Below are 72089 nucleotides of genomic sequence, written 5' to 3'. Positions count from 1 at the left end.
ACTGAACTGAACTTACCTGCCTCCTGATAAATCTGTATGCAGGTCAGGAAGCAATGGTTAGAAGCAACAATTTAGAACTAATGAACTGGTTCCAAATTGGGAAAGGAGTACGTCAAGGCTGTATACTGTCACCCTGCTTATTTAACTTCTATGCAAAGTACATCATGCAAAATGCCAGGCTGGATGAAGCACAAGCTGAAATCAAGATTGCTGGGAGAAATACCAATAACTTCAGATATGCAGATGACACCACCCTTATCACAGAAAGTGAAGAGGAATTGAAGAGCCTCTTGATGAAAGTGGAAGAGGAGAATGAAAAAGCTGGCTTAAAACTCAATATTCAAAAAACTAAAATCATGGCATCCGGTTCCATCACTTCATGGCAAATAGATTGGCAAACAATGGAAACAGTGACAGACTTTATTTTCTTGGGCTCCAAAATCACTGCAGATGGTGACTGCAGCCACGAAATTAAAAGACACTTGCTCCTTGGAAGAAAAGCTATGACCAACCTAGAGAGCATATTAAAAAGCAGAGACATTACTTACAGAGGCAAAGTTCTGTCTAGTCAAAGCTTTGGGTTTTCCAGTAGTCATGTATGGATGTGAGAGTTGGACCATAAAGAAGGCTGAGTGCTGAAGAATTGATGCTTTTGAACTGTGGTGTTGGAGAAGACTCTTAAGAGTCCCTTGGACTGCAAGCAGATCCAACCAGTCCATCCTAAAGGAGATCAGTCCTGAATGTTCATTGGAAGGACTGATGCTGAAGCTGAAGCTCCAATACTCTGGGCACCTGATGCGAAGAACTGACTCATTGGAGAAGACCCTGATGCTGGGAAAGACTGAAGACAGGAGAAGGGGATGACAGGGAATGAGATGGTTGGATGGCATCACCAACTCGATGGACATGAGTCTGAGCAAGCTCCAGGAGTTGGTGATGGACAGGGAAGCCTGGTGTGCTGCAGTCCATGGGACTGCAAACAGTTGAACACGACTGAGGGACTGAACTGAACTGATTAGCAACCTTGTCAAAAATCATCAGTTGTTGTTATTTTTTAATTGATGGACACATATGAATAATAACCAGATCACAGAATTCTTTTGTAAAGTAGACTTGGGGACAAATAATGACTTTTTGAATGAGGTGGTGAGATCCAAATAAAAAACACAAAAATGTGAATAAAACTCAAGACCACTGGATAGAGACCTAGTAACACCTTTTTCTTAAGTTGTCATCAGTGCCAAGGGGAAAGTGGATTGACAATCTAATTCACCAAATTAGTGATTACTGAGTGCCTACTCGGAGAAGGCAATGGCACCCCACTCCAGTACTTTGCCTGGAAAATCCCATGGATGGAGGAGCCTGGTAGGCTGCAGTCCATGGGGTCGAGAAGAGTCGGATACGACTGAGCGACTTCACTTTCACTTTTCACTTTCATGCATTGGAGAAGGAAATGGCAACCCACTCCAGTGTTCTTGCCTGGAGAATCCCAGGGACGGGGGAGCCTGGTGGCTGCCGTCTATGGGTCGCACAGAGTCGGACACGACTGAAGTGACTTAGCAGCAGCAGCAGCAGAGTCCCTTCTATATAGGCATTAACCAGGCCAAGGGAATACAGTTGTGCGTAAGAGACCAGTCCTTGCTATGTGTGTTTCTGTATAGAATCTCATTTTCCATTAGCAGCATCAAGAAAAATGTGTGTGCCTGCCTTCCCTCTGCTAGGAATTTGAAGAGGTAAAAGAGACTGTGAGATGCTGTCCATGCTCAAGGGCCCATGTGAGCTTGTTCTTACCAAGGCCCCAGATCACCTTCATGCCTGCTGCTCTTTGCTAAGGGCTAATACCTAGTGAAACTGATGCATTTTGCTTGGAGAATGAAAGGGATGAGGGCTTAAAGGCTGGGGCTTGTGTCCAGATGTCTGAAAGAGTCCATGTTCCATTTGAAGCTGCTTTCCATAGGGCTATTTCTTAGGGTTTCCCCAGACACATCCCACTCTAGTTGAAACCAAAATTTCTGTCATTTCAATAACCTAATGTTCCATTCAAGACACACAGGAAATAGGGTGAAAGAGATATTGCTTCTGCAAGCCACAGACTAGCAGATCGAGACATTCAATAGCACTCTCATTTGGGCTGAACAGTGGTAATGTGTGTGAGTTAGCATAATGCTTTGTTTTGCAGTTATTTGGCAGCTGTTTTATTTCTTCCAAATGGGATAGGTGTGCATATATGAATTGAAATCTCTTTTGCATTGCTTGTCATCTCCTAGTACAACTTCTCTCAGCTTTGTGTGATGAAAGGTTTTCAGTATCTTTGGAGAGGAGTATCAAGTTTATATAAGAAATTCAGTTTGTAATCTTCACTATTATAAACAAATTATTGATGCTTAAGTTTGCTGTCCCTTAACCTGTATTTAGTTTCCACTCGTAATATAGGTCCAGTCACTTTTTTGTTTAAAATAAACTTTTACTTTGGAATATCTTAGATTTACAGAAAAGTTGCAATGTTCCCATATATCCCTTAGCCAGTTTCAGTTTCCTCTGATGTTAACATTTTCTATTATCATGCATGCTAAGTCACTTCAGTCGTGTCCAACTCTTTGTGACCCTATGGACTGTAGCTGCCAGGCTGCTATGTCCATGGGATTCTTCAGGCAAGAATACTGTAGTGAGTTGCCATTTCCTCCTCCAGGGGATCTTTCCAACCCAGGGATTGATTCTGTGTCTCCTGCAGCTCCTGCACTGCAGGCAGATTCTTTACTGCTGAGCCACTGGGGAAGCCCATTATCCATGGTACCATTATCATGGTACTTTTATCAAAACCAAAAAACCAGCATTGGTACATTACCATTAACTAAACTTCAGGCTTTATTTGGATTTCACTAACCTAGATAGCATATTAAAAAGCAGAGACATTACTTTGCTAACAAGGGTCCGTCTAGTCAAGGCTATGGTTTTTCCAGTGGTCATGTATGGATGTGAGAGTTGGACTGTGAAGAAAGCTGAGCACCGAAGAATTGATGCTTTTGAACTGTGATGCTGGAGAAGACTCTTTCGAGTCCCTTGGACTGCAAGGAGATCCAACCAGTCCATCCTAAAGGAGATCAGTCTTGGGTGTTCATTGGAAGGACTGATGCTGAAGCTGAAACTCCAATACTTTGGCCACCTCATGCAAAGAGTTGACTCATTGGAAAAGATCCTGATGCTGGGAGGGATTGGGGGCAGGAGGAGAAGGGGACTTCAGAGGATGAGATGGCTGGATGGCATCACCGACTTGATACACATGAGTTTGAGTAAACTTCTGGAGTTGGTGATGGACAGGGAGGCCTGGTGTGCTGCGATTCATGGGGTTGCAAAGAGTCAGACACGACTGAGCGAATGAACTGAACTTATTTCATTAATGCCTTTTTCTCTACAGTTCAATTTAGGTTACCACCACGTAGCATTTATTTGTTGTGTCTCTTTAGTCTTCTCTGGTCTGTGACAATTTCTCAATTTTTCTTAGTTTTTTATGATTTTGACAGTTTTGAGGAGAATTAGGAATGTAGTTTGTAGAGTTTTGGGTCAAATCACTTAAAATTTTATTTTGTTGCTATACACCCATACATTGATTTATAATAGTGTAATCACTTTTGGTGCATTATTTTCTGGTCTTTGTAGAGCCCAGAGTTAAAGCACTTCTATTAATAAAGGTAATTTTCTAGATTGGATAGACCTGAATGGACCCTTGCAGCTGATACAATAATTTAAAAAAATCCAGAGCCCAGAAGGGAAAACTGTAGGTATGTGTCACTGTGACACGATCCAGCATTGGCCAGGTTTATATCTGGTTTCATAACATGGCAATTCTGTTAGTCAAGGTTTGGAAGGAAAATCTAAAGTATACTCAGCTAGGATTTTAAAGAGGATTTAATGTTTACCCAGGTGAGTCAGTGTACTAGCTGGAACTTCTATAAAAATGTCACAGATCAGGTGACTTAAAAAGCAGATATTTATTTCTCATAGCTCTGGAGGCTGGGAGATCCAAGACTAGAGCCTTGGTCAAGGTGTTTTTCCAGGCTTGCAGATGGCTGCCCTCTTTCTCCTCACATGGAGAGAGCGAGAGCTCTGGTCTCTTTTTCTCTCTTAAAAGGGCACTTATCCCACCATGGGGGCCCCATCCTCATGACCTCATCTACACGTGATTACCTCCCAGATGCGCCCCCACCAAATACCATCACACTGTGGGTTAGAGCTTCAACATAGGAGTTAGGGGTAGGGCCTAAACATGCAGTTTGTAATAGGCAGGAATAGAGGGAACTGATAGGGATGTTGAGGCTCTTTGGGACTGGAAGCAGAGGGAACCCCCAAGGGATGAAGGAGCAAGGGGAGGAAATCGTACTGTGGGTCTCAAAGCTGCAGATGGTGGTTGAGAGTTGGGCATGGTGCCTAGCAGGAGCTGTAGTGGTAGAGAGAGGAAAACATAGCCAGAATGCAAGGCAGGGAGAGAGAGAGAAATATCCAAACTTCTCCTAGCCTTCAGTTCCCAGTTGTTGTCACCCACTGGCCAAACTCAACCAGAATTCAAGGGCAGGGGAGCCTGGACACTACAGTCTTTTGGGATCAGTGCTCCATGCTGCACAGAAGGGTGGGAAATGGAGGAGAGTATTCACTATTTAAGTGAATAGCCAGCACAGATACTTAAAAGTATACCTATTTGACTCTATTTCATAACATAAACTTTCCTAGGGCAGGAACACCCTCTTTTTAAACTTAGCCTTGACAAAGCAATTGTATACATTTCTTGGACTTCCCTGGTGGCTCAGTGGTAATGAATCCACTAGCCAATGCAAGAGACATGGGTTTGATACCTGGTCCAGGAAGACCTCCTGGAGAAGGAAATGACAACCCACTCCAGTGTTCTTGCCTGGGAAATACCATGGAGAGGAGACTCGCAGGCTACAGTCCATGGGGTCGCAAAAGAGTTGGACATGCACTTAGCAAATGAGCAACAACAACATACATTTCCTAGGACTGCTTGCATCACAAAGTACCACAAACTCAGTGGCTTAAAACAACAGATGTGAATTCTAGCAGTTCAGGAAGCTTGAAGTCTGAAATCAAGGTGTCATCAGGGCCACACTCCCTCTGAAACTGGTAGGGGAGAATCTTTTCCTGCCTCTTCTAGGTTCCTTGGCTTGTAGATGCATCATTCAGTCTCTGTCACCCAAGTCAAACTGTTGTTACTTCCCTGTATGTTTCTACATCCTCTTCTTATATGGACGCTAGTCAATTGGGTTAAGGGGCCACCCTATTACAGTACGACCTCATCTTAAATAAACTATTTACATCTTTAGTAACTCTATTTCCAAATAAGGTCACATTCTGAAGTTGTGAATGGGCATAAATTTAGGGGGACACCCCACTACACTTCAGTTCAGTTCAGTCACTCAGTCGTGTCTGACTCTTTGCAACCCCCATGAATCACAGCACACCAGGCCTCCCTGTCCATCACCAACTCCCGGAGTCTACCCAAACTCATGTGTATCGAGTCGGTGATGCCATCCAGCCATCTCATCCTCTGAAGTCCCCTTCTCCTCCTGCCCCCAATCCCTCCCAGCATCAGGGTCTTTTCCAATGAGTCAACTCTTTGCATGAGGTGGCCAAAGTATTGGAGTTTCAGCTTCAGCATCAGTCCTTCCAATGAACACCCAAGACTGATCTCCTTTAGGATGGACTGGTTGGATTTCCTTGCAGTCCAAAGGACCCTTAAGAGTCTTCTCCAACACCACAGTTCAAAAGCATCAATTCTTCGGTGCTCAGCTTTCTTCACAGTCCAACTCTCACATCCATACATGACCACTGGAAAAACCATAGCCTTGACTAGACGGACCTTTGTTGGCAAAATAATGTCTCTGCTTTTTAACATGCTGTCTGCTGCTGCTGCTGCTGCTAAGTCGCTTCAGTTGTGTCCGACTCTGTGTGACCCCATAGACGGCAGCCCACTAGGCTCCTCTGTCCCTGGGATTCTCCAGGCAAGAATACTGGAGTGGGAACATGCTGTCTAGGTTGGTCATCACTTTCCTTCCAAGGAGTAAGCGTCTTTTAATTTCATGGCTGCAATCACCATCTATACTTACTACAATTCTTTTTTTTTTTTTTCAGTTGAGGAGAAAGAGGCAGAAAAAATAACTTGTCCAGGTTACAGAAAGTGACTGAGCTGAGTCTGGAAGCACATTTTAAAACTATTAATTGCCAAAACGTTGTCCTCCTTCCCATCAGCTTGCCCCTTGGCCAGCCACCACTTCTGGACTTTCATTACTTATTTCCTCATTCCTTATTTCCTCATTGAATGAGGAAATGTTAGTTGATCTTAATTTTGGTGGACAGAAATGACCGGGGCTGTTGCCTGATGGGCGCAGGGATGGGATGATGTGTAGGGAATAGAAAATCTCTGTCTCTTGGAGATTTAGTTTTCTTTTTGTTTATAAAATGGCAAAAATGACACATCTCATTTGGTGGTTGTGAGTATTCAGTAAAATCAGTGTGTGAAAGCTTGGCAAAAGCTTCCAAGGCATGTGTGCAACTCTAAGGAATTTTTATAGACACATTTACAGGAAGAAAAGGGGACATTACTCATGTAGGGTATTGATTAATTTATATTTTTGAATCTCTAAATTGTTGACATGCCTTTAAGTCTTAGATGAACAAGAAACAGAGTAATATAGGTATTCTATACTATAGTATATAGCATTGCCTGTAATTTTAGGTTGCTCAATTTAGCCTCTTTCAAATAGTAAGTAATTTACTTTCATTGTTTTTGCTAAGTTTCAGCATAAGTTGATGTCATAGCTCTTGCCACTGACCAGTAATATTACTTTGGTCATGCTGCTTAACTTCATCTTACATTGTGAAGGTTAAAGGAAAATGCACACGTACACACACACATACACACGAAAGAGCACACACAAGCTCCCACTGCAACTCCTGGCACATTAAAGATGGTCAGGAAGTGAACACTTAGGAAAAAAATTATCACATTGCTATTATTATTGCTATTAACATTATTAATATCATTGGTTTTCACAAGCACTGAGTTATAAATACTTGGCTAATGAATCTATTTTTTTTAACTTTTAAAAAATGTCAACTAATTTTAGACTTAAAGAAAAGTTAACAAAAATAGTGCAGAGAATTCATATATGTGCTTCACTGCTGCTGCTGCTGCTGCTGCTAAGTCGCTTCAGTCGTGTCCGACTCTGTGCAACCCCAGAGACGGCAGCCCACCAGGCTCCCCCGTCCCTCGGATTCTCCAGGCAAGAACACTGGAGTGGATTGCCATTTCCTTCTCCAATGCATGGAAGTGAAAAGTGAAAGCGAAGTCGCTCAGTCGTGTCCGACTCTTCACGACCCCATGTACTGCAGCCCACCAGGCTCCTCCGCCCATGGGATTGTCCAGGCAAGAGTACTGGAGTGGGGTGCCATTGCCTTCTCCACGTGCTTCAGTAGCTTTTCCTAATTTTAACTTCTTTTAAAATTGTTTCCTTTATTTTTGGCTGTGCTGGGTCTTCATTGCGGTGCGAGCTTTTCTCTAGTTGTGGTGAGCGGGGGCTACTCTTCGTTGTGGGGTGCAGGCTTCTCATTGTTGTGGCTTCTCTTTGTTGCGGAGCACGGACTCTAGGACGTTCGGGCTTCCGTAGTTGCGGCACGTGGGCTCTCAGTAGTTATGGCTCCCAGGCTCTAGGGCACAGGCTCAATAGTGGTGGTTCAAGGGTTTAGCTGCTCTGTGACATGTGGGATCTTTGGGTCAGGGATATCAAACCTGTGTGTCCTGCATTGGCAGGTGGATTCTTTACCACTCAGCCACCAGAGAAGCCCCTAATGTTAACATATTAATTAACCACAGTCAGATGATGAAAACCAAGAAATTAAGATCGATTCAATACTATTAAGTAAACTATATATCTTACTTGAAATTGCTTGTTTTCCTGTTTAAGTTTCCACTTTCCTATTGCAATGCAGAGACTTTATTGGAAGACTAGCTTAGTCTTCTCTAACTTAGATTTTTTAAAAATTGTGTTTCATGATCTCAACACTTTTGAAGAGAATTCATCAGTTACATTGTGGAATGTCCTTTAGTTTGGGGTTGTCCGTGTTTTCTTTGATTAAATTTAGGTAATGCATTTTAGCAAGGATACCTCGGAAGTAAAGCCATGTCTCTCTCCATGTACCATTTCAGGAGGTACACAATGCCAATGTATTTTATAACTAGTGTTGTTAACCTTGACCTCTTGGTTAAGTTTCTTGAATTTAAGTTACTGTTTTTCCTCTTGCAGCTAACAAATATCTTGGGGAGATACTTGGAGACCATGCATATATCCTGTTTGTCGTACTTCTGCACACTAGTTTAAGCATCTATGCAGGATTTTTGCCAGAAACAATTATTAATGTGGTGTTTGCTTACGGGAGATTTCCTATTTCCTTCATGCCTGTATTTGTTAACTGGAATTCCTCTGTAAGGAAAAGTTGTTCCTTTTCTTCCACTTATTTGTATTAGAATGAGCTAATACATATTTATTTTATTCTATGGGTTATAATCTAATACTATCATTATTATGCTCACATAGTTCCAGCTTTCCCATGAAGAGCTTAATTAGCTTGGCTTCTGGATTCTTTCAACATGCTCCATCCTTCGTTATTATTGGCACTGCCTTCTTTTTCTAGGCTCATTCCACATTTCCTTGCCCCAACTCCTCTTTTATCTCCCCCAAAGAACTAGTTCCTTTTATTAGAGAATGGATTTAGAAACTATGATCTTGGTGGTGGGTGTGCTCATTGCTGCTGGGGTATCATTGCTTCTAGGTCCTCTCAGTGAATAGAGCTAGGAAATACGTTCATGTTTACTAACACACACATCAATTTTTATTTCAATGAATCTGTATAGATTTCTTTTTGGGTTGAGCTGCTTGGCTTGTGGTGTTTTAGTTCCCTGCATAGATGGAACCCATGCCCCCAGAAGTATGGAATTCTAAGCACTGGACATAAGAGAATTCCCTATATACATATTAAAAGCCATAATGAATACATTCACTCTAAAGAAACTGCAGGAGTATCTACAAGGCCGGCTTCTATTTGTCTGCCCCAAATAAGGAGAATATTACAATATTGCAGAGCCAATGGTACTGTTTACTTTCAATTTTATGTTATGATTCACATAGCTGAGGTTATTAGAAAAGGGACCTAACCTCATATAATTCTGAGAACAGAAAAAAAAAATCATAGAGGCATCCAATTCATGTTTCCTAAACTGGTATTCCATGGAATACTGTTTTGGGAAGTGTTAATAGGCTTATCATGATGAAAGGGCTCTGTGGTCCAATAAATTTGGGAAGCGTGTCATGGTAGATCTCCCACACTTATGTAACACTGCCCAGGGATTATTAAAGGAGCTTAAAAAAATATGTTTTCCATAAAAATTTTATGATATAAACAAAATATTTGTCAGACCACTTTATGGAAGCAGAAGATATAAAAGAAGAAGAAAACATGTCAAATTTAATGTGATTTTTGTTGTATAAATTTATTTGGGACTAAATGTTGGTCTGCACAATAACATGAAATATTTAAAGTTGTGTGACCACATTCCTTGTTAAGAAAAGCTGCTATAAGGTATGTCTTCAAATAGCTTTTAAAATCTATGGGGAAAATTGCATTTGCTTTTCAATGGGGAAAAATATTTTTTAGAAAAAATATATTCTCTATTTCTGCCATTGAAATACAGCTCAGCAGAACTTATGGAAAAACTAACAGCAAAGATGAAACATCCCGTTTCAAAGTAGTCATTTTGTGGATGAAGGTAGAAACCTACAATCTTTCCCCCACCACAGCATTTCATATTTAAACCTTCTATTTTTAACCTGATGGTGGGATTCATGGCTAATGCTTATGAGATCTGTGTCTAGACAGTTGAGAAAAACAGGAAATGAGTTACATTGTTGTAGCTTAAGAGAATTTAACCTTTTGTCTTCTAGCTCCAAGCTCTGCCTGCTTTAGAAAAACATTCCTTCTCTCTTGAGGATTTCAGGGCATTTAAGGAACTATAATAATCCAAGGCCTCTTCAGGGAGCAGAGATAGCTATTTTGGTGGAAAAGGAAATGAGAACATGGGTTTACTGGGCTTGGCCCATAAAATGAACACAGCCATTTGGAGGAACGTGTTTGCTCTCTGCTTCTGAATTCTCTGTGTTCACAGCTGTCTCGGATGGTGTGCTTCTGAAGGGTAGGAGCTCAGCCTGGCTAACTCCCTCTGTGATGGGTGCATCCTGTGATGCTATAGGACATACACTGCCCCCCAGAAGGACAAGTTAAGAAGCAGCAGCAAATGGTATCTATGCAATGCTTTCTATGTGCCATGCACATCACATACATGATCTCACTTAATCCTCTCAATGACCCTAATAAAATATGGTTACTACTATTACCCCCACTTTACCCATGAAAAAATGGAAGCACAGAGAAGTTAAGGAACTTTGTAAGAGTAGCAGAAGGCTTTCCTGGTGGCTCAGGGGTAAAGAGTCTGCCTGCAGATGCAGGAGACGCAGGTTTGATCCCTGGGTTGGGAAGATTCCCTGGAGAAGGAAACAGCAACCCACTCCAGTATTCTTGCCTGAGAAATCCCATAGACAGAGCAGCCTGGCGGGCTACAGTCCATGGGATCACAAAGAGTCAGACACGACTTGGCGACTAACCAACAAGAGAAGCAGGACTGGCATTTGAACCCAAATAAATATGATTCCAGAACCTATGTTCTTGGTATTCTATACTGTTTAGGGCTGTTTTGACAATTAAATGAGATGATGTACATAAATTTGTCATGGTTTCTGGCCTCTCAGTTTAGTTCAGTTCAGTCTCTCAGTCGTGTCCGACTCTTTGCGACCCCATGAATCGCAGCACGCCAGGCCTCCCTGTCCATCACTAACTCCCTGAGTCTACCCAAACTCACGTCCATTGAGTCGGTGATGCCATTCAGCCATCTCATCCTCTATTGTCCCCTTCTCCTCCTGCCCCCAATCCTTCCCAGCATCAGGGTCTTTTCCAATGAGTCAATTCTTTGCATCAGGTGGCCAAAGTATTGGAGTTTGAGTTTCAGTTTCAGCATCAGTCCTTCCAATGAACACCCAGGACTGATCTCCTTTAGAATGGACTGGTTGGATCTCTCAAGAGTCTTCTCCAACACCACAGTTCAAAAGCATCAATTCTTCGGCACTCGGCTTTCTTCACAGTCCAACTCATGACCACTGGAAAAACCATGGCCTTGACTAGACAGACCTTTGTTGGCAAAGTAATGTTTCTGCTTTTCAATATGCTATCTAGGTTGGTCATAACTTTCCTTCCAAGGAGTAAGCGTCTTTTAATTTCATGGCTGCAATCACCATCTGCAGTGATTTTGGAGTCCCCCAAAATAAAGTCTGACACTGTTTCCATTGTTTCCCTATCTATTTCCCATGAAGTGATGGGACCATATGCCATGATCTTAGTTTTCTGAATGTTGAGTTTTAAGCCAACTTTTTCACTCTGCTCTTTCACTTTCATCAAGAGGCTTTTTAGTTCCTCTTCACTTTCTGTGATAAGGGTGGTGTCATCTGCATATCTGAGGTTATTGATATTTCTCCCGGCAATCTTGATTCCAGCTTGTGCTTCTTCCAGCCCATCGTTTCTCATGATGTATTCTGCATATAAGTTAAATAAGCAGGGTGACAATATACAGCCTTGACATACTCCTTTTCTTATTTGGAACCAGTCTGTTGTTCCATGTCCAGTTCTAACTGTTGCTTCCTGACCTGCATATAGGTTTCTCAAGAGGCAGGTCAGGTGGTCTGGTATTGCCATCTCTTTCAGAATTTTCCACAGTTTATTGTGATCCACACAGTCAAAGGCTTTGGCATAGTCAATAAAGCAGAAATAGATATTTTTTCTGGAACTCTCTTGCTTTTTCAATGATCCAGTGGATGTTGGCAATTTGATCTCTGGTTCCTCTGCCTTTTCTAAAACCAGCTTGAACATCTGGAAGTTCACGGTTCACATATTGCTGAAGCCTGGCTTGGAGAATTTTGAGCATCACTTTACTAGCGTGTGAGATGAGTGCAATTGTGTGGTAGTTTGAGCATTCTTTGACATTGCCTTTCTTTGGGATTGGAATGAAAACTGACCTTTTCCAGTCCTGTGGCTACTGCTGAGTTTTCCAAATTTGCTGGCATATTGAGTGCAGCACTTTCACAGCATCATCTTCCAGTTGAAATAGCTCAACTGGAATTCCATCACCTCCACTAGCTTTGTTCATAGTGTTGCTTTCTAAGTCCCCCTTGACTTCACATTCCAGGATGTCTGGCTCTAGGTCAGTGATCACACCATCATGATTATCTGGGTCGTGAAGATCTTTTTTGTACAGTTCTTCTGTGTATTCTTGCCACCTCATCTTAATATCTTCTGCTTCTGTTAGGTCCATACCATTTCTGTCCTTTAATATGCATCAAAACTAATTCCTGCTATTATTTATTTGTGTAAGTAAAATAACGCTACTTTTCGTTACAAGTGGATGATGACACCTCTGCTCCTTGTAAGATACACAGTGTGTAGTGCTTGTAAGTAGCTGTTGAACTGAGTGTATTGAATAGTAATGGTAAGGATTTGTATTTACTGTATTACCTGCAACATTATCGTAGGGCTGGAGATACAATGATGCCAACAGCTGGTCAGGTTTGAGCCTTTGAAAACAAGTAAAGGAAACTGGTTCACACAGCAATAAAATCTACAATTTTGACTTTATTAGCCATTGTTTATAAGAGTCTAACAAATGGCTGCATACCACATACAACAAATACGACATAGACTGAACAACTATCACTTTCACTTTGTCACACTCAAAAGTGGCAGGGATACACTATTAGGTAAGACAGAATCCTTGTGCTCATGGATTTACAATCTAGCAGAGAATACATTAAAAAACAAGCAAGTGGAATCATTACAAATTGTAATAGGCACCACCAAGGAAATAGTGGAAGGGTTGCAATATAGAATAATGGGTTGGGATGGGGAAGGAAGCTCAGATCTTACTTTGCATGGGAAGGAAAGGAAGACTTCTTTGACCAGGTGACATTTAAGCCCTGATGATAGGAAAGAGCTTGGAAAGAAGAAATAATACAAAGGTTTTGGTGAGTGGGTGGGGAAAGAACTTGACAAGTTCAAGGGTTTGAAAGAGAGTGTGTGTGGCTAAGATGAGGCCGGAAAGATGGTCAGGACAGGTTATGGAGGGCCTTACCAGCCCTTGGTAAGAAATTCAGTTTTATTCTAAGTGTAATAGGAACCCACCAAAGGGTCCTAAATAGACAAGTGACATTATCCGATTTGCTGCTGTGTGGAGAATGAAGTAGACAGAATGGGAATGCTGTTGAGGGGCCTTCCCTGGTAGTCTAGTGGCTAAGATTCAGCACCCCCAATACAGAGGGCCCAGGTTCGAACCCTGGTTAGGAAACTGAGAGCGTAACAGGTAGGAAGGCCAGGAGTCTCCAAACAGAGGAAATAGGCTGCAAGTGTCAGACATTTTTTCTCTCTCTCTTAAGTGGCAGGAGGAAACAAACCAGTGATATTTTTTTTTCCCCTGCTCTATACAAATTTAAAAGGAGCCATTAGGCGGAACCAACTTGACAAACCATTATGTTATACTCAGACATTGTTCCCCTAATCTATGTAAATGAAACTATTTGTATGGTTATCTGCCCTTCTACAAGATTCAAGTTAATCATTTTTTGGCCCAGGATGACTCATCTGGTGCCAAGATTATCCCAAAATACATCTTATGGATGAGGGGCCTGGTGCCATTCTGAGTTTTAAGACATTCCTTTCTTTCATTAACGGACTGCTAATGACTATATAACATCCAGCTAAAAAACCAGCAGGTGGGTACTCTTTCTGCCCCCTTCTGACGCCTATGTCAGAAGCTTTCTCTATCTCCTTTATACTTTAATAAAACTTTATTACACAAAAGCTCTGAGCGATCAAGCCTTGTCTCTGGCCCTGGCTTGAATTCTTCTCCTCTGGAGGCCAAGAATCCCCGTGTCTTTTCATGGCTCAGCAACAACCTTTCGAATCTAGATCTCACAGACCATAACTAGAAGATTCCATGTGCCACAACAAGACCCAGCACAGCCAAACAAATAAATAAATAAAAATAAATATGAAGGAAAGAATGCTGTTGGGATTGTCTGTACAAAAGATAGTGGTGACTGGGACCAAGCATTCCTTAGGAGGGAGGGTTGATAGTCAGAGACAGAAAAAGAGATGTGATGGTGGAAGCAGGGGTCAGAGTGATGTGGGGCCAACAGCCTAGGAAAGCAAGCAGCCTCTAGAAACTGGAAAAGGCAAAGACATGGATTCTCCCTGAGAACCTTCAGAAGGAACCAGTGCTGGCAACCCATTCTAGACTTCTGACCTACAGAACTGCAAAATGAGAAATTTGTGTTGCTTTTCACCTCTAGGATTGTGGTCCCTAATTACAGCAGGGAGGTGCTGGCAGGAATAAGTAATCTGCCTTCCACCCTGCCTCACCCTCCAGAGCTCTTTGTCTTCCTTCCGTTGGCTGGATCTAACCAGAAGCCACAGGTGAGAAACCCACAGATGCAGTTCACACAGGCCAGCCTTTTAGGTGACAAAGAGGATGGAGGGGAGAGGAGAGTGAAACTGGAGCAGCAGAGAGAAAATGTCCAGCGCAGCACAGGCTGCCAAGCTGAGCGGTTTGCTCTTCATCTGGAGCCTATAATAAAGCAGGACGTTTGGCGTGCTGCCTTGGCTTATCTCGGCCCTTTCTTTAGTGAGTTCTCTCTAGCACAGCCTTCGAAAACATCTTTGGTTTTGCCTCACACCTTTATAGTACAGATAAAGGATGTCAATGCACCTGTTTCTAATATCTAATTCACCTGTGAGAGGGATGCAGCAAGTTTCCAAAGCAAATGAGATGAATTAAAGTTAATCCACCGTTTACTGTAAATATAAGAAGAAACAGCTGCTTGACATCGCAGTGTTGTGAGTGAATTTACCCGTCTTTTTCCTGTTTTCCCCTAAAATGGAAGTCTCAAAGCACCCATCCTCGGACCAACTTCATCAGCATTTCCAGGGTGTTTTAAGCTTTTACAGACTTGGGGATTCTCATTTAGTTGGTCAGAGTGAGGACTGAAAATCTGTTTTCTTTTAAAAATAAGCTCCCAGAAGGAGAAGGGATGCATGTATATGTATGGCTGAGTCCCTCTGCTACCCACCTGAAACTATCACAACATTGTTAATTGGCTATGCTTCAGTATAAAATAAAACGTTAAAAAAATAAAAATATGTCCCAAGAGATTATAAGGAACAAGTGCCTTAGAGATTTTTTTCTTTTTTGGACAAACTGACTATAGATTCACTAGCTCCATATGATGTGAAAGCAGACTTTTTGTTAGTCTTTAAATTGCCTCCTCCAGAAGCTTACCCACTTCCACTTCAGGTCAGCTGGATTGTGCTCGGAATTAAATTTACCAAACACAGTTGGGTATGAACAGAAAAATCTATTTCGTTAGTTAATTATACTGCATACATGTAATAAACTACTATGATTTGGCAGCCACTGAACTATGCATGGTGGATACAGAAATGAATGAATAATAATACAGATTTTCAAAGATTTAGCTTATTGGGAGGGACAGCTCTGCCAACAAATATTTACAATACAGTGAGATCGGGGCGGTGATGGGACCATGGACATAGTGCCTTAGGAATTGGGAGGAGATGCTCAAAGAAGTCTTTATAGAAGAGGTCATATTGGCGCTGGGTCTTGTAGGGAGAGTTGGAGTTTATGGAACAGGGAAGGGCATTCCAGACAGTGGGAAGAATTCACAACAGAGGCATGAAAGAGATGGCTAGTTTAGGGAGCTGCCTGTAATTTTGAGGACCTGGGGCAACCAGTCCATTCTGAAGGAGATCAGCCCTGGGATTTCTTTGGAAGGAATGATGCTGAAGCTGAAACTCCAGTACTTTGACCACCTGACGTGAAGAGTTGACTCATTGGAAAAGACTCTGATGCTGGGAGGGATTGGGAGCAGGAGGAGAAGGGGACAACAGAGGATGAGATGGCTGGATGGCATCACTGACTCGATGGACGTGAGTCTGAGTGAACTCTGGGAGTTGGTGATGGACAGGGAGGCCTGGCGTGCTGTGATTCATGGGGTCGCAAAGAGTCAGACACGACTGAGCGACTGAACTGAACTGAACTGGGGCAGAAAGTATGTATGTCTCTGAATGTGGCTTTTGGGGATGCATGGATTACACCATCACCAGCCCTGCTGCCATGACACTGAGCTTGAGTGTTAGATTAGTGTTAATGGGAAGCTTCAGAATAATTTGAAAAATTATTATAAAAATGACAAAAGTAACTCTTGCCATACTTTGGAACAAGCAAGAATAATTTTACAGTTAAAGAGTGAAAGTTCTCTTTCACTACTCTCTTCTGGGTCCATCCAATTCAGTCCCCACTCCCCCCCGCCCACCCTGAGGTAGCCATTGTAATAGCTTGGGGCATCCTCATTGATGTATTATACATTTTATTATGTATGCTTTCAAATATACTCCTATGGACTGAATTGTGTTCCCTCCTAAAATTCACATGTTGAAGCTGTAACTCCCAACGTGACTGTATTTGGAGATAGGGTCTTTAGAAGGAAATTAAGATTAAATGAGGTCAGCTGTCCATCATGTGAGGCAACAGCAAGAAAATGGATGTCTGCAGGTCTAAGAGAGTTCTTATCAGAAACTGGACCCTGCTCGACCTTGATCTGGGACCCTCCAGCCTCTGGAACTGTGAAAAAATAAATTTTTGTTGTTAAAGGCCCCAGTCTGTTTTATTTTTTTGTGGCAGCCTGAGACTAAGACACCTTCCCAAAATTAGAAAAAATAGCAAAAAGAATCTTCATTGACATATTATCCAGATTCAACGATTATCTATTGAATGATCATAAACAGGGAAGTGGTGGGAGTAAATAATGTGTTCTAGAAAGACCTCTCAGGCAGCAAAGTGGGTATGTTGGAGGGGTTCAGGCTAGAGATGGGGAGACAGGTTAAGCATCTCTTGTAAACTTCCAGGCAAGCGATGCTGAGGGCTCTAGTTGGGGGAAGGCACTAGAAGAGGAGAGGAGGGGCTGACCAGGGAGGAATTTAACAGTGGAATTGATGGGCTACATGTGTTTCAATCATGTCTGTGTTTCATTATATCTAAGATGCCATGGATTGTTAAGATGCAGCCTGAATTCAAAGACATAAAAAATGGAAAGAATGTTAATTTTAGGATTGATGAAAGGCCCTAGAATTGATAGCTGGGACCACCAAACCCCCCATGGGAACAGCAGACATGAGCCCATAATTTAGAGTGTAAAAGAGAAGCAAGGTTTTGATATCTGGAATCCTGATGCATAGCATGGGTTAATGAACTTCTTTTAAAAAATTACTTCTTAAGTTGAACTCTTCTTTTTTACTGTTCTTGATTAAAGAACATGTTGGAGGGGTGGGTTTTGTGGCTGGGAACTTTATAGGAGCCTCTCCATTTTAATAAAATGCTATCCAGATGAGATGATGTCATTTACAACTTCACAATCATGCTCAGTTTGGGGGAGGCCAAATTCTGTCTATTTAATAAAAAAAGGATGTTTTGAATGGGGGTGCTAGGGGATTTGGCCTGTTGATTCCTTTTCATGGTGCTTTCTTGGGCTTTCAGACAAGTTTGGACTCCACAGGCAGATGGAGCTCTTATCCATGTTTTCTCTCCCCAGTGACAGGCCTACAAGCCTGTCATTACCCAGTACTGGCATCTCTTGTCTTGGAGCTGGGATGGTTACATAAACACTGAGAGCAACATAGCTCGTCCAGGCTACACTTCAAGGACCTGAATTCCCCTTTGGATGGAACGGCACTCAAGTCGAAGCAGGCCGAGGGGCAGGACGCCGCTTCGCCAAGCAGAGCCAGAGGTGGGATTGATGGCAGGGGCACCAGGAGGGACCCCGGCCACACCACCCAGTGAATTCATGTCTGCACATCCAGGACTCCACCATGATGTCTGCCTTTTCACATTTAAAATTGGATCGAAAAATGTGTGCGAGTGTTTTCAAAGAGTCCAGAGCCAGACTTCTTTTTTTGTTGCAAGTTATTTTAGGACTTATATTTTATCGGTTGCTGTTTTGGAAAAAAAGGGCTTTCGCCTCTGCGTTCCCGGAAGTGCCCAGCGAAGTGAGTGTGCGCTCTGGATTTAGACAGCCCAGGTTTGAATGCCAGTTCCACTGTGTGTCCCTGGCCAAGCTGCTCATCCTCCTGTACTTCAGTTCTGTCTATAAAGGGGGGCTAATAAGTAGTGCCTATTCCATAGAATTGTTGAGATAATCAACCATTTCATATGCTTAGAACAGTGCCTTGCTAATTCAATATACAAGTAGCAAAAATAACCACGGCTAGAAATATTGAATACTAGCAAAAGTGTTCAGCTTACTCTGTGCCAGGTACTTTTCTACATAAAACAGCTCTCTTTATCCAACCAACAATCTTATAAGTAGATGCTGTTATTATTCCTGTTTTATAGATGAGGAAACTGAAACATAGAAAAGTCTATTGGGTATAAATATTCTTGTGTCTCTGCTGAACCTCATATAAACCTGGTTGTAGAGTATTAAAATTATCGGTTTATATACCTGGCTCTCTTCCATAAATATGTGAGCTCCTCAAATATGATAACTCTAGCTGTCTTTATTTTCCCCCCCGGGCGAGGGTCTCATTAGTTATCCACTTTATACATAGTAAGTGTGTATATGTCAATCCCAATCTCCCAATTTATCATAGATCTAGTACCAGACACACAGTAATAATGTTAAATAAATTGGAAGGAGCTTAGTGGGAAGTGTCAGTTTGGGGCATCAAAATGAAAATACATATTGTTTCAGTATTGGCTCCCAACCGTTGTTATATGGGTCTTTCCGAAGCTCCATGGGAACAGCTTCCTTGATGACCTTTGGGCCAAATTATGCAGCTTTTCATTTCCCGCTGGTTATTGGCAGTTTCACTCCAGAACTGGGCTTCAGCCTGGTTTATTTTATAACGTCTCTCTCCGATTCCGGCTGTAGCTCTCCTCCCCTCCTGGCCAGTGCAGTGGTGACTGCAGTCCCTGCTGGTTTCCCTGTGGCTGTCTCTCCTCCCGGAGCTTAGGTGTGGGTGGGCTGTAGGAGGGTGGCATCAGGGTGACATTTGCCTTACTTGGCAGTCCAGCGTGAGGTTTCCGTCCTCTCTGCACAGGCTTTTGCTGTCTCTCCAGCTGCTTGGTAGTCGGTTCTCTCTCGGGGCAGGGGGCGGGGGCAGGTGCTCAAGGCTGGGTCTTCCATGGTGTGTGAGGGCCGGTCCTTTGCAGGCCCTTTGGGAATCTCTCCCTCCCCAACACACTCCCCAGCTCGGAGACCTGCCTCCAGTTGCAACCTCTTCCCCTGACCCTACTTTAGTTCCTGCCTCTTCCATGGCTGCTGGGGTCACTGACCTGGGGGACACCCCTTTTAAAATGTGTTTGTTTTTTTTTTTGTGGTAGAAGTCGCATAATATAAAACATACTATTTTGACCATGTTTAACTGTACAGTTCAGTGGCACTCAGGACATTCACACTGTGCGACTCTCACCATTATACATCTCTGGAGTTTTTCACCTTCCTAAACTGAAACTGTGTCCCCATTCAACTCTAAGTCCCCATTCTCTTTCCCACCCTCCACCCCTCAGCCCCTGGCATCTACCAATGTGTTTTCTGACTGTGAATTTTTTTTTGGCAAAGAGGATGGGATCTGACTCTATGAATTTGACTATTCTTTGTCATTGTTGTTCCATCGCTAAGATGTGTCTGACTCTTTGGGACCCCATGGACTGCAGAATGCCAGGCCTCCCTGTCCCTCATTATTCTAGGTCCCTCATATAAATGGAATCAAACACTGTGTGTTTGTACCTACTATATACTGGAATGCTTTTTTAAGGTTAACTTAAAACCTAGATAGCATATTAAAAAGCAGAGACATTACTTTGCCAACAAAGGTCCGTCTAGTCAAGGCTATGGTTTTTCCAGTGGTCGTGTATGGATGTGAGAGTTGGACTGTGAAGAAAGCTGAGCGCCATAGAATTGATGCTTTTGAACTATGGTATTGGAGAAGACTCCTAAGAGCCCCTTGGACTGCAAGGAGATCCAACCAGTCCATTCTAAAGGAGATCAGTCCTGGGTGTTCTTTGGAAGGAATGATGCTAAAGCTGAAACTCCAGTACTTTGGCCTCATGCGAAGAGTTGACTCTTTGGAAAAGACTCTGATGCTGGGAGGCATTGGGGGCAGGAGGAGAAGGGGAAGACAGAGGATGAGATGGCTGGATGGCATCTTTGACTCGATGGATATGAGTTTGAGTGAACTCCGGGAGTTGGTGATGGACAGGGAGGCCTGGCGTGCTGCGATTCTTGGGGTTGCAAAGAGTTGGACACGACTGAGTGACTGAACTGAACTGAACTGAATATATAGGGGAATCCTCTTTTAATGAGGTGCAGAGAAGATGGCTCAAGCCCAGTCACCTTCTTAGTGTCCACTCCACCCTGGGGAAATGTGCACGCCCGTGTGTGCCTCTAGGGCCGTAGCCAGATGCCTTGCTACCCCTCTCTCTCCCAAGCCAGTGTCCTCTCCAAGTCTCTCCTCCCCTACCCCAGTTAACAGTTACAAGTAGGGAATGAAATGCTGGTCTTCTAGATCATTGGAACTCCTGGACTTTATGAATGAATTCTCCTGGAGTCCCGGTGGGGGAATCGGGGAGGATATAGGCTCTTCCTGTGAACACTGTTCTCCAAGTCTCTTCACTCTTCCTGTTACACTGACTCAGAGGGTGGAGGGAATTCAGTTGATTCTGACCTCTCCATAAGCCCTTCGGGGTGGTGGCTGGCTCCAGCTGTTGAATTTACAAGGTCAGAATACTCAGTGCCATTTGTCCTTTGCACTGAGTTTTATCTCAAGTCCTGGGACGTCATTGCAGCTTTGTTGTTCACAATAGGCAAGACAGGGAAGCAAACTAAGTGTCCATTGGCAGATGAATGGATAAAGAATATGTGATATATAAATATTTGCATATATATGTTATATTATATATAATATATAAGCTGAAGCTCCAATACTTTGGCCACCTGATGCAAAGAGCTGACTCATGGGAAAATACCCTGATGGCGGGAAAGACTGAAGGCAGGAGGAGAAGGGGATGACAGAGGATGAGATGGTTGGATGGCATCACCAATTCAATGGACACAAGTTTGAGCAAGCTCTGGGAGATGGTGAAGGACAGGGAAGCCTGGCGTGCTGCAGTCCATGGGGTCACAAAGTTGGATACAACACAGAGACTCAAAAACAAAATAATATAGATAAATATATACATTATATAAAAATACATTTTAATATCCCATATTAAAAATATGTAATGGAATATTATTCAGCCATGAAAGCAAAAATAAAATCTTGCCATCGGTGACAACATGCATGGACCCTGAGCACATTAACATTATGCTAAGTAAAATAAGTAGACAGAGAAAGACAAATGCTACATAATCTCACTGATATTGGAATCTAAAACAGCCAAACTCACAGAAATAGACAGGAGCTGGGAGCTGGAAGAAATGGAGCTCTTGGGTAAATGATACAGACCTTCAGTTGTAAGATGAATAAATTCTGGGGTATAGCCTGAGTTAACAATGTATTAGATACTTGAAAGTTGCTCAGAGAGTAAATCTTAAATGTTTTTACCACAGACATCTAAAATGGTAATCACATCAGGTGATGAAGGTGTTCAGTTCAGTCACTCAGTTGTGTCCGACTCTTTGCGACCCCGTGGACCACAGCATGCCAGGCTTCCCTGTCCATCACCAGCTCCCAGAACTTACTCAAACTCATGCCCATTGAGTGACTGATGCCATCCAACCATCTCATCCTCTGTCATCCCCTTCTCCTCCTGCCTTCAATCTTTCCCAGCTCCAGGGTCTTTTCTAATGAGTCAGTTCTTCGCATCAGGTGGCCAAAGTATTGGAGCTTCAGTTTCAGCATCAGTCCTTTCAATGAATATTCAGGACTGATTTCCTTTAGGACTGACTGGTTGGATCTCCTTGCAGTCTAAGGGACTCTCAAAAGTTTTCTCCAGTGCCACAGTTCAAAAGCATCAATTCTTCAGCACTCGGCTTTATTTATAGTCCAACTCTCACATCCATATGTGACTACTGGAAAAACCATAGCTTTGACTAGACAGAACTTTGTTGATGGAATAATGTTTCTGCTTTTTAATATGCTGTCTAGGTCATAGCTTTTCTTCCAAAGAGCAAGCATCTTTTAATTTCATGGCTGCAGTCACCATCTGCAGTAATTTTGGAGCCCCAAAAATAAAGTCTGTCACTGTTTCCATTGTTTCCCCATCTATTTGCCATGAAATGATGGGACCGGATGCCATGATCTTAGTTTTCTGAATGTTGAGATTTAACTTTTTCATGATGATGTTTAAGCCAACTTTTTTTGATGAGGGTATTAACTAACCTAATTGTGGTATCATGTAACAATATATTGGGTTGGCCAAAAAATTTGTTAATATTTTTCCATAAGGTGTTACAAAAAATCATAACATCCCATGTACCAAATCATTATGTTGTATACTTTAACCTTATGTGACACTGTTTTGCTGTTTAGTCACTAAGTTGTGTCTGACTCTTTGTGACCTGTCAGCATAGATTGTAGCCTGTCAGCCTCCTTGGTCCATGGGATTTCCCAGGCAAGAATACCGGAGTTGGACACGACTAAACAACAACAAAAACCACACAAAGGAATGAAATATTGCCATTTGCAACAACATGAGTGGGCCTAGAGATGATCACGCTAAGTGATGTATGTCAGACAGAGAATGACAAATATCATATGATATCACTTACTAACAATACAACTGAGTTTACTTGTAAAACAGAAACACAGACATAGAAAATAAGCTTATGGTTATCAAAGGGGAAGCAAGGGGGAAGGATAAATTAGGAGCATGTGATTAACAGATACACATCCCTATATATAAAATAGATAACAATAAAGATTTACTGTATAGCACAGGGAACTATATATTCAATATGTTTTAATTATCTATAATGGAAAAGAATCTGAAAAATAACACATAAATATTTATATATAACTGAATCCCTTTGCTGTACACCAGAAACTAGCGTAATATCGTAATCAGTTATAGTTTGAAAATCACTTTCATGTCAAAGCACTTCAGAGCTGTGAAATGCCTGACTAGAAAGAGGGGCAGATGCTGACCGGGAGAGGGGCGGAGGGAGCTGTGTTCACACATAGGAGGGGGACGGACACAGGGCTGTACTCTCTGTATAATCTTTTCTCGTCTACTGGGGCAAGGCTGTGAGCACAAGCCAAGAAGTTTTTCAGTTACTTGTTGGCACGTCTCCCTCTGAAAGACCATTTGGATGTCAAAGTTAATGAAAGTTTAGCCGAGGGACCCTGGGCACCTGGTACAGGAAATATTTCACAAAGACTCTTCACATGGTATAGTACTAGGCACTATGTGGCAAAAGGAGCTGCAGAGTCATAAAAGGACAGCAGGTTTAGGGTCAGATTTGAGCTTAGAACCTATCTCTGTGGTTTAGGAACTGTGTGACCAAAGTGTGTGATAGTAAATGTTTAAAAGAATCAGCTCTCCAAATAAGAAAAAAAGTTCTGATTTGTAGTTCTTGCTGATTTCTGAGATGGAAATATTCCCACTATGGTTGATGGTAAGTTACTAACATGTACTGAATGTGGAGTTGAAAAAAGGTGAATGCATTCAGCTCAGCTCTCATGAGCCGTTTCCAGCCTACCAGACTGTGTGATTTTGGACACATCATCTAGTTTCTCTGAGCCTCCCCGGTTTCCACACTTGTGAAGTGAGGATAATATTCAATACTAGTATCTCCCTAACAGGGCTGCTATGACAGTTCAAAAGAATAATACATTTGAAAGCATTTGGCCAAGAGTAGGATTCAATTTATTACTGATGCTGCATCTTGGCTTTCTCATTTCTTATTACCTAGGAGTTTATAAAATTTGAAAGGATTTTCATTCAAGAAAAATTCTAACTGGTGGAGGGTGTGTAAATGTCTGTTGTGGAAGCTGGAGAGGGGATGGAGAGACCATTGAAGAAGCAAGAAATAAAAAGACAAAATAAACTAGTTTCATCTGAACTAATAAATGATTTCCTAAAATTACAAAAGGTTATATGAAATAGAAGGGACCTAGAAACAGCTAAACCAACCCACCTTCCTTCCTATTACAGATGAGGAAACTGAGTCAGAGAGAGAAAGCCACTTCTCTGGTTTAGCTTTCTAGGTTTAGCCCAGCTGTGATGGAGCCCCGAATAGAAGCCGGCTCTGCTGACTGGCTATTCGGGACTCATTTGTGAGTCCACCTCTTCTCAGCTTGTGCTTGTTGGCATGAGCAAAGAGTGATGGAAATCTCAGGCTTCCTTTCATACTATTCAGGAAAAGTGATTTGACTCAATTATCAGAACAGTTCTTTAAACCAGTAGTCTCCAAAGTGAGATGCTGGAAGAAAAAAAGCCAACAACTACTATTGATTTTTCTATTAAAGAGACGTCAAGCAATTATCTTCTGCCAGGGAATAATCTTGTGTTGTTTCATCAAAGGAATTACTCAGACAGGTGTGGGCAGGATTAAGGGAACACAGAAGATGCTGAGGCCCCCAGAGATGAGCAACAATGACAATTACTTCTCCCAGGTTTGGAGAGAAGCCTAGGGATGGCTGGAACTGTGAGGAGGAGGGATACAGTTTCCGCCAGGGACCAGCCAGGAGAGAGCAGGCAGGAAGGACACTGAACTCTTTCTCTGCTCTGGTCTCTGCCAGCACCTCCTATTGGGCAAACCCAACCAGATGCCAACTGGCAAGAGAGTCTGGGGGATGTAGGGCCCTTTGTGGTCAGTCTCCTAGGGCACTGAGCTGGGCAGAGAAGCGGAGAATGTATCTTCAGGGTCAAGCAGAGAACAACTAGCACAGAAGCCTTAAAGATGTTTAATGCCTGGGTTGACAGTGGTCTTTCCATCCGTATCAGACATCATTCAGCACCCAAGGCACTTTGGTCCCAATGAGGAGTGGAGGCCACTGGAACCCAAAGTTGATCAGTGTACTGTGACAGATTGCAACTTCTGTATGCCCGACTAAATGGATTTGTGGATTACAGTATCTAGTTTGAAATAAGAAAAATCTCACAAAATGGACAAATGCTTTAAGAAGTTTCCTAGTTTCTTGCAAAGAAACATCAGAGTGAAGATACTGTTGCAGATGCCAAGGAACAAGAGAGTGTGAGCACTGACATTGCTCTTCACTGGCTACATTAGCTCAATGATAAGCTAATGAAATTGAATTGAATATTGGCCCAAAAGTTCATAATGGTCACAGCTATTTGAAATATGGATTTATGTCCATTATTACTAATAATGAATCTCTTTCTGTGTGTGCACTATGCTTTGAAATATTAATTAAAGATAATAGTGCCTGCCAATACTTCATAAATATATAAATACACGTATTTTGGTTTATGCTTAAAAAATATTTACTGATGGGATGGTTGGAGACCACTGGTTTTAAATAATAAACAAAGGCTAGAATTGCGGGGGTCATTGATTTAGTCATTGTGCTTCTCTTTAGAGACAGTGACGGCGACGTGGTTTTCCTGCCTAGAAGACATAATGCAAAAAAACAAAATAAAAGGGAGAGTGGGCTTGTGAATAATAATAACAAATGTTTATAAGTAAGCCTCTGTGTTAAGCTCTGCTCTAACCACACAAAATCCATGTAAAATGCATCAACTCAATTACTCCTCACAGCAACTCCATGATGTGGGTACTGTCATCATTCCCATTTTACAGATAAGGGGACTAGGCAGGTCAAGGTTTTAGTACAGTGTTCGGTACAGCCAGGAAGAGGTAGCGTGGGGTTCGAACCCGGCAAGTTGACTTCACATTCTTTGCTCTTGATCTCTAGGACTTGCTGCCTCTTTGAAGGAAGTAGGGGCTCCATGGAGTAATTTTGAAATTAAGGGAAAAAATTGCAAAGTAAAATCAAAACAGTTGAATACAAGTTTTAAAAGTACAGAGACAGGAGAGTCACTCAAATGCTCTTTTGTGGGTTAAGAGCGACTATTTCCTTGTGCTCTTTGGCATCTGCCAAATATGATTTTCAGGATGTGGTAGCTGGCTAACTGCCTCTGGTACCCACTAGATTCCGCTCTCCTCTGGGTTTTCCCTCTTGCCCTCTGAAGCCTTCCTCTAGACTTGCCTTGCCCTTGTTCTCTTTCTAGGAGCTTGTATTTTTTAGGGTTCTTGAGAGGAATAGAACCAATAGGAGGTATTGGTCTCTCTCTCTCCATCTCTCTCTATAGATAGTAACCCCTCTCCCAGATATATTAATAGATACGTAAAATATTTTGTTCTTTAAAATCTATCTATACAGATTTACTTATTCATTTAAAACTTATGTGACCATTGTTTTTCGGTTTTCTTCAAACCAGTCAATCCTAAAGGAAATCAGTCCTGAATAATCATTCAGTTCAGTTCAGTCGCTCAGTCGTATCTGACTCTTTGCAACCCCATGGACTGCAGCACGCCAGGCCTCCCTGTCCATTGCCAACTTCCGGAGTTTACTCAAACTCATGTCCATTGAGTCGGTGATGCCATCCAACCATCTCATCCCCTGTCATCCCCTTCTCCTCCTGCCTTCAATCTTTCCCAGCATTAGGGTCTTTTCAAATAAGTCAGTTCTTCACATCAGGTGGCCAAAGTATTGGAGTTTCAGCTTCAGCATCAGACCTTACAATGAATATTCAGGACTGGTTTGCTTTAGGATGGACTGGTTGGATCTCCTTGTAGTCCAAGGGACTCTCAAGAGTCTTCTCCAACACCACAGTTCAAAAGCATCAATTCTTTGGTGCTCAGCTTTCTTTACAGTCCAATTCTCACATCCATACATGACTACTGGAAAAACCGTAGCTTTGACTAGATGGACCTTTGCTGACAAAGTAATGTCTCTGCTTTTTAATATGCTGTCTAGGTTGGTCATAGCTTTTCTTCTAAGGAGCAAGTGTCTTTTTAATTTCATGGCTGCAGTCATCATCTGCAGTGATTTTGGAGCCCAAAAATAAAGTCTGTCACTGTTTCCACTGTTTCCCCATCTATTTGCCATGAAGTGATGGAACCAGATACCATGATCTTAGTTTTCTGAATGTTGAGTTTTAAGCTAACTTTTTCACTCATTGGAAGGACTGATGCTGAAACTGAAGCTCATTGGAAAAGACCCTGATGCTGGGAAAGACTGAAGGCAGGAGGAGAAGGGAATGACAGAGGATGAGATGGTCGGATGGCATCTCTGACTCGATGGACATGAGGAGCAAGCTCTGGCAGTGGGTGATGGACAGGGAAGCCTGGTGTGCTGCAGTCCATGGGTCACCAAGAGTCAGACACGACTGAATGACTGAACTGAATATTTATTTAAAATTTTATTTATTTATTTGGCTGCACCAGGCCTCAGTTGTGGTACATGGGCTCTTCAGTTGTGGTGTACAGACTCTTAGTTGTAGCATCTAGTTCCCTGACCACGGATGGAACCTGGGCCCCTGCATTGGGAACTCAGAGTCTCAGCCATTGGACCACCAGGGAAGTCCCTGAGCTCACAGTTCTGATGGGCTGCTCCAGTGCCCAGGACGCTGTTGCTTCATAAACATGGCTTATTGGAGAGAAGTTGAAATGCTGGGTCTCTGTGATGCTTCTTGGGCAGAAGCATGATTGGCGTCAGCCTCAATGAAGCCCATGTAGAGCGGGAAGGAGGCAGCTTCACACCTGCACCCAACAGGTGGAGCCATCCGGTCCAGCTTTGCAGGTTCATGTATCAGGGCGGCCAGAGTGACTGGGTGCTGACTTAGGCTGTGCCTTTAATGGCAGACAGCTTCCCCACTCAGCGGGGGATGGGGGACATGGAGCAGAAGGATGAGTGGGAATTTATCTGAAGGGGCAGAGCTAGAGTGTCTGCTAGGTTCTCTGTCTTAGCTTCCTGTGTGGCTGTAACAAGTTATCACAAACTCAGTGGCTTAAGACAACACAAATTCATTAGAAGGCCAGAAGGCTGACACAGGTCTCTCTGGGCCAAGGTCAAGGTGTCAGCAGGGCGAGGTTCCCTTCTATAGGCTCCAGGAAGTGAAGTCGCTCAGTTGTGTCCAACTCTTTGCGAGTCCATGGACTGTAGCCCAGCAGGCTTCTCTGTCCATGGGATTTTCCAGGCAAGAGTACTGGACTGGGTTGCCATTTCCTTCTCCAGGAGATCTTCCCGACCAAAGGATTGAACTCAGGTCTCCCATATTGTAGGCAGACGCTTTACGCTTTACCAACTGAGCCACTAGGGAGGTCCGTAGGCTCCAGGGGTGGATGTTTAATCCTTGCCTTTTCCAGTAGACTTTGATCTCGTTCCTTGGCTCTGGGGGACCATTATTCCGCCCACCATAGTAGCCTTATGCTTTCCATTTTAAAATAAGCTATTAGTGTAAGATATGATTTTTAATGGAAAGGTATGATAATTTCACTAATTTTAAGAATGCTGAAGTTTTTCTTTGAGAGAATTCGAGATATATTTATGTTTAACTTACTAAATTTATAAGTTATTAATTAACTTGGGAATGTTTTGCTTATTAGGATTGAACCTTCTGTGAGCAGGTATTTGAAGTGCTTACTTTTAAAAAAAAGCAAATGCATTAGAGTTATAATTGCAGTTTTAAAACATTTAAAAGAATTTTTATCGTCAAAGGGACTTGTTTAGTCTGTTCAATGTTTGAGTTTCTCAAAGAATAATAAAAGGCCCTCTTATTTCGTATGAAAATTTACTGGACTTATTTACTTGAATTTAAACTTTAATGAACACTAGGTCTCCACATTTGTTACTTTTTCAACTACCATTAATTTGTAACCAAGATGCTATAAATAGGTCTATGCACATAAACTCAGGCTGATACTTATTCTAGTCCAGGGTAAGTCTGCGGTCCTAAGTGAGACTTTCAGAAACATTTTGTGAATGTATGTGTGGATTTATTCATTCATTTGGCCCAGGCACTATCCTAGGTACAAGTAAGATTACAGTATAACAGAAAATATAGTATTAGTCACTGAGTCCTGTCAGACTCTTTGTGACCCCATGGACTGTGGCCCTCCAGGCTCCTCTGTCCATGGACTTCTCCAGGCAAGAATACTGGAGTGGATTGCCATTCCCTTCTCCAGGGGATCTTTCTGACCCAGAGGTCAAACCCGTGTCTCCTGCACTTCAGGAAGATTCTTTACCATCTGAACCACCAGGAAAGCCAAAAAAGTGATACCAGAAGATGAGATTTACTCAGTTGGAGAAAGCTGCAGCTAGGAAATGGCCCTAAGGAGCAATGGATAATTATCAGACAGAGGGGCTGGGAAGAGCACTGTAGGAAGGTAGAATGGCCTGAAAGAAGACTGCATGGCATGCGTAGGGAATGGTGAGATTTTGTGATCCTGTTGGGAGTTTTTAAAAAATTCTAATTATTCTCAGGTGCCTTTTATGTCAATTTCTGATGGAGAGTCAGTGTCAAGATCAGGGCATGCTCTAGAGTAAATGTGTCGAGTAAATCAGTCACCCCCGAGTTAGTCACCAGAGCAATCACACGTAAGTAACGGGGAACACAGTGCAATTCCTGATTCTCTCGTTGCTCAGGAAATCATAACTGCTAACATTTATTGAGCTCATATTATGTGCCCAGCTCCAGGCACTTTATAAGTATTAGCTCACTTAACCCTCATAGCCATAAGAAATAGGTTTATTATCAACACAGTTGAGGAAATTGACACAGAGAAGGGTTATGTGACAAAAGCCACACTGCACGTGAGTGCCAGGTCCATGATATAAACCTTGCAGAGGCTGTTTCCCCTTTCTGGGATGCTCGTGCCACCATCTTCTGAAGCCAGCTCTCCTCATCTTTCAACATCACTTCCTCAGATGGCCCATTTCCGCCCCGCACCTTGTTATTCTGCACCTTAGTCCCTTCCTTTTTTCCCTTCATAGCACTTATTACAAATTAAATTTGTCCCCTACTTATTTTTTTGTCCCCTACTTGGACAGCAAGGAGATCAAACCAGTCAATCCTAAAGGAAATCAACCCTGAATATTCATTGGAAGGACTGATGCTGAAGCTGAAGCGCCAATACTTTGGCCACCTGATGTGAAGAACTGACTCACTAGAAAAGACCCTGACGCTGGGAAAGATTGAGGGCAGGAGGAGAAGGGGATGACAGAAGACCAACTCAATGGACATGAGTTTGAGCAAACTCAAGGAGATGGTGAGGGACAGGGTAGCCTGGTGCACTATGGTCCATGGGGTTACATGGAGTTGGATGTGACTGAGTGACTGAACAACAACTTGTTTTTTTCTTTCCCACTAGAATCTAAATTCCATTAAGATATAGACTCCATCTGTCTTGTTCACCATCTTATGCCCAGTACCTTGCACAGAGTCTATCATGCTCAATAGATGTCTGTTGATGAGTAAATTAATACTGATGTTAAAGTTCATTATTCCCTAAGCATTCTATTTTATGAATAGTAAGTAGGAATATCCCATTTAAGCATAATACTGTATTTATGATTCAGGTTGGTACTCAGCAGCGAGCTTAGTTTTCTGTGTATTCCTAGAAAATTTTACAACAATGTTAAGTTTCTGAGAGAAGGAATATAAGCCTCACTTAGCAAAAGGTAAACATACTCAGTTTGATAAAAAACCAACTTGAATTGACATGCACCAAAAATGCACCAGTGTGTGTTGTTGGAAAAACATTTATTGCAATTCAGTGTCAAAAAATTTTACAAAAATATGCCACCGTCTGGTACAAACAACTATAAAAAAATCAGTTCGTCATGCAAGAAGAGAGTGCAAATAATTTATACAGAAGGACTCAGTTCACACAATATTAAATAAACATCTCTGCATGTAATTGGTCTAACCTTATACTTTTAGTTAAAATGTTCAATCCCCTATAGCATTTTTCATTAAAAAAGTACTTGAAAGCTTCTAAGCTTAGGATATGGACTTTCACATACACCTCCTCTAGCCAGGATGATTGGCAGTATCGGCAGAATAAAGATGGTGCCAAGTGTTCTCAAGTGCAGAGCACAGCTTGGCGCCTTCTGTTTAACAGCCTTGTATATCATTAATTAAATAAACATTTCTATACTCAAAGACAGAAAAAGTCATGTTCAAACTCCGGAAGTAATGTTGCAGCAGATGGAGTTTCAAGCCGTTCAGAATTTTGAAGCAGCCATCCATTTTTGGCCAAATGGAGCAGGGCCTGAATTTTGAGAGATCTCTCAGAAAACTTTGTTTGCTGAGTTCAAGGATACTTTGAAAAACGTCTAGCAACAAAGTCATGAATATCCTGGTCCCTTGCTCCTTGCCGCCTCATAGACTAATCCCCCTTTGCTTGTGAGGTTTAGCAGAAAGTGACCTTCCATTGGTAGAAACTCATTGGGTCTCACAGCAGGTACCAGAGGACCAGGAGATGGAAGGGATGGGGCAAATGTACCTCTTAGTCTAAGGAGAGAGGAAACACCTGCTTGGTTACCAACAGAATCTCAGTTTCTAGAAAGCAATCCAAGTGCTCAGCGGTCATCTGTCTCAGGGGCCACCTTTACAATTAAAACCTGAGTACCTAGAGAAAAATGAATTTGTCAACATAGGCTGCTAACTTTACGGCACGCAGGTTGTACTCACTAGTATGCCGTACCCACAGCAGAGTCAGAGTTCTATAAAAACGTTAAGAGGTTCCTTAACTTCTCCAGGAAGAATCAGGGGCTTCAAATGTGTTTTTAAAAGTTAGCAGCCAGACACTTAGCCCTGGACCACCAATGTGAAAGTCTTGAGCGGAATCAGCTCTGGTGTCACGTGTGTCCAGCCACAACAAAAGGTGCTGGGGTAGGGGGCACAAAGTCAAGGCTCACAAAGTCCCAAGTTTACACTCAGGACCACTGCTGAGTACCAGCGGGGTTGAGGCATGCCTCCCAAATATTCTGGACCCACTCCCTCATCTGGAAAGGCAGAAGGAATGCCAGACTCCATCATCACTAACCTTCCTCCCAGCACTCAAGTCTAGGAGAGGAGTTTCCTTCCTCTGGAAAACCACGAGACGACTCCTTAACAAAACAGAGAAGAAAGCGTCTACAGAAAACGTGGAGTTGAAAGGAATTACGATCTTGTTTGTTGAAGACATCAAGGGCCCAAGCTATATCAAAGAGCCCCATCTCTGCATTTGCCTAGAGGTTCGGGTGTTTCTGAGGTCTGTTTAAACACTAATAGGATTTTAGGCCAGCATCCAGTCAGAGGGATGGTTCACAGACTCTGAGAGTTGGAAACAGATTAAAACAAAAAAACACAAAAAACAACAGATGTCAACATGGAAAATGATGATAGAGTTTAGTTTAAAAAATTCACACATAAAATTACAGTTAAAAAAATTCACACATAAAATAGTGTTTGCATAGCAAGATGTAATTGCCCTACAGCCTGGCAGAAATATATAAACTCAGGTGCATATTTTATGATAAACATTGTATTGAACACTAAGCATGATATACTGTTGAAATGACTGAACTTCTTGCAAATCACACACTTGTTTAGACAAATCAGATTCCAAGCCCCTTCTCTTCTCCCACATAAAAACAATGGAAACAAGGAGCCTCTGTTAATTGCAAGCCCCCAAACAGTTTTTGAAGAGAGAACTGCAATAAGGTAATCACACTTGTCACCTTCTTTCATCGTTGCCAAGTAAAGCCCGTTTTTGCATTGACAGTTTTGCAGTGTAAATCCAGCCCATCTAAAATATCTCCTCTGATCTACTTCAACATAAAATGGATCATGGCTAAACAGAGCTCATCTCACAACTGACCCTTTTCATCTCAAAACTGGAGATGTTTTCACAGTAGTTTCTGCCGCCATCCTCCCACGTGACTGGTCCATCTGCTCAAAGTAACAGTGTTGAGTCATAATGTGATCTACTTTAAAATGTCTGGATCTTGCTATAAATTGAGTCCTACGTAAGCATCACATATTCTCCTTTCCTCAAACGCTGTGCCTTCTTTTCAAGAAACTCTAGGATTGTTGATCAGAAATGTTTGCATTGAAACAAATCATTACACTTGCATGCATCAACTTCTACTGTCCTGGACAAAAACTCTTTCCTTCTCTGGAGGTCCAGATTACTCTCATATGTGACATCAGTTTTGAATCCTCTTTTCCAGAGTTGCGGTGGGATAGGTAGGTACAGCAAAGACAGTAGAGCATTCTATCTTTTCTAGCACTTTCCACTGTCATGTCCCTTCTGGCTTTTTAGGCCAGCAGTTCTGAGACAGAGATTCTTTGTTTTTTGTTTTTTAGGTCAGGTTGTCCTGGGACGGTTTGCCAAAAGAAATTCTATAGACAATCAGTGCCCAGGGAACAAGCATTTTCTTTTAAATGTTTTGGTTTTACTTATATGAGCAGCTCTGGCCACACTTCAGAGGTACTCTGTGTCACCAGCAGAGATGCTCATACTGCTGTGCTCTTTGTCCACCCACCGCCCCCACCCTTGCACAAACCACAGCATCAAAGACACCCCACTTCTGTTCCTTCCCCTCTCCCTCGCCACCTGCCATTTCCTTCCTTATAATCCTCTTCCAAAGAAAGGGAATCACAAGTATTGGTTTCTTTTTTCTTTTTCCTTAAAAATTTTCCTTGACTCTGTCCACACCACCTCCAGTGATGTCAAAGGAGATGGGGAGAGTTGGGAGTCATGATCTGGGTAAACATTTCAGAAAACTGTAAGCCTGTCCCTTGTGGTAGGGTCGTTTTGCGTAGGTGTTCTTGCTGCCTGGGGCCTGCGGTGTGGTCTTGAGCACCTCGGACAGTCCAAGCGACACTGGTTCCCCAGTTTTGTGCTGACAGTCAAAGCAGGCGACATTTCTGGAACTGTCAACCTGAAGGTGCTGAGGAGTCTCGGTTTACTCCATCAGCACAAAGGCGCTGAGAACAAGTTGGGGGAAAGATGTGAAAGGCCATGAACGCCCCAAATTGCCAGAGTCAAAGGTTCCAGAGCCCTCACCGCAACAACAATCTCAGCTCCACTCACATCTTTAAGGAGGCTGAGACCTTGGAGAGAACCTGCCTGAATTAGGGCAGAATGAGCCTTTGATTCCATAGTCTGGACCTGCATTCTCCATGTGATCTTGACTGGGGTGGGCGGGATCCTGTGAGGTGTCACAATGGTTTGTGACCCTCCAAAGCTCAACCTTAAACTAACATGATCTTATTCTTTAATATTTACTTTCCCTCAAAATTAAAATACAATTTACCTTTTTCCTCTTGGGGGGGATGATGATGAAAAAAAGATATTGGGAAACCTATAGGCACAGACCTTGTACAGTGAGAAACATCAACTAGTGGTCAAGCTCTTCTCCAGATACTGGTACTTGGGTTGTGCTTTGAGAGAAGGGCACGAAGGGGCCCCTCATCAGTAGCTGGTCCCTTGGCTTGTTTCTGTACGTTCTTAACCATCTATCCCCATTTCAGGTCACCCCCAATTCAATCCCTAAAAATACACTGTTGCTCAACATACATGTGGACCAAGTTCCTATTTCTGCTTCACTCATTAGCCAAGATCATGGAGGGTGCCCACTTTACATACAAAAAAAAAAAGGAAAGTAAATACAATTGCAAAAATATATACACTGTTGTAGAAAAGCAAAGTTCTATAAAAGGTAAAAAACAAAAACATTCCCCACTACCCCCCAGGAATATTGACTCCTTAAGTCCTGAGATTTCCTTCTTCCACATATAACTACCTGTTGGTATTTGTCTAGCAGGTTCCCCTGGGGTTGAACTCAAAGTACCTCCATCCACTCCCTGTCTGGCTAGAACACCAGGCTTTATCAACCTCGTAAGAAGCCCTAGCTCAGGTTGACTAAATTTCGGTGCTGGATGTAAAGAAAACTCATCACCCATCAAGAAGAACAGCAGCTGATATGTAAAACCTGTTCTACAAGTCTTTATCAGGCCTCTGGCTCCAAACAGTCCCCAGAGACAGGCTTATCCATCAAGATACCCTAGGAAGCCCAGACAAGCCAAGAGGTTAAACAGGAATAAGAAAATCTTCATGGCTATTGGGTGACTCGTTCCATTTTTCCTGCAGCAGGATTTCCTCTGGGACTGCTTTTAATTGGCCTTATGTTGCACGAAATAAGCTACAACGTGAAAGGGAAAAAGGCATACGTGCTTTGGGGTTTGTTCTCAAAGAGAAGAAACCCCAAAGAGTGTCCCATTCGTCTAAAAGGGAAGCCTGAAGCATGAGGAAGGATGCCTCCAATCTCTCTTCCTGTTTCACTTTTGATGAAGACACAAAACAGACAGAGGCCGTCTACTGGACCATGCGGTTTGTCAGAGCGAGCGTTGCAGCTTTCCGAGGTAGACTATTGTGCGGTGTCTTCGGAAGATAAGGCCCTATCTACACCCATGTGGGTTTAAGATGAGTGGTGCTTCCATTGCCTTTGCCAAACAAACCCCAAATCAAAACCCAAAGCCCAGGGGTTTCTCACATGTAGTTTTTCTTCTTATTTTTTTTTCTCCCCAACAAATTTTCACATTGTAAACAAAGAGCGTTCTATTTTGTATTCGAGTTTTGCCCTCTCTTCCACAACTCTAGGGAACTATCAAGGAGTTGCAGTGAACTTCAAGAGAATTCCATTTTCACCGATGAAATAGAATTCCTGCCTTATAGTCTTGCTGGCAAATTGTTAGGAAAAAAAGTTTATTTACAGGATTTCTGTTTTCCATACCAATTCTAATGAGAAGTCCATATGCTTAAACTTCCAGCCAGCAGCTGTATGTCTCCCCTCCAGTGTCCCTTATCTCAGAAGTTTTGAGCCAATGTTTAACATGTACACTATTTACAAATGAAGTGTCCAAACTCTGGATTCCCAACCATCCAATCATCAGGGGAACCCTTCTGAAGTGCTGTCATGTGCTGGGATTCAGAACTTGAACAAGTTGATAAAGTCCTGGGGTGAAAGTGAAATGGAACAGCTCTCTGGGTTATTGGCTGTGCACGGGTGATCGGTGCCCTGGAAAGGAACATCATGGTTAGGTGGGCATTCTCCCCAGCATCACATTGGCTTGTGGTACCCTGAGGAATTGCTGCTGCTGCTGTTCAGTCACTCAGTCGTGTCTGACTCTTTCGAGACCCCATGGACTATAGCCCATCAGGCTCCTTTGTCCATGGGATCCTCCAGGCAAGAATACAGGAGTGGGTTGCCATTTCCTTCTCCAGGGGATCTTCCTGACCCAGGGATCGAACTCATGTCTCCTGCATTGGCAGGTGGGTTCTCTACCACTGAGCCCCCAGGGAAGTCCTATCCTAAGGCATTGCCCAACCTCAAAACAACATTCCTCTCTCAAGAACACCCTGTGTTATGCAAAACTAAAGAGTGCTGTATGTGTGTGTGTGTGTGTGTGTGTGTACCTGTGCACAGAGAGATGGGGGAGTTTGGGGGTACTGCAGGGAAAGTTGACACAATGGGGTAAAGGAAATGAAAGTCTTTGAAAGTTTCTCTCCCCAGGGCCTGCATCAGTCTTACCTTCACCTTCACCTGGGGGCTACAATAGTGGAAGAGCAGGAAAGCATTTGGCAACATGGTGCGGGTGTCATTGGCTCTTAGGGGCTGGGCTTGGGGGGGGCGTGGCCACCACCTCTGAGACACATACCTTCCAGGAAAGAATGTGGCAGTGTCTGCAGAGCTGAAGGGTGTCTCCATACTGCTCTTTCCGTGGGTAGCACCGTGCAAGTTTAAAATACATCTTCTTCCAATCCAGCTGTCCTTTGTCGGACAAGATTAATCGCTTGCGGATCTAAGTATCAAACACATAAAAGTTGTTCTGAAAAGTTCTGCTCCTGCCCCCTTTCCCCACCTTTTTCATCTATACCCTGATGATAGCCAGGGAAAGAGTAGCAGAGAGATAAAAATGTCGCTTCTGATCTCTACCCAGTGAAAGAAACAATAGCTTTTAACCAGTCTTTAAAAGAAACAGGTGGCTGGTGACATCTTCTGGTGTTGAAAGTTTAGGTGATCTCCATAAACAACTTCAATCTTTTCTCTGCTACAGACTTGAGTGATTATTTCCAGGGAGATGCGGTGACTGTTTGGCACAGTGGCTCTATTTTATATCTAAATATTAGTGGCTTCGTGAACAGACCCTGTTGAACTCACACTTCTATATAAAGAAGTTGGGGAAAAAAAAATCTGAGGCAGTGTGTGGAGGGGAAAAAGGCCTAGAACTGGTGTCCGAAGACCCAAATTCAAATCCAAGGCCATTTTCCTCACCTGGAGAGCACGCCACTAATTTGGATATGTCATTTAGCCACTTGTGGCTTCAGTCCCTCCGTCTGTTTAAAGTGGGCATAATATGCTCAGTCACTTAGTCGTATCCGACTCGCTGCAACCCCATGGACTTGCAGCCCGCCAGGCTCCTCTGTCTGTGGGATTTCCCAGAGAATACTGGAGTGGGGTTGCCATTTCCAACTCCAGGGCTACCTTTCCCTGGCTTATCAGCATAACATGAAATAACATCAGGAAAATCCTTTAGCTGTAAAATGTCATAAAAATGTAAGTTATTTTGTTATAGAAAAGAAGGGCTATTGCCAATTTATGAATTGTTTTCAGAGCAAGCTGTAAAATGGGAACGGGCTAAAAATATAAGTTTTTTTTTTTCCTTCTTGAATTACATAAAAGAAATCTCACAAGTATTATTTAGAAACTCCTCAGACTGCTTTCTAGTCAAACTAGGGAGCACCCCAGGGTGGGTTTGAGAAAGATGCCAAGGAAGCTTGGCAGGGTGGCAGGCAGAGTGGGAGAGAAGGAAGGAATGACCGCTGGGCGATACCAACCTGCCGCTCGGAGAAGTGGTACTGGCAGAGCTTCTTCCATAAGAGCCGGTCCTCACTGAGCACGTGCAGGTCGGGGGCCACCTGGCCCAGGCTGACCAGGTCTCGCCCGTCGCTCAGCCTTTGCATGATATTCAGTTGTAAGCACAAAGGCAGGTCTGTGAAGGTGAGGCCCTTGAAGGCAGGCTGCAAGGAGAAGGACGGTGTTAAGTTACAGGGCGGAGAGCAGCCAGGCACCAGGCGACACCCTCCAAGGATGCAGCTGTCCCCTTGCCCTCCAGCCTCAAGCTGGTTTATTGATCAGAGCAGCCATTCTCCCTGCCCTGAGTACAAGACAGGACCCATGACCGAGATGCACAAAGAACAGCCTGGAGCAGCTCCGGCCAATGGTGCCAGAGAAATTTTCCTAAGTTGCACAAAACTTTATGCTTAAAAAAAAGTAGTTGACATACACTATCCTGTTAGTTTCAGGTGAACTACAGAGTGATTTGATATTTACATATGTTATGAAATGACCATCTAGTAAGTCTAGTAACTGTGTGTCCCCATATAAAGCTATTACAACATGATTGACCATATTCCTTATACTACAGCCCCAGTGGCTCATTTGTTTTATAACTGGAGGCTTGTACCTCTTAATTTCCTTCACTGATTTACACTTTTACTGTGAAGTGCTAAGTTGCTTCAGTTGCTTTGCAACTCTAAGGACTATAGCTCACCAGGCTCTTCTGTCCATGAGATTCTCAAGGCAAGAATACTGGAGTGGGTTGCCATACCCTTCTCCAGGGATGGAACCTGAATCTCTAATATCTCCTGCATTGGCAGCTGGGTTCATTACCACTAGCACTGCCTGGAAAGATTCTGCTAATAGCAAGAGTTGGATTCATGTGCTTTTCTCAATTACAGTAGTCCTGAAGGACTCACTACCCTGGCAGGGCACCCCCCAGCCTCAGATCTCATGGCCTGCCTCCTTGTGACCACCGATCCTCCAAAACAGGCTTTCTCACTGGCCCCCAAACACTGCACACAAGGCTGTTGCTCTGTCCAGGCCTCTGCTCGCCTATAAGTGACTCTTCTCAGATCAAGTTCAAACTCGTGCATGCCAAGTCGCTTCAGTCGTGTCCAATTCTTTGCGACCCTATAGACTGTAGCCCACTAGGCTCCTCTGTCCATGGGGATTCTCTGGGCAAGAATACTGAAGTAGGTTGCCATGCTCTCCTCCTCCAGGGGACCTTCCCAACCCAGGGATCAAACCTGTGTCTCTTAAGTCTACCTGCATTGGCAGTTTTTTTTTTTTTTTTTTTTTAACCAGTAGCCCACCTGGGAAGCCCCTGTTCAAACTCACCTCCTCTGAAAACTGCTTTTGTGTCTCCCTCAAGTCTTAGGCACTGCATCTTCCTAGAATTCCTATGATCTCTTTTAGACACCACTGTCTTTTTTGGCTGCACCAAGGGGCATGCATGATCTTAGTTTCCTGACCAGGGATGGAACCCAAGCCCCCTACACTGGGAATGTGGAGTCTTAACCACTGGAACACCAAGGAAATCCCATCTTTCAGACCCCGTCTCCAAAAAAAAGCTTAATGGAAAATTCCTGCTAGGATATAAGCTCCACAGAGGCAGAAATTTTTGTGTTCTTTCATTGCTATGTCTAAAAGAGTCTAGAAGTGTGTTAGCATATAGTAGGCACTCAATAAATATTTGTGGAATGATGAAAATAAAATAATTAAACAGGTAAAAACAACCACAACAGAAAGACTCTGTACTTGTGTGTGTGTGTGTGTGTGTGTGTGTGTGTGTGTGTGTGTATACATGTATGCACACTTTCGGAAGGGCTGGTCAAGAATCTTTCAGCCTAAAGATCCATCTGTTCAGGCATCTCTATTGAACCTTAGGCTCCATGGAACATTTTGAAAACTACTTATCTGTGGAGAACACACTGGCAATTAATTGTGAGCTTCTCCAGAAGCTTCTTCTATTATATCCTTGCATTTATATTTAAGTCCTTTATTGTTTAAATTTGGATGAGCTTATGTTAGCCTATCCAGACCTAGATCCTTGAAGCCAAGGTCTAAGCTTGTAACGCCTGCAGACTAGTCTAGCATAAAAACCCTCTTCTGGCGCTAGAGTTGCTGCAGGGTGAGAGACCCAGAAACATAAGCAAATCATTGGAGAACAAAGGTTAAATGCCACCAAGGAGACAAGCACCAAGTGCTATGGGAACTATCTGTACAGAAGATACTCAGTAGTACTTGTTGCTATTTCTTGAACAGCAACTAGCTTCTGCCATCTGGATAAGAAGTCAGCACAAATCGCTCGAGACCAAGACTGTGGTTCTGTGTCCTTCCCATGCTAGTCCTGGGTGAGCTCTTGAACTTGAAATAGTGACATTTTTAGCTCAGTGTTCTATCACCTCTGGAGGTCACAAGAGGGGAAAAACACACACACACACACACAAACAGGATGAAGAAACCTTTCCTTAGCTCAGGGGAAAATATCCTGGGAATGGGTATTGAGTTCCCTCCTTGAAATTTTAGCTAACTAAACTCTGTACGAGGCATGTCAAGGCTGGAACACGTACGATTCCAAGGGGACACACAGTGTCAGCGATCCCCGCCTCTTCACCCTGCCGTGTCTTTGCAAAGCAGGACAGGCATGTAGAGGGAAGGTGGGCAGTCACAGGGTGCCTTGGGATGCTGGATGATGGAGAAGAACAGGAGGTGGCGTGGGAGGACCATGGGATGGAGAAGCAGCAGATCGAGATCCCGTGGGAAATCTGGGTCTCAATTTCTGTACGTCTGGTAAAGAAACTGCCTGCAATGCAGGAGACACAGGTTCAATCCCTGGGTGGGGAAGATCCCCTGGAGAAGGGAATAGCAACCCACTCCATGGCCTGGAGAATTCCACGGACGGAGGAGCCTGGCAGGCTATATAGTCCACGGGGTTGCAAAGGGTTGGACACGACTGAGCGACTAACACTTCCTTTCATACTTCCTTCGTGTCCAAAATGAGCAGGCTTAGAAGTCTCTGAGGATCCCCTCCAGCTCCAACCATCTCAGACTTGGAGTAGCATCAGCCTCCTAACCCATCAGAAGTGTCTCTGACTTGACAATTTATACTGTTCAGGCTGCTGGGCTGAACTTTCAACTGTTTGCAGAATTCAGGACTTTGCTGGACTGCAGAAGGTCCTAGACCCATTTGTCATTTATCATCTGTGGCTGATCATATGAGCCAATAAAACTGCCATGAGATTTTCTTTTTGTTTCCAGCACTTCAAAGCATCTACTTTTTTGGTTAAAACTCCCAGGCCAATTATTACATGAACTCCTATTAAAGTCCACTTGGCAAATTCACTCTCAAATTTTCAAACCTGAACTTTTCCAAAATCCTTGCCCAGACCCCATGCTGAGCCTTTACTCCTGATAAATGATTAACTGCTTGTGTACCTTCTTCTATTTGAATATAAACATATTAAAGAAAAAGAAGTCACTCTTGCTCCCCCTATCAAGTATTTGGCCAAAAATCCTTTTATATTCACCCTGCCTTCCCTGCCCCACTACGCTTCCAAACTCTGTCTTGCTCACAGCACACTGTGATTCTGTGATTCCCCCCTGCGCCCCCCGGCCCCAAGCCAGTTCTCTTCGTTTTTCTCCCTTTTATTATTTATTATATTAATTATTTTGCCAATAAAAATTGGCTCCATAGAATGAGATAGGAAATTCTGAAAGAAAACAAGATTATGTGCTGGGGAGATACTGATAGAACTTTGGCAAACAGAAAACAATGACTGTAAATGTCACCTTAACATTTTCATGTAATAACATACTTCTCTTTGGTCCAAACTGTTAAAAAGTTTTAAAATACAGTCTACACTGAAGTAATTAAGTCCCTTGGGCTTCCCTGGTGGCTCAGATGGTAAAGATTCTGCCTGCAATGCAGGAGACCTGGGTTTGATCCCTGAGTCAGGAAAAGCCTCTGGAGAAGGGAATGGCAACCCACTCCAATATTCTTGCCTGGGAACTACATGAACAGAGGAGCCTGGTGGGTTACAGTCCTTGGGGCCACAGAGTCGGACACAACTGAGCAACTAAATTTTTTTCTGCCCACCCTCACTTTCTCTCTCTCTCTCTGTCCATTTTTCTTTCCTCTGAAGACGTGGGCATTTCTGTGAAAAGCACTTCAGAGCTCCATGGGTTCCCAGCACTGCTATCAAAATAATGTAGCTCAGAGCCATGGAGGGTTAGGAAGGAGGGCCTGAGAGAGCAGAGACTGATGGGTATCTTAAGCTTCTGCAGACAGGCCTGGGTTCAGCCCACATCTTATTGGTGGGGAGGCCCCGGCCAGATTATTCTTAACCGCTCAGTCTGATTTTTCTCATGAGACAATGTCTGGAAGTACTGAGCACAGCGGCCAGTTAATATTAATTTTATAATCACCTCTCCTTACAATTAGGCTTCCCTGGTGGCTCAGACGGTAAAGCGTCTGCCTGCAATGCAGGAGACCCGGGTTCGATTCCTGGGTTGGGAAGATCCCCTGGAGAAGGAAATGGCAATCTACTCCAGCACTCTTGCCTGGAAAATCCCATGGATGGAGGAGCCTGATAGGCTACAGTCCATGGGGTTGCAAAGAGTTGGACACGACTGAGCGACTTCACTTTCACTTTGCTTACAATTAGTCACTAGACGAGTTAATTAATACATTAGAGGACTTTGAAGAGTGCCACAGAGTGAGCCCCTCATAACAATAATAATAGCTGACGCATTTACAATACTACATGTCAGGCTCTGCTCTAAGTGCTTTCTATGTATTAACTTATTAAATCTCATACCAGGACTATGAGATAGGCATGATTGCTCCTATTTCCCAAATGAGAAAAGTGAGGCACAGAGATGTTGAATATCTATCCCCAGATCTTGCAGTTGGTAAATTTTCATCCTCATCTGTATACAGGGCAGTATTTCGTGACTGTATTCCTCTGAACGCTGAGCAAGTTCTTTAGGTAGGTGTAGGGAGGAGAGTTGCCTTCAGTCACTCATTCATTCAACTAATGTCTACTAACTGCCATCTGCTTTGGTCCAGGGACAGGAAACAGAGCAGGGAACTAAAGGTACTGTCCTTTCTTTGTGGAGTTTATAAGCCAGTGGATGAATATATGTATCAGATAATTTCAGTTCATCATAGCAGCTCTGAGGACAGTAAGATGACAGAGGCTTCAAAAGACTGGATGGTCAGAAGAAGCAGCTATTTTCAAAGCCCCAAGGTAGGACCAAGCTGAGAATAGCTTGGCCTCGCTGGGGTGCCATGAGCAGAGGGGAGACTGAGATGAATTTCAGGGTCTGATCCATCCTGTGTGAGATTTCATCGGATTTAAAAGGTTTGCAAAAAGCTGAATCACTGAATACATAGTTGGAAGAAAGCTGGATTGAAAAAATTTTGGAAACCACTGATGCTAAAAAGCTTTGCCATTTTAGGAATAAGAAGCTCAGGGTTCTGACCTCAGCTCTGGCCTGACTGCTGTGTTACTTGGGAAAATCACTGGGCTTCTCTGATCCCTCCTCGCCCCTCACTCCATGAAGGGTGAAGCAACTACAATGGGTACCTCCCATGAGAGTCTGTAGATAAACTAAGGAGGGCTTTAGGGAGAGCAGACACATGAAAGTGGGCAGATGTGGCCAAAGGAGGGGGCAGCTCCTGTGAGGGAAAGAGAGAACAGAGGCAAGTTCTGGGCAAGCGGGACCGTCTAAACGGGTGTTCCAAGTTATTGGAGGGAAGATGCCCTTGAGATTAATGGGATTTGCTCATTTATATAATTGACTAGGTATCACTGGTATCTATGTAGTGTGTGTGTGTACGTGTGTAGTGTAGCCTATGTAATTCTAAGGAAGTCATAGAACTCTGAGGTTTCTAATTATTCCCTCTGTTTCTGAGTTAAAAAAAACCCAAGACACAGAGAGGTTATTAACTATAAAGTCAAGGACACTGAATTTTGCAAGCTTCATACAGTGAAACACTTAAAAGAGGTCAAAGAAGTTTTTTTTTTTTTTTTTTTTTTTTATGTTTCATTCTCAAGAGACGAGGCAGAACCTAACTTATCAGGCTGGATCCCAGAACCACTTAAAACAGCCGTGGTGAGTGATTAGATAAGTCAGCCAAGTGCTACGTGAGCGGCCTAAGTGTGTCTGTCCATTAGGGAGCCTTGAGAGATTACACCAACATCTTTCTCACATTTTTCGTGTGTCTTGGTCCTTCTGCTCACTCTCAAGAGGACAAGAGCAAGGGGGCCAGCTTATGTTTTACAAGACAGAAGAAACTACTGGTAGTAATTTAGCTGGAAATGTGGGGGGTTTGGTTGATTTGTGTGCCTTGAGTGAGACTTGCCCATCTCTTTCCCCACCTGTATGTTTACAGTCTTTACTCAAAGGCTTCCTTTCCTTCCAGTTAATAACTGGAACTAGAGTTTTAAAAGGCTGGTACCATCAGTTCTCCAAGCCACCGCCGTCATAGCTTCTTTGTATTCCAGGCAGCATCTTAAAGCTATAAACGAACTTGTACTTTAAGAGGAAACGGGCAGAAATCTCCAGATCCCACTGAAGATTTCAGTGGTATAGCCAACATCTGATCCAAAGGTCAAGTTTCCAGTTTTTCCCACCTTTCCATTGGTTGTCATCCTCCATGGGCTTTGATCCTGCTCTGCCAAGTTCTTCCCACCCTCCCTTTATCAGAAAGTCCCCAGCCCACCCTCAGCACCCAAGATACAGTACCTGAGCAGAGCCATCTAGGCTCTTCCATCACCAGAGCGGGTTTAAAGTCCTGGTGAGGCTGCCCAGCATCTCGACAGAGGAACTGACTGCAGAGGGGCCTTTCCTGCTGGGAGGAAGCTGGGGGGGTCCCTGCTTACCCTGGTGATTTGGATGTTATTCAGCTGCTGCTGCCAGTGCAGGATCGTCTCCATCCGATACACCCACATGTTGATGTTCCCCACCAGCACAGACTTGCCGACTCTTTGGACCAGGGTACATAAGGATGTGTAGAGGGTCTGCAGGAGCTCCCTTATTAGTCTAATGTTTTGCTGGTCTTCAAGGACTTGAGTGTGGGGAGAAAAACAGTAGGAAGAGTTTATGAGACTAGAACACTCCATAATTTTACAAGTGGTCCTTTCTTCTGCTCTATTGTGCTCGTGTTACCGGGTACACCCCCAGGGGATATGGTCTTCTTTCTCACTGGTGTTTATTCTACACTTGCCTAAGCTTCTGCACTCGAGGGTATGCGGTAGAGTTTCCATTATCTAGGTCCCTCTTTGTTCTCTTCTCTCCATTTTCCACAAAGACTGTTTCTCTTTTCACTGGTCCCGCCAGCACCATGGGCTCACCTGATCTGAAAGCAGTGTCTCTTGCCCAGCAGTGATGTGTCTTTCAGATGATCAGTGGTAGAAGCATGGGTCTAGGGGTCAGGAACTTGGATTCCCATCCAGTCTGGCTGCCTCTTTGTGTGATTGTGGATAAACCACTCTTTCTCTCATGTATACAATGAGTCAGTTGAGACCTCCAGTTTTTTCTAGCTCAGAGAGTCTGTGAATCTATCCTGCCTTTCACCCTGCTCACTTTTCTAGGAATGTGGAATCTAGAGGTTTGGTAGCCAAGGTTGGGACGTGTGCCTCCACTGAGAAGCCTGAGAGGCAGAGAGCAGGACAAATGGATGATTCCAATACGACAGGATGGTCATCGTCCCATCCTTTGTCATGCGCACGAATGGCCCTCCTTTCTCAACTGGAATCTGGCACCCATGAAATGCATCTGGAGTCATTCATTTCCATCCACTCACATTCCCTTAAATCCAGTGACATGTCCACTGCATTGGAAAATCCATCTGCCCAGCCCCAGGCCTATAAAAGGGGGTGAGAGAGTGGGAAAAAGCTCACCTTTCAGTACCACTTTTTCCAAAATGTTCATGAAGTTCTTCTGGGCAATGCCACTCAGGGATGTGAGCTGTGACTTCGCTATCAGTTCCAACAGCTGTGGATAAAAATAGAAGTTGCCAGGCTTAGACTACAGAGATATTTTTCTCCTCTAATCTTCACTTTTGAGTCACGTGACACATAGATATGGATTGACGGGGAGAGATAAATGGCAGACAGGGCCACAATGCAATAAAAAGCAGATGCTCTGAGTGAAAGACAAATGGGGGTAATCCAAAACCTCGGCATCAGGCTGAATATTTAATTGCTTTCTTTCTTTTAAATATAAAGAGCTTGGCATCAGTCAGGGCTAATTCATTCTACTTGTCCTACTTCAACAAGTGAAGCTGAGGTTTTCCAAGGGGAATAAAACCTCCCACGACCCATGATGTTGGAGTTCTATATAATCACTCCCAGAGGGAGTTCTACCCGGACTTGAACTTCTCCCCACTGGCTGGGACTGCTCTCAAGGCACCAAAAAGCTCAAGTTCAGCAGTGATGTGCACTTTTCAAGGAAGTGGCAATTCTTATCCAGATATCTCCTGCTTATGCAGTGCTCAATAAACATGTCCATTAATTAGAATCTTTCATCACGCTTAACTCTTTGTAGAAAGATGCCAATGCATGACTGAATCCCTTTGCTGTCCCCCTGAAACTATCACAATATTGTTAACTGGCTATGTGTGTGCATGTGTGCTAAGTTGCTTCAGTCGTGTCTGACTCTTTGGTGACTCTATGGACTGTAGCCCACCAGGCTCCTTTGTTGACGGGATGCTCCAGGCAGGAATACTGGAGTGGGTTGTCATGCCCTTTTCCAGGGGATCTTCCTGACCCAGGGATTAAACACACATCTCCTGTGGCTCTTGCACTGCAAGCAGATTCTTTACCACTGAGCTACTGGAGAAGCCCCCTAATTGGCTATACTCCAATATAAAATGAAAAAAACAATATAAGATATAGTAAAATTCTAATAAAAACTTGTAGAGTGAAAAAAAGAAAGAAGCTAATAACAGGAAAAGAGACCTTCAGGAATATATAGTGTATACATATCTTTCTACCTAGAGGTTAGGATCCTTGTAGTTCTTAAAATTATGTGCAAGTCTTGTTTTGACTACTTATTAGATCTGTGACTCTGGGAAAGTTCCTTAATTTCTTAGTGCCCCAAGTTTCTTCATCTGTACTTGTAATACTAGAGTCTTCAAGATTGGTGAGTGTTAAATGAGGAAACACACATAAAGCCATTAGCAGAGCACTTGGCATAAATTAGGTAGAAAATAGAGGTTGGTTGGTTTATTGTGGGAGTATGGTCCATGCCCCCCCACCCATGTTATCACTAAACAAAAAGAAATAAAGATAATAATTTAAGTTGGTGCACCCTTAGCATAATCATTCTTTTTCCCTCAAAAGTAAAATTCTTACAGATACGGCAAGATTTTTCTTTTTTAATCAAAAATGTTGTCATTGAAAAAAATGAAAATTTAGACTGAAATGGGGTCTTAGTGATCATACAGTTCAACCCAGTTAACAAATGAGCAAAATGAGGCCCAAGAGACTAAACTTCACCAACTACACCACAAGAGTGAAAGGGATCAGCAGGATCTTCTTAACACACTTCATGCTTTCACAGTTATTGAACAAAAGAGGTTGATATAAACGGAAAGTAATTAACTGCACCCGGAACCCCACCAGGCAAAGGAAAACTGACTAGTCTCACAGCCAGTCAATTAGATGTAGAGAACCAAGATTCCCCTTTATGTTAAAGCTTGAGTCTCTGCTCCTAGGAAACTTTCCAAAGAAGTTTCATCTCCTGGGCCAGGCCCCAGCCCAACTTCACTTCAGGTCAGTAATCACCAAATATGACACTGTACGGGGTACTGGAATCCAGGCTGAGGGAACTAGCAAAGTGACATTTAAAAAATTGGGCTGTAGAGAAGAATTGAAACTTTTGGATCAAAGCCCCAGGCAATTCAAAGAACCTCTGTTTCCAAGGCATTTGTTTAAAAAGTTTTGTCCCCATGAAGCTCCTTAGGAGCCTGTTGAACCACGCACAGACTTTTAATTTCCTGAAAATAATTTTGCTCGAAGTTAAAAATATGCTCGGGCCACCTGATGCTAAGAGCCAACTCATTGGAAAAGACCCTGATCATGGGAAAGACTGAAGGCAAAAGGAGAGGAGGGCGGCAGAGGATGAGATGGTTGGATGGCATCACTGACTCAACGGACATGAACTTGGGTGAACTCCAGGAGGTGGTGAGGGAGGCCTGGTGTGCTGTAGTCCACGGGGTCATAAAGAGTCAGACACAACTTGGTGACTGAACAACAACAACAACAAGACCCCCAATCCTTCCCTGCCTGGCTTAGGTATCTCTCACACATGCTGGGAGAGATGCCGTCTTTGGGCTGGGGAGGATGGTGAAGAAAGGATGGTTTGCTAAGATCAGTACTGGGGATTCAAGGTTGGATGTCAGGAACTGACCAAATGCCCATGAGGAGAGGAAAGAAGTCAACACATCAGCAGAAGCCATGTCCCCGGGGGGGTGACCAGACTGGATGTCCTCTGCATGTCCAGCTCAGCTCTGTCACCAGCCAACACGTGACAGTCGAGAGAGGGGTGAAAAATGGCACAAAGGACTGGCCAAACTTTTCGTTTATCTCCCTGACCAACAACAAGATCCAGAAGGCCAAGACCACAGCCTATTAATACCCTGAGCCTCACATGACCAGCACAAAGCAAGATGAAAGAAAACAACAGTCTTGAGGTGGCTCTGGGAAGGGCAGTCGGCTGTGAGCCATGACTCATCACGGGGTAGGAGGTGGGGTAGGCAGAACTCTGCCTGAAATCCATCCAAAAGCCCCATTCCATGTGACTGCCATCTCACGAGGGCGTCAGCTTCAATCTTGTCTAAAATTGCACCAATCCCAAGAACACAAAAATTCTCAAGGCTATGACTGTGCATTTGAGGGGAAACAAGAAAAACTCTTTAGCCTGACTGAGATGATCTTTGACTAAGGAAGAGCAGCAAGACAGAGTAGCAAAAACCAGTCAATTGGCAGAAGAATAACATGTCAACCACCCTCTGTTTATTCCTGTGTCAAAAGAAAGTCCTTCCTTTCACCGCCAGGCAGCCTCGGGGTCACGAGAGAACCCTGGAACAGGAGGAGACCGGACGCTCTAGCTGGGTGACCTTTGCAGCTGTCAATCACTTAGCAAGTGTTTCTGTGTGTCAATTCTGTTCTAATGTTGTGGTAGGTGACGTGGATTAAGACACACGATCCCTAGACTCAGGGGGGTTACCGTCTAGTCTGTGATGTAAGTCATTTTACTTTCCAGAACCTCAGTTTCTTCATTTCTGAAGTGGACATTAAAAAAAAAAAAAAGACTACCTGGGACTTCCCTGGTGGCCCAGCAGTTAAGAATCTGCCTGCCAATGTAGGGGACACGGGTTCGATCCCTGGTTCAGGAAGATCCCACATGTCTCAGAGCAACTAAGCCCATGTGCCACAACTACTGAAGCCCGGGAGCCTAGAGCCTGTGCTCTGCAACAAGGGAAGCTACTGCAGTGAGAAGCCTGCAGACTGCAACTAGAGAGCAGCCCCACTTTCCGCAACTAGAGAAAGCGTGTATGCAGCAACAAAGACCCAGTGCAACCAAAGTAAATAAACAACTTAAAAAAAAAGACTACCTACTTCACAGGCTGTAATGAGAATTACATGAGATCAGTATATAGAAACCAAATACAGGGCATCATTACAATAAGGTATTATTTCTTTCCCTTCCAAATCCCAATCTTTTAGTGAAGTTTTAAGTTGATATCAAGGGTTGTCATTTCCATAAAGCTTTTTCTGTAAAGGGCTAGATAGTAAATATTTTTGCCTTTGAGAGCCATAAAGTCTCTACTGCAACTACTTAACTCAGCAATGGTAGTACAAAAGCAGCCCAGGACAGTATGTATATGAACAGGTGTGTCTGTGTTCCAATAAAACTTTATTTATAAAAACAGACATGGGGGGCAGATTCAGCTCTTGGGCTACAGTCTATCAATTTCTGATAGAGTATAGAATTTGATATATATATTTATCACAGGGTTCAAGAGTGAGGGCTCTAGAGCCAAACTGCCGGCCTCCATTTCCCTAGCTTTAAAATGTACACGGTAACAGTACCTGCTTTAGAATTGTTGTGAAGATTAAATGCATCCATAAAGCACTTAGAACAGTGCCTGATACCAAAAATATACTCAATAAATTACTATCATTTGTTTCTTATCATAGCACAGAGAATATTACTAGGTAAAATTATTGCCAGGGAAGGCGTAGTGAATTAGTAGGGTAAAGTACAGCTGGTTTAAAGACCTTTAGAACTGTTGTATTTCAACTTTATATATTGTCAACCAAATGCTTAAATTCTTTCAAATTCTCATATTCCTTTCTGTCATTTTTATTATAGTTCTGATACATTTAATAGCTTCTTGTCTGATGATAAAAGTTAACGTTGATACATTCTATGACTCACCTAGGTGCATCTACCATGAAGTCTCATTTTGTAAACACTAACAGGTGGTTGCCAAATGCCAGTGACTGTGCTCACTACTTTGCATGTGTGATCTTATTTCACCTTCAACGGCAACCCAATGAAGTGGGTTCTCCACTAGTCAAAAGAGGACTGTGGCCCAGAGAAACTATGCAACTCATCTAAAGACATACAGCTGTAGCAAGTGGAGGAGCCAGGACTTGGGCCCAGATATGTCTAACAGAGAACATATTTATTTCTTTATTTAACTTTTTGGCTATGCCAGGTGGCATGTGGGAATCTTAGTTCCCCAACCAGGGACTGAACCTGTGCCTCTTGCAGTGGAAGCGCTGAGTCTTAACCACTGGACTGCCAGGGAAGTCCTGAGAACAGGTTTTTCTGATAGTTTAAGGGCTTCAGTTTCTCAAGGCTAATCAAATTTGCATCTAGGGCCAAACTTTAAAAATAGTAGTAATATCATGTATTGCTATGTTCTAGGAAACAGAGTCTGAAAACCTTATATCAATATTACCCTGTGATAGGTAATCAGCTTGTAACATTAAGGAAGAAATAATATCCAGAAAGGGTTAATAAAATGTTTGTGTGTGTGTGTGTGTGAGTTGCTCTGTCATGTCCGACTCTTTATGACCCCATGGACAGTAGCCCGCCAGGCTTCTCCATCCATGTGATTCTCCAGGCAAGAATACTGGAGTGGGTTGCCACGTCCTTCTTGACACAACACATTTGTGTGTGTGTTAGTTGCTCAGTCGTGATGAGGCAATGTGTGTGTGTGAGAAAGTTGCTCAGTTGTGTCTGACTCTTTGTGACCCCATGGACTATACAGTCCATGGAATTCTCCAGGCAAGAATACTGGAGTGGGTAGCCTTTCCCTTCTCCAGGGGATCTTCCCAACCCAGGAATCAAACCGGAGTCTCCTGCATTGCAGGTGGATTCTTTACCAACTGAGCTATCAGGGAAGCCAATAGCTTTAGGTAAATCACGTAGGTCTTTCCACATCAGTATAATTCTACAGATCCAGAACCAGTACTGTATGAAACTGGTAGCAAGGAGGACAGAATTGATTAATTTTACTTGTGTCAAGGGAGCTGTGTGCCTAGGGGTGTAGAGCTGTATCTAGCAATTTATTTACCAAGATGACTTAGCCAGTTGGATTCTTTGCCTCTGGCCACAAGAGAAAAAGAAGAGGAAAACGGACTATTTGCAAATGGCTGTTTGTTTTCTGCTGGGCAAATTTTAGTCCAGGTGCCAGTAATTTGTGGCTGTGTTTAAAGAGAGGCGGGGGTGTGGTGGGGGTGAGAAGAGGGTTCTAATTCCAGGCTATCATTACTGTGGGACTGCCTGGGGATCCAGTAGGATCCTCAGTGACTAGCTGTGCAGTAACAGGACCGGTTCTGGGCTCCCGGAGGAAGGGCTGGTGGTCACCGCGTGCCGAAACCACATCCTGCCCTTCGGCTTTGACTCATGCTACTCTTAGACACACTGAGAAGAAAAATCTAGTTGCAAGCAACATCCTACAGCCAATCTCGGAACGGATGCCAACCACAGCTTGAAGGGGTGTGTGGAAGATGAATGGGCAGAAAAGAGACTGCCCTCATATCTCACTTTGCCCGCAGAAAAAGTAGGTTTCTATCGTCTCTTCCGTTTGGTTCATCACAGCATTCAGACTTTTTTTTTTTAGCATTCAGACTTTTAAAAATAAATTTGCTTGAGTCACTTCTCTGCTCGAAACCCTCAAATGCCTTCCCTTGGCCCTTAGAAAAAAAATTAGCCTCCTGACCATGACTAGCTAGGTCCTCCCTGACCTGGTCTTCACTCCCTGTCCAGCCTCATTGCACCCAGTCCTTCCCCAGCTGACTCCGCTCTGGCTCCACAGCCCGCCTCTGGTTCCCCGAACCACCTTCTAGCTTATTCCCACCTCTCAGGCTTTGTCCCAGGCACATCTTCATGGGAAGCTCCATTCAGGTTTCGGTTTCAATGTTGCCTGCTGAGAGCTCAGAGAGCCCTTTCTGGACTCTCCTAGATCTTACTATGGTTTCATTGTTCTTCATCATTTCATTTGTACATGTCTGAAATGATCTTGTTTACTTGCTTGCTGACTGTCTAATTGGAATAGAAACCTCAAGACAGAAAGGGTTGTTTTGTTTACCACTCTACCCCACCCCAACCTGCTGGAGAAGACTCCTGAGCATCCCTTGGATGGCAAGGAGATCAAACCAGTCAATCCTAAAGAAAATCAACCCTGAATATTCATTGGAAGGACTGATACTGAAGTTCCAAAACTTTGCCACCTGATATGAAGAGTTGACTCATTGGAAAAGACCTTAATGCTAGGAAGGATTGAGGGCAAAAGGAGAAGAGGGCAACAGAGGATGAGACGGTTGGATGGCATCACTGACTCAATGGACATGAGTTTGAGCAAATGCATGGAGATAGTGAAGGACAGGGAAGCCTGGGGTGCTATAGTTCATCGGGTCACAGGAAGTTGGACACGACTTAGTGACTGAACAACAACTAACCCCACCGGGCACATGGCAGGCACTCAACTGTATATATATATTTAACACATCTGTCTTTAGACTCAAGGAGTAGTATAGCTAGAGGGGCCCTGGATGACAGTTTATGCATATTCCCTCCTGCTTTAGAAAAGGGGCTCAGGGGGGGTCAAATGACATGATCAACAGTAGATGGTATGGACTGTCAGGCTGGTATTCATATGGGGTCTTTTCCCAGACTGATACATCACTTTTAATGCAAACACATCATTAACACTTACCAGGAAGGCAAGCAGCTGAGATTTAAAGGAATACCAGGCAACTGGGGCTTCAGAAGCACAAACAGAAAGAGCAGCTACTTGCCTTGTTGGTTCGAGGTTAGCTATGCAGCATGCATACCCAAACATACTCTGTCTTGCATAGAATATTGTTAAAAATGTAATTCATCCCTAAATTTCTCTTTTCCCTATGACAGTAGGCTCTGAGGTTTAAAGGACATTCATGTCCGGTTAGAAAACATGCCAAAGGATTCTCAAAGGTAGGAAAAAACTTTAAGAAGCTTGGAGAAGCCCCTGCCCTTTCTCCCATGCTCAGTACCCAAGCTGGGTGCCCATAGGAAAATTATGTCTTCTGCAATAAACCTTTGGTTATATCAGGCAGTACCTCTGTGTACTTGCAAGACCCTTATTTATTCAATGGACAACCTAGATTAGAACCTGGAAAGTTTTGTCCTGACTTTGAGCCTGAACACTGACAGGTTGGAAGAGGGAGCATTTTGGCTACATTAATAATCTCCAGGCATGTCAAGACTGGGTAAATATTATTTGCAAGTGAAACATCTCTCTAACTGAGGGCCAAGTTTATACAAATCAATTGTATTCTCAGCCGAGAGCAACTTGCCTCTCTGTCTTCTATCCATCCCAGAAAATTCTGAACTTAGAGTGATGCCCTGTTCCCTGTATTGACCTGAGCACCTCTGTTTGCCACAATGAGTCTGCTGAAATCAGGCTCCCTGTCTACGCAGCCTCTTTACCCCCACCCTAGCATTGAACCAGGCTCATTGTCACACTGCCCTTGACTCTCCTTTTCTCTTTTTCCCATCTCCAGTTTGGGGCTCGTGCCATTTGTCTCTGCAAAGCCTTCTACTGTCTCTCCACCTGGCCAAATCCTGGCCTTCCTTCAAGGAAGGAGACTCTCAGGTTCAACCTCTTCCAAGAATCCACCTCCAGTGTTTCTCCATCTCCAAAGTGGGATGCAAAAGAAAATCAGGTAGGAAAATCATAAAAAAGTCAATCTGTATATTTTATTTCATCTTGAATTTCTATTTTCATATATTTTCTAATGCCTAATTACCACCCTAAAGATGACAATAGTTATAGCAGCAATGGATGTACTGGGCACTGTTCAAAGGCATTTCAAGGGATTAAATTCAGTTTAATTTTGTAGCAATAGGATAGTAGGTACCATTATTAGCACCTTTTAGAGGTATATGGGGCTTCCCATGTGGCTTAGCGGATAAAGAATCCACCTGCAATGCCGGAGATGCAGGAGACGTGGGTTCACTCCTTGGGTTGGGAAAATCCCCAGGAGGAAGGCATGGCAATCCACTCCAGTATTCTTGCCAGGAGAATCCCATGAACAGAGGAGCTTGGTGGGCTATAGTCCACAGGGGAGCAAAGAATTGGACATGACTGAGGCAACTGAGCACGCATGCATGCATCTGTGTATGATTTACAAGTGAATTTATGAATATATATAAATTGAGAATACGTGCACTGTCAGTTGTCCATGGTCAAAAACACCACTATTCTGGTCTTCCAGCCTTCCTCCATTTTTGGGGGCGCCCCCACTTCGGTGGGTACCCCCTACTTCTGCAAGTATTCTGTTACTTTTGTCATTGTGTGGGCACCCCCACTTCTTCAGGTAGCCCCCTATTTCTGCATGTACTCCTCCAATTCCGTGGTCATACCCTCAAGGTCTGTGAGTGTCCCCCACTTCTTAGGGCACCTAGAAATTGCACGATCTCCTTGCCTAAATGCTTAGGATGACTGAGAAAGCTAGGAATCCTGAGATGCAGCACTGCTTGGTAAAATCACCAGCACCCTAATCAGCAGTCACCTTAAGCTTAGCTCGGGACCCTCAGTGCTAATACCCTACGGGTGGATTCTCCCAGTTCCCAACCACTTCTGCCCTCATTTTCAAACGGGCTTAGGGCTCCGCTCCTTTGATTTTATTGCCATTGGGAGGGCTGGCCTCCTTCCCTCCATCTCGGTTTCTCAGTCTCAAAGGAAAAAGACACCACCAGTTTTAAGACCTGGGGGCAAGACTCGAACTTTAAGCAAAGGAAGGCTGTGCACCACCAGATTAATCCAAGGTCACTTGGGCAGAGGGACCCGGTGCAGGGCCCAGCTGCCCGCACACATCATGACCCATCAGGGGCTTGGCAACAGCACGCCCTTTAATTGAAGGCATTGGGTTTAAATTTGAGTCATTATCGTGCCATATTTCAGCCTTTCGTTTGCCAAACCGCCGGTCAACTTAAACTAAAACATGTTTTTGGAAAAAGATTTTTAGGGGGTGGTAAGAAGTCAGTAACTTGCTGGAAACATTCAAATGGACTTAGGGCTGTAATGCAGAAAAAAATAAAAATGTGCATCGGTTTAGGTTGTGGATGTTCTCTATGGCAGAGGAGCGGAGAGAGTGCGGTTGCAAACTTTTTGTTTGTCCTTCCCCAACTGTTGCACACAAGGGGCAATTCATTAAGGTCATGTGTGCGTGCATGCGAAGTTGCTTCAGTTGTGTCCGACTCTGTGCGTCTCTATGGACTGTAGCCCGCCAGGCTCCTCTGTCCATGGGATTCTCCAGGCAAGAATACTGGAGTGGGTTGCCATGCCCTCCTCCAGGGGATCTTTCCGAGCCAGGGACTGAACCTGCATTTCTTATGTCTCCTGCATTGTCAGCTGGGTTCTTACCACTAGCACCACTGCCACCTGGGAATCCCCTTTATTAAGGTCAGGAAATTGCTATTCAAGGTTCTTCCTGGTCTAAAGGCAGCATCTAGAGTTACCAAGTACTTGGCCACATTCTCATGCCATAGAGAGAGATGGGAGGACCAAAGATCATTCTGGCATTAAAGTGTTAAAGCCCTCTCTTGCACTCATGCCTCAGTGTGTCTTGTTTAAAAACTTATTATGCAAAATATAAGTTGGGTTCCCAAGTGGTTTCTGGGCTGGTTGGCAAACTTGAAAACACGCTAGCATCAACTGGTGGATAAACTTAAGTAGCAATGCCAGGGTACCAGCTTCAGCTGATGAACTCGAATGCACTAGAGGTGGGCTTCCTAGAGAAAAATGTTTCACAGGTGCTTCTAATGTGCAACTGTGTGTCTTCTGGAGACCTACTTTGCTGGCCTCTCTGTGCCCTGGATGGGTTAGTCAGCACTTGTGTTTTCCTGGTTACAGTTCTAACCCCACCACTGGCCCATCTCCTGGAATCTTCATCGGCTCCCTAGGGGAATTTCCAAAATGTGTTGGTCTTGAGGCATGGTGTAAACCCATTTTTGAAAAAGTGACCTTTCATAAGTGGGTAAGTTTCTGCTTTTAGAGATTTTAAATCATCTTTAAAAACCACAGTTAAAACTGTGTTTAAGCCATTGGTGGTATGGAGAGAAGTGGGTAGAGGCAATGAGTGTAGCCTGAAGCCAATTAAGCAAAGGTACAAATGTTATATAAAAACCTCTCCAATTTATCATCAAATTTCTGATTCTAAAAGTTCCACAAAATTTTCATGCTATCTGATAAAAATCATAACACTGAGATAGGATTGCTGGCCATCTTTTTCATTCCCTCTGCCTGTCTCTTTTATGGAGATTGATAGCCAGTATGAACACGATTCATTTTTAAAAATGTACTTTGTCTTTAAAGAGGTTAAACAAATTTGAAGGCGTCAAAGTTGATTCTTCTGGTACTGAGGAATCATTGTAGTATTAAGAAACCATTAGGCCAAAGCAGTAAGATGAGGATAAAACACTGGCAAACTACTTTGCAAAGTTGCTTTAAGGATAAGAAGACTATTTGAGAACAACTTAAGTGTCTTAAGTTCCTTAGAAGAAAACCCTCAAAATGTGGTGCCTATCATTAAAATGTTTAAGCTCTTTATAAAAATAACATTTCTCAAATTACAGAGGACTCTAACAGTGAAGAGGAAAAAAAGATTATTCTTTCCAAAATAGATATTTTCCCCCTCTTTCTGAACCTAATAACAGAAAGCATTCAACAGTTTCTTTAACTTCAAGATTAGGAGATTGTGCTCATACTGTTAGACACAAGTTCTTCATGCTGAGTTTTAATCGAGAGCAAAGGGCATGATTCTCCAGGTATTTTTTTTTTAAGTAGAAAATCATTTTTTTTTTTTTATCAACCAAATTGAAAAGGTCTTTCAGGGAGAATAAACAATAATGTTTTAAACACACAAGAAGATTTAATAGTCAACTAGTCTAAAAATTAAGTCTGGAAAAGCTTACCAATTATAAAATCTTGTCATAAAAGTCAAAAATATTAATTGAATTCCCAGAAATAAAATTGCCTTGTGTGATCAATTAGAGTTGACTCTTATAAACAGTAATTTTGACAGGTAGGTAATAACAAATATTAGTAGCTGACTTTGACTAACATATTCCGGTCTGTAGAAAATTTCCATGTATGTTACTGAGTTTCACAGCTACTCTGTGAAGTTAGGTTATTCTAAGTCCTTCTGACACTTGGGAGCGTGAGGGTGAAACAACGGAAAGACGTGGAGCTGAGATCTGACCGCAGGCCACTTTACTTTCAGTCCTTTGCTTGTATGGAGCTCCTCCTTGTCGCAGCTAAAGAGTGTGGACTTTAACTGCCGGTTTCAGATTTGGGTATCTTCGCTTATGTAGCTTTGTCACCTTGGACAGGTCATTTTACTTCTCTGTACCTCTCTCTTTATGTAAACAGAGAATAAAAGTACCTACACTTTACATGGTTAATGGAAGGCTAAGAGGTATCAGTGCACACAATTGTTTGAACTAGATCTCCACAATTCAACTCCTTTGTTCCTTTGCTTTATCTTATTTCTTGGGGAAAGGAGAACAGGTAGAAAGGAGAACCATCTAAAAATTAACCATATGCTGATCAGTTTGGGATCAAGACATCAGATCTGGGAGACTGGAAACTATTCACTTTGTTAGTGACAAGTTCCAGGTCTTCCTGGGCCTGACTCCAACCAGCCTGCACTGAGTTGTGGGCCAAAATGACCTCCCAGAGTCAGCAGAGTCACACTGAGTGACATGAACATTTCATCAGAAAGGTCTCTGATTGTTATCCCTTTTGGTATGGAATAAGGGTTCATCTGAAGAGCAGACAGATCTGATCATGGGCCCAGCTCAGAGCTTCTAACCTACAAGAGGCCTGGGTTTGTGTGTGTGTGTGTGTTTTAAAATCAGGTCAGTTGGGACAGCCAGGCCTATATCTGCCCAGATGACAGGTGAACGATCCAGGCCTCAAGGGGGCTTGAATGTCATCGCTCTGGCTGAGCCTTTGCAATCATCTGACTCACTGACACTGCACCAAGAAGCACAACAACCCAGGAAAAAGAAAATAAAAACCCGACCGACCAACACCCATAGGGGTAAACTGCCTCCTAATTCTGATCCTAAAACCCAAACAGCTGCTACCTCCCGGATGGAACCGCTGACAACACCACACAAGGGAGCTTAGGGGGAAAAACAGCCACCAAGCAATTAAAAAGAATCAGTAACTTGAAGGTCATGGTTAGGCTTAGCTTGTTTTACTACCTTCATCATTACTATTTTGCTAAAGCTCATTAATTTTTTTTTTCACCCCAACGCAGGGTTTAAAATAGGAAGCAACTGACCCAAGTGGGTAGTTTCAGGCTTGCAGTGAACCTGGGACTGAATATTGTCATCACGTGGCAGTGGAGGGGTGGTGGAAGGGAGTCAGGGAAACAAGGTTCCAACGTGCCTGAACACCCAGCTTTGAGGCTTACACCAGAAATGTCTTAAAAGTTCACACAGAGTCAGCTACAATTGGGCAAGGAGGAAGGCCAGTGAGAATGACCAGAGGGGCATAAAATTTTTAAAACGAGCCAAGGTGCTTTACAACTTGTTTTCTGCTAAATTCTCTCTGGCTAATGTTGCTGCCAGAGCCCATGCTGCCCGCCCTGTGGCTCACATGAGGGATTATGGCGGTCCCTGTCTGGGGCTGCCAATCACAGGCACGTCTTAACAGGATCCATATGGAACGGAAGTCCATCCGGGGAAGGGGAAGTTGAGGAGTCCATTTTCTGCTTTCCTCAAGATGCCCAGGGTCCTAAAAAGTTACTTTTATTCTTATCATGCAGGGGTGGGGGTGGGGGCTACTTCAAGACAAGCTAAAGAGACACTTCAACTTGAGAGTCTGGGTAATCTACAGAGACTTACCCGTACAACATAGTTAAATCTTCTGGAATCCAGAATGGCAGTTGAGAAGTCCAGCCTGTTGAAAGCTTCCCCCAGAGTGCAGTATCCATGGCGCTGAATATGAAAACAGGGGGTGCAGAGGTCAAGTTCTAGAATGATCTGCCGGGACTCTGCCGACCAGCTGGGTGGCTGTCTCAGGTAACCTGCTCCTTTCCTGCACCATGATCAGCTCTTGCTGGGAACCTCCACCCCTCTACCCCTCACCCCCGTGAGCCACAAAGATGGGTGGTTCAGCAGACAGTTGCTTTAGTCAGTGACTGAAGTCATGATGTGTACCCCGTGGGCCCTTGTCCTCCGCATGCACTTGCTTGTTGAGGAATGGTTGGGAGATGGATATGTGATATATGTTGATCACGGGAACATACTTCTGGGGGGAGAATTAACCCTGCCTGTGTTAGCTCTGTCTGCCACCCTGCCTCACGTCTCTAGGGCTTTTCTCACTGTGATCATCAGAAGCGTTTTTAAGGCTTCACGAAGGAGCCAGGAAGTTTTGGTCTTTCCCCTGTGAATGCGCAAGGCACTGAGGGTGGAAAACCCTGACTCACAGCCCCAGCTCTACTCCTAGTACCTGGGTGGTCTCGGGTATATCACTGTCTCCCTCTCAGGGCCTCAAATCACAGAGGGAACTAGTTCTCCAAGGGCCCTGACAGTGACAGAAATTCTATCAATCTACCATGCAAATTTAGATCTTACCACATCGTGTTCTCTTCTGCATCTTGTTTGCGCAGTGTCGCACCAGGCAGGCACAAACACTTCTGCTGTGTTTAGTAAGTAAACCTCCAGGGCTAAAATGAACTGAGTTGAAGTCTAAAACTGATGTTAGAACAAAAGGGAGGCACTGTCCTGAGGGAAAGGCTGGAACTTTATAACGGTACATTTGAGATGGGAATATTCATCTCCATAAAGCACTTTTACAGTCATCACCTCACTGAACAACTGGAGAGTCCACCTAGTGACTTTTGCCTCTATCTCTGTAGCCCCAAACTCTGATGGTTGGCTAGGCAGTGGGCTGCAAGCTACCACCACCCACACCCAAGGAGACAGTCCTATATTCTCCCAGGGCAGGTATAAAACTAAGCATTCTCCTTAACAGATGAGTGCTCACCTCTTTAGTACTTCCTTTGTGAACATAGATCCATTTTTCTTGGTGGAAATCTAAAAAGACAAACAAAAAAACCCAATAGCCTTAAAATTTACAACATGCCCAAGATTTTGCATTTATTTTTCATTTATTCCAAAGTGTTAACAAGTTTTGACAGAAAATACAAAGACTCTACTGACAGTCTAAGGGGATGCAAATGCCTAATTTCTGCAGTGTATAAATACCAGAGTTATAATTTACTTTGTTGAAGGCATTTCAAGTCTTTGATACTCAGATCGAGTATACCAAAGCTCCAAATTAAAGAAAAAAAATCTAATACCCAAGTACAAGTTTGTGTTAAATGCCAAGCCTACAAGTTAAACAACGCCTTAAAGAGTAGAAATAAAACAGATAACATGAGAAAGCCATGCAGTACAGATGGAATCAACTAAAGATCTGTAATTCCTGCTTATTAACAGAAATTTAGACTCTCTGTTCATACATCCAGCATCTAGAACTGTTACTAGTATTTATACAAGGAAAGAGTGGGGGAAAATGTACATTCAAAGCCTCAAAACCCAGTTCCAAATGAAAGCACACACTGCTGGGCTGACCATATTACTGAATAATAACTAAACTGTCAATATAAGTGACAAGCTGGGAAAAAACACCCCAACTAGCAACTGACTTATAAACTATAAAGAATACATTAATCTCACTCCTAAAACGCACAACCATGTTTTTGAGTGCAGAGATCCCTGTAACCTCTGTCAATGACACAGTCAATGTGAAAGCCAATGCCAAACACGTGAGGTGTGATTCCCGCCCCCGACCGCCCCCGCTCCCGCCCCAAGAACCAATCAAAACGATCTACAGACAGCTTTCTTTCTTAAGTTCAAAACAAACAGCTTACACTGAGTTTTGGTTTTGCTATTCAGCATGTCCTTCTTTCTCTTCTTGGCTGCAACGTCATAGTTCAGGCTGTTGAAAAGATTCTCCTTATTGTATACTTCCTTGCTGCAGTAACTAGGAATAACAAGACCAGAGGGGATGAGCTGTAACAGTTATACTTTAACATGAGCTGTTTCTATAAATAACTCACTGCAGTTATAAAACTTAATCATATGTGCTCCTCAAACAAAGCAATAAAATAATCACTCAAAAGAAGTCTGCACAGGCCCAAACTTGCCTCTTTTAGGAAGAAAATAGTGTCACATCTCTATGGAAGACAGGGATGGGGACTTCTACTCGTTTTGAATGCCCAATGGTGTTTGCCATTGTATTAGATACATAGTTCTGCACTCTTTAAGAGCCACCCAGGGTACAGCAACATTATTTTAAGCAAAAATTATGAATGGGTGGGGAGGGAGGAAGAGGAAGGGCTACTGCTATCACTATAATATACAATATTTTCATTTTGCAAAAATCATCCACCTCAAGCTGCTTTAAAAAAAAATAGCTTTATGGAGATATGATTCACATACCATATCTTTGACCTATTTATTTATTTTTAATTAACTTATTTTTTAATTGAAGGATAATTGCTTTACAGAATTTTGTTGTTTTCTGTCAAAAATCAACATGAATCAGCCATAGGTATACATGTGTCCCCTCCCTCTTGAAACTTCCTCCCATCTCCCTCCCCATCCCAAGCTGCTTTTAACTAGCATGCTCCCCTCCTGTCTTTAAAACATTTACAGAAGTCTGACTTATAGACTGTATTTCTAGGAGGTGTTCAGCGTATAGGATTAGTTGTTTAGGTTTCATATCATTCCTTGACTAACACTAGACATCATGTTGTGAGGTGAAGACCTTGAGTCCTAAATGAAACAAGCTGAATTTACAATTCACACATCTGTTAGGGCTGAAAAGACAGAACTGGTCAATTCACAGGTCACTAAACAATGTACAGTTTCACCTTGGGTTGGGGCATATTTCCTTCAGTAAGCTTAGCTGTCTCTGGGGGGCTGATGGAGTTCTATTATGTAATGGGACTTGAGAGGTAAATCTCCAAAGAGTTTCCGCAGAAGAAATGCAGGAGAAATATTGAGAAGATACAATGAAAAGATCCCCTTACCCCTACTTCCCAATTCCCATGGGGTATGCGTATGCCAGGCAGGATTTTTATTTTTTTCAGGCAAGATTTATAATGTCAACCAGTAAAACATCAACTGGTTTTTTTTTTTTTTTTTACTTACATCAACCATATATTAGAGCCCTTTAACTTTCTGAATTAAATTGTGATTTGATTTATATCGTTTGGACCAATATCTGTTGGATAAGATGAGGCACACCTGCACTTCTACATGTTATGAGTATTATGTTAAAGAGAAAAGAGGGGTTGAAAAACAATCTCCGGTATCCTATTACTATCAATACAATGATCTCTCCAGTACTTCAATAAGTACAATAAGTATCTTGCTAACATGCTTACACGTGACAGCACCAACAATATACTCAGTGTTTCTGGACCCAGAGGGATAGGCTAGATGGATAATCAGTCATTTGTTAATCTTCCCTCAGAAGGCCAAGCTTAATACCATTTATTGAACTTCCTAATATCATTAGCCCTCTCCTTCTCATCCTGGGATACAGGATACTTTGAGGTTTCAGCGGGTTTACTGTAGAAATGCCCTGTCTTAGGGAACACTAAGTCTTACTGAGCCCAGGGTGAATGTTTTGGGCCTGGCTTTGTGTCACACGTGAGTGTGTATTTGCTTGCACAGCTCTAGGGGCACAAAACCACTGAGCAGCCAGCTGCCCTGCGCCAAGTTCAGCAGGGTAAAAGGGGCAGAAGAAACAGAGAGCGGAATTTGGAGTCCTTAGAGCTAATTTAAGAAATTTCTGTCAACGCTGAGGAGAAGGGAGGAAAATGGAAAGTCACTTGACTGGTCCATGATGTACCAAAGCTGAGAACAGCTTTAGAAAACAAAGTGGAGGCCATTTTGTGTAAAAATATCACACGAAGACTTATTTTTAAAGGAAACACACACTGGCACCATGAGCAGACACCTACAGCCTGGATTCCACACAGAGAGCACCACAAAATGAAGCTGTCTTACTCTCAATCACACATTTAAGGGTTAGTGGAGCATTTTCGGAGCCTGGGCCATAGATGGTGACCATTCCTTAGCAATGTTAAATATTTATCTTTCATCTTATTCTTTTCTAATTGAAAACATTCCTCAAAGGAATTTGAGCACTTGCTTTCCTCAGAAATAACAATAACCTGCTTTAAGCCCGAGTGACTCATTTCCAAAGCTAGTTTAAGAAGAATTGGACATAATTGATGACGCTCTCCCATTGGAGAATGTAGAAAAGCTTTACCCAAAGAGAAACCCTGCACTTTTTCACTTAGGTTTTGGACCTCAGAGGTAGGGCCTTGAAGGAAGAACTACGGGGTTTATTTGTGTTGCCTGCTTATATGTTTTCTTTTAAGCAATAATATATTCAGTTAGAGGCTATTTTGAGAGTTCAATTATGTCCATTTCAAGAAAATGCAAAGCCAATGGAAAATTACAACTGAAATTTTGAACAAGAAAAGCCATCATCATTTAGGAACCATGACTTTTTTTTTTTTTTAATAAGCAAAACCATTTAAAGAGGCTGTCTTCTTCATTAAATGCAATAGTAACCAGTAACTTGCTATTTTATAGTCAGTTCTAACTAATCTTGATTTTTATAGGCACAGGCCTAGAATAAGAAAAAAAAGACCTCTTCCAGCCCTGTACTGTCATCACACACATACCAAGATACTTAAAGACAACTTTAGAAAAAATGAAAGATTTCAAAATAAGTGCATTTGGCAGCAGAGACAAAGGGAGGGAAGAAGAAGAAAAAAAAGAAGTCCTATTTCTCATTTGTAATTGACCATTTGGAGAAAGCTGTGGCCTACTCCTAAGGCTTAGTTGTAGATGAAGGCCAATGAGAGTTCTAGGCTAATTTGCTCCAATACATACCCAAACTGTCAGACTCACAGGGCGAGAACCCCATTGTTGAGGCAAAACAAACAGCCTAGTGTATGAAGCCCTGAGAACACTGCCTTGTACACGGTAAACGCTCATAAAAATCTTAACTATTATTTTATTTGCTTATTCACTATTTTATTTGCTTGTTTTTATTTGTGCACCCAGGGCACCAGGGTAAACTTCCTGCTTCCTGGTTCAGCCTTAGCTGTACTTTTGGAGTTTTCAGAGGCACCACTGCAGGCTTGCAGAAGAGTGGCCCAGGCTCAGGGAGCTGAGATTACTCATCTGGGGGGTGGGGCGGGGCAGGGCTGGGGGTTATTGGTGAGCAGGATTGCTTCCGAGGTGGCTCAATCACCAGTTCCTTGAAGCCTTGGATCGCCCTAATTCCTGCTGAACTCTTTCCTTGAATTTTCTTCATCTGCCCAAATGTAACACTTGCCATTCCTCTTAGGTAGTTTCAACTTTTTCACAAGGCGCCCTCCTTGAAGTTTATCTGAAATCCTCCCTTGATCTCAGTTCAGGGCACTTAGCTGTGATGGGGTTTTGGAACATTCTGCTGCTGGAAGAAGACAGGGCCGGGGACACAGACAGAATGGCCAGCAGGGTCCAGAGAAGGTGCTCTGGGCAGAGAAGCTGTGGTCCACACGCAAAAATCCCCATGGTCCCCAGGTTGCAACACACCAAAGGCACCCTCACCCCAGCTGCCTCCCCGCGCCCCCCCCCCCCACTACTCTGGTCCAGGCAGCTCACAGAATGGGAGGTGGAATCAGACTAAGTGCCTGAGGCCTCTTTTGCAGGCCTCCGTTGCACATCCACCCCCCTCCCTCTTTTTCAAAAGGGCCTGCCTTTTGTTTTCTCCTAACAGGAGAGGCATTCAGCTTCACCTGAGTAGGTAGGCTGGCAGCCCAAACCTGACATCACAGGGCAACATCACCAGGACTGAAAACAGGAGGGATATTTGAGCCTGCAAACCCGGGTCTCAGAAGGCCAACAGCTTTGAAGAAATTGGCAGATTTCTCATGTGAAGTAGGGAAGGGATTGTTTACAATTGCTGGGAAAAAAAAAATACTCTGCAAACAAATAGGCAGCTGCTTTGCTAGGAGCTACCAAATGAGTCCTCAAATCTGACTCATCCAAAAGCCCCAAGTGGTCACTAAATGGATCACCATTTGTCATGATGGTGGTAAGGTGGCAGTTCTAGCTCAGATGGCCTGAAAAGCGAGGAAAGAAAGGAGTTTCAAGAAGGGGAGTGAGGGGTGGGAAGCTAAGGGCAAACTTTCGTGGTAAGGTAAACCTGTCTCCAGGTCTCCCCTACTATGGAGAGAGAGGCACCACTATTCTAAATAGGAGTGACACCAGCTTATCTCCCAGAGCAGATTCAGTGTGAATGTTTATGCCAAGCAGAGCCTCTGATTTGGAAACTCTCCTGCTGAACCCACTGGTCTGTCTCCCACTGAGGAACAGCCTACGCTTGTATCTGGGTGAGCCGCTGGGACACAGCTAAGCAGACCATGGCTGCAGCTCCCTAGAAGAATCCAAACTATCACCTCAAAATAAAGTCCAAAATATTAGATCCTCACTTCTTAGGAATGAGGAGGAAGGGAGGAAGGAAGGAAGGAAAGAAGCTTCCATTCCTACTATACTAAAAAAGAAGCTTTTAGTCCAGGGAGAAAAATTTAGGCCAAATAGGCAACTAGAGTCCCTAAAAGGGTCTAGAGACAGCAGTTGGTCTTTTTATTTTTCTGTAAATTTTCTGAGTTTCTATAAGTAAGATTTCTTTAGAGTGCTCCCCAAACTCCCCAGGGACGACCTCAAAGTGTCTTTAAAGTAAAGGTCAATGTGCTCTCGTCTTCCCTGGCAGACCCCCAAGACTAATTACTTTTATTTTTTTCCACTGGAAAACAAAAAGTGATGCTTCACAAATCACAAACAGGTGCGGGGCCCTGGAGGTCAGGACGCTGAAATAACCGTATTTCCTTGATAGTTTTTGTAAAATTGAGTGCCAGGGGCTCAGCCAAACAACCACTGGTAAACCTGAGTGGAAGCTGGCCCTCCCACAGGATTCTCCACCGAGGTCAGTGTAAGGGCTGGGGGTGGGGAGCAGTGGTTTTCACCAAAGGCCACGGGTTAAGTCACCCAAGGGTGAGCAGGTTGCACTGATCCCCTCTGGGCCAAATGGCAGCGATGTGGATGCCAACTGTGGTGATGAGGGCTGACAGACTCCAGGCCGTCTAACTCCTGAGTCGCTGCTTCTGTGTTATTAAACGGGGTGGAGGTGGGGCATCAGGCTCCTCGGAAACTCAGATTTTCCACCACACTGACAGTTCAGGTGGAACTTGACTCCAGAGGCTCACCCAAGCCAGGTGGACTTTCTGCAGGGGATGGGCATCACTTGAAATGGGGGCGCACGCACTACTCAAAGAAAACGACGGAAAGGGCCCCTGAGGAAACAGGTGCAAAGACGCGGTCCTCCCACAGGCCGAGGGCTTGTGGGGTTCTCAGCCCGCCTCCCTCCCCTCCTCCGCAGCTCTGCCTCCTCGGGTCTTTACCGTCGCTCTGCCAGCACGGATGCCCCAGGGACCATCTGGTCGCCCCTTCCTGGTTACTCATCCTCCCTGCCCACTCTGTGGTCGTCTGTGCGTGGGAAGAGCCTGGAGGCGCGGCGGGCAGGACCCGTGTCCAATCCTGTCTCAGACTTGTGCTCAGAGCCCCGCCACCCCAGGGTCCACCCCAGGGTGAAGGTCATGCGGCCCACTCGCCGGCGTTCACCCCCCACCCCCACCCCCCACGCAAATCGCACGACGCTGGTGTCCTTTAAGGCAGTGGACCCTTGAAGTTGGGTCTAAGTTTTAGCGTTTGGGGATAAGATCAGTTTCTCAGAGGGACCAGGATTCTGTAAGAAGTGCCCACTTGGAGACGCTGACCTTGAACAATAAGAAACCAAACACTGGTGCTCTGGCGACATCTCTGCAGAAACCCGGGATAAGTCACTTCCATCCTTCTGGTCCGGGGCTCCCTCCTCACCCTGTTCCGGCCTGCCTGCGTCCCATTCACCCGCCCCCGACTCCGAGAGGCCAGCCCGAGTCTGTCCACCGCAGCTGAAGTTGGTGGCGACCCCCTCACCTGCCGAGGTCGCTCACGAAGCTGCCGCTCTTCTCGTCCAGGAAGCGTTTCCAGCCATCCGCCGTCTTCACCCAGCTCTGCCCCGGCGACCGCCAGTCCTGCCCGAGGAATGGCATGGCACTGCCGAGGGATGCGACGGATGGGCGCGACGGACTGACGGACGGGGACCTGCCTGGCGGCCTCGGGGGCGCGCCTGCCCTGGGCGGCTGCTCGGGGGTACTTGGGGACCGGTGAGGGAGCGGCTGCGGGATCCGGGGGTGCGGAGCGAGGTGCCGGCGCTCGCGGAACGCACGGTAGAGGGTCGCGGGGCGCGCGAAGCTCGCTGCAGTGCAGCGCTGCGGTCCGGGCCGCCGTATTTATCTTGGGCCGCCGGCCGCGGCTCTTTGTTGCCGGAAGAGCCGCCTGCTCTTAGCCCGGCCCCTCCAGCCCGGAGGCCACGTGGCTTTGTTTATAGGTTCGACTTGTTTTCCGCGGCGCCCGCGGCTCCAGCTCTTCTGGCTGTTGCACAACCGCTCGCCGATGGAAACTTGAAGCCGCGCTGCGGGGCCGAGGCTCCCACTGCCCCCTCCGCCCCGGGCCCCTCTGCGCCCCCTTCCCGCACGCAAAGAGCGCAGCTGCTGCGGCTCGAGCGCGACGCTGGGCGCTCGGGGAAACTGCACCCAGTCCTCCTGCAGCTCCCGGCCTGGCGAGGTGCGGGGAGGACTAGGCCCGGGCGGCGTCTGGATCGCTGCGGATTCGGGGTGGGGGGAAAGGAGGCTCCCCGCCTCCCAGCCCCGAGCTGTGACAGTCGAGCCCCGCGGTTCCAAGCGGCCTTGCGGGAGCTGACCCGGCACTGCGCAGCCCGGAGCCGGGTAGCGGGGTGCAGCCTCCTGGCCTCTCTCACTGCCTAGACCTCGATCTCCTCGGTGGAGGAAGGGATCCGCCGTGAGGCGGGGATGGGGAGGAGGAACTCCTCCCTCTGCCTTCGAACTGTTGAAGAGTCTGCTGTCAGACCTGTCCCCCGGGTGGCAAAGGAAGGAGGAGGAGGCCGGGCGGCGGCTGGTCCCCGGGCGGTGGGAGTGGAGAGCAGGGACCGTCCCCTACCCACTCTGCGCGCCCTGGCTGCTGCGGCGCCCGGCCCCGCACAGCGCAGTCGGGGAGCAGGTTAGACAAGTCCTAGCTCCGCTCGCTGTCCGAGCCTCCCTCTATGGCGTCGGGGCCTGGGCTTTTGTTCTGAAGAACCTCTAAGCCCCTTCCCCTTCCTTGCTGTTTGGTATCCTCTGGGCTATTAGGCCCTCCTCCGGGAAGAATCAGGCCAGGAGTTTTGTTTTAGTTTTGGTAAGAGTTTCCAGAAAGCCCCTCCGCCCGACTGAAGGGGACTGAAGGAAGTTCGGTCAAAGCCCACAGTGAGGAGGCAATGCCTCCGGAGTCCTAGACCCTCACAGACCTCAGTTTATTCACCTAATCCTCCTAACCGCGAGCAGGGGGTCCAGTCTGGCAGCGATCCAGCCCCTGAGAAAGGTTAAGCCTATGACTTAGCCAGGGTCACAAGGCTTGTTTCTTCACAACCCACTGTACAGTCTGAAATCACCCTGTTTGCTTTTTGGTAATAAGTTTTACCACTCTCTGCAGAATGTAAACTCCGGGGGAGCTCCAGCGTCTTGTTTGGGGAGCATCCCAGCTCCAGCACTTTGCCAGGCTTGGAGACGGCCTTCCATAACTATTTGTCGTATGAGTAGGTGAATGCATATGGGAGGCTGCTGACCTCAGGCTATCATCTTGCTCTTCATGACTTCTAGTTATGGTGCTTTATGATCTGTTCCGTTTGGTGACTGGATTGCAAAGAGTGGTCACAGCAAAGTAAAATCTCCATGCTCAAGAGTTAGCTTCCGCTTGATTCCCTGATACCTCCACAATCCCTCCTCTGCAGCCACCAACTCTTGCCATCTTTAAGGCTCAGAGTAGACGAATTGCGTGTGTCTTGGGAGGGGTACATGTTGGAGGGGAAAGGAGATGTTTTTAATAAAGTCTGTTTTCAAGTAGCCAGAGTTTTCTGATTCAGGTTTTCCACCATAAATAATTTATTAGTGTAGTAATAGTAAAAATAGCTTGTAAAAACACTAAAGAAGGTCCCAAACAAATGATAGTCACTATGCTCTGGCTCATAGATGAGATGGTGTTGGGTCTGGCCTTTGTTGGGGAGAGCTGATACCTGCAAGGGAGCATAATTAAGGGATGTGATTATTAAAAATGCGTGCCAGTTTCACATGAGCTACAGCTCTGTAGAAACTACAGAAGGCAGAAGATTTGAATTCTAATTCTGCTAGAGCAACGTATTGTCTGTCTGACCTGGATGAATGACAAATTCTGGAGGCTCAGTTTTCTCAGCTGTCAGGGAAGAATAGAGCCTATAAATGTCTACCTTTCAGGATTGTTTAGAAAGTATTTTAAATGGGATTACTGTTACCAGTTCTTTTCCCTTTGATTGTGTAATGCCCTCACGTGGCACACGGCCTCTTAATAATATGTAATTCCCTGATTCTTTTTTAAAAGTTGAAATATAGTTGACTTACAATATTATGTTAGTTTCAGGTGTAGAGCATAATGATTCAGTATTTTTAAATATTATACTCCATTTAAAGTTATTACAAAATAATGGCTATAGTTCCCTGTGCTGTACAATATATCCTTGTTGAATATCTATTTTGTACATAGTAGTTTCTATCTCTTAATCCTCGACTCCTATCTAGCCCCTCTCCCCACTATTATCCATTACTTTGTTCCCTCTGTTTTGTCTCTTTCTGTTTTGCTATATTCATTTTTATTTTTTAGATTCCACATATAAATGATAAAATATTTGTGTTTTTCTGCCTAATTTCACTAAGCATACTATCTTCTAGGTCCATCCGCATAGCTGCACATGGCAGATTTTTGTTCCTTTTTTATGACTGAGTAGTATTGCATTGTGTATATACACCACACCTTCTTTATCCACTTGTCTGCTGATGGATACTTCTGTTGCTTCCATATTTTGACTATTGTAAATAGGGCTGCTATGAACATTGGGGTGCATGTATGTTTTCAAATTAGTGTTTTCATTTATTTTGGATATATTGCCAGGAGTGGGATTGCTGGATCATAGGGTAACTCTTATTTTTAGTGTTTTGAGGAACTTCCGTATTGTTTTCTAGTACTAGTACTAGTACTAGTTTACATCCCCACTAACAGTGTACATCCATATCGTCATCAACATTTGTTATTTTAGACTTTCTGATAATAGCCATTCTGATAGGTGTGAGTGATATCTTATTTTTGTTTTTATTTGCATTTCTCTAATAATTAGTGATGTTGAGTATCTTTTCATGTGCCTGTTAACTATCTGTATGTCTTCTTTGGAAAAATGTCTACTCAGATCTTCTGCCTGTTTTGTTTTTTTTTTAATCACATTGTTTGTTTTTCTGATATTTGAGTTGTATAAACTGTTTACATAATTTGGGTATTAACTCCTTGTCAATAGTATCATTTGCAAATATTTTCCCTTGTTCAGTAGGTTGTCTTTTCATTTTGTTGATGATTTTCTTTGCTGGGAAAAAGTTTTTAAGTTTAATTAGGTCTCATTTGTTTATTTTTGCTTTTATTTCTTTTGCCTTAGGAGATAGATACAAACAATCTTGCTACCATTTATGTCAAAGAGTGTTCTGTCCATGCTCCCTTCTAGGAGTTTTATGGTTTCAGAGTTTACATTCATGTCTCTAATTTTGAACTCATTTTTGTGTATGGTATGAGAAAATGTTCTAATCTCTTCCTTTTACATGTGGCTATCCAGTTTTCCCAGCACCACCTATTATTGAAGAGACTCTTTTTTCCAGTGTATATTATTGCTCCCTTCGTTTGTAGATTAATTGACCGTAGATTTATTTCTGGGCTCTCTATACTGTTCCATTGATCTAGGTGTCTGTTACTGTGCTAGTATCATGCTGTTTTGATTATTGTAGCTTTGTAATATAAACTCAGTACTTCCCTTATTCTTAACACTGATTCTGGCCATGTAGCTTGCTTTGGCCAGTGGGATGCCAGTGGATGTGATGCGAGCAGAGGATATCATGTGTGTGTTTGTCTGATTGGGCTTGTCTTCTTGTACTTCTACCAAAACCATGACAAGAGAATACTCAGAGTAGCCACTGCTTCTCAAGCCTGGGTCCTAGAATGCAACACGTGGAACAGACAACCCCACTTGTCCCACAGATACGGTAGCAAGAAATAAATATTTATTTTTGAATGCCACTGTGATTATTGTGGTCTCTTATTACACAGAATTCTTGTGTCAGTTGCTGACTAGGGTTGAGTAGATAAAACTCTATGGAAGTTTTAAC

General features: G+C 43.8%; 1 protein-coding gene and 1 non-coding gene across 3 annotated transcripts; one reads left to right on the top strand and one right to left on the bottom strand.

Annotated features, from left to right (window-relative positions):
* Window positions 1-30947: 30947 nt before the first annotated feature.
* FBXO32 (F-box protein 32) lies at window positions 30948-68740 on the bottom strand. Of its 2 annotated transcripts, XM_061438672.1 has the most exons (9): window positions 67738-68740; window positions 61560-61672; window positions 60671-60720; window positions 59527-59619; window positions 46008-46101; window positions 44988-45172; window positions 38094-38276; window positions 36914-37057; window positions 30948-36273 (listed from the first exon to the last, which is right to left on the bottom strand). In XM_061438672.1, exons 1-9 carry the CDS (start codon window positions 67851-67853, stop codon window positions 36184-36186), a joined length of 1068 nt encoding a protein of 355 aa, XP_061294656.1. In that variant the 5' UTR covers window positions 67854-68740; the 3' UTR covers window positions 30948-36183. The 2 variants fall into 2 exon arrangements, with proteins under 2 accessions (XP_061294656.1, XP_061294657.1); XM_061438673.1 differs by lacking the exon at window positions 36914-37057 and having other exon boundaries at window positions 67738-68113.
* Window positions 42545-42616, top strand: TRNAC-GCA (transfer RNA cysteine (anticodon GCA)). The gene has a single exon. It is a non-coding gene; the product is annotated as a tRNA-Cys (tRNA).
* Window positions 68741-72089: the final 3349 nt, after the last annotated feature.

This window comes from Bos javanicus, chromosome 14 (genome assembly GCF_032452875.1).
Source record: "Bos javanicus breed banteng chromosome 14, ARS-OSU_banteng_1.0, whole genome shotgun sequence".
Lineage (NCBI taxonomy): Eukaryota > Metazoa > Chordata > Mammalia > Artiodactyla > Bovidae > Bos > Bos javanicus.
This window is presented reverse-complemented; position numbering and strand designations above follow the sequence as displayed.

Bases quoted from the DNA above. Each gene is read 5' to 3' on its own strand.
- FBXO32 (XM_061438672.1), bottom strand. From the start codon at position 67,853: ATGCCATTCCTCGGGCAGGACTGGCGGTCGCCGGGGCAGAGCTGGGTG. The intron at 60,721-61,559 runs GTAAGCTGTTTG...TTGTCTTTTTAG, and splicing joins TAGCAAAACCAAAACTCAGT to ATTTCCACCAAGAAAAATGG. The intron at 46,102-59,526 runs GTAAGTCTCTGT...TTTTATCCACAG, and splicing joins GATTTAACTATGTTGTACGG to CTGTTGGAACTGATAGCGAA.